Raw genomic sequence first — 72,089 nt, 5'->3', positions numbered from 1 at the left:
TGTACATAAGGACCACAACTTCTTTATCCATTTTTCTCTTTCCTGGGATATTTAAGGTGTAATGAAGTGGAGGTTCTTGTCAACAGAGCAGCCCTAAACTTTGGGGTGCCTGTGTCTTGCTGATTTTTAGTTTTCCCAATTTATACGCCCATGAGTGGAAGTGCCCTATGCTCTCTAAGCTGAGTTTTTTAGGTGTTTCAGGACACACCGTACACTTCTCCAGAGTGGCTGTTGGCAATTTACATCCCGCCCATCAGCGTAGCAAGGCTCCCGTTTCTCCATGGCCTGTCCTGCATTTCTGGTTTTGACACTTTATTCAGCATGGCCCTTTTGACCGATGGGAAGCGAGACTTCTTTGTAGCGCTGATTTGCCTTTCCAGGTTGCTTGGTTGGCCAAAAAGGGCGTATGCGTTTTTTCCTGAATATATTCAGGAAAAAACGCATACGCCCTTTTTGGCCAAGGGCATCATGGTCGAGGTTTTGCCGCTTTTCCTGTGCTTTAAAGGCGATTCGACTCTACCTCCTGAAATCAGTTTCCTGCAATTCTGCTATGCTTTCAAATCCTCTTCGTTGCCTTCCCTCAATATATTTGTGGACGAGAGTTACCATTTATAACTCTGCAGGTTTGTGAATTGCAGTGCCCCTGAGCTTCATTTTTCAACTCGCTTTTTTGGGAGCTGGCCGCAAAAGCACAGGATTGCTTCAGGCGCTGTTCTGCTTCCGGGCGGCAGGCTGAGCCTGTGGTTAATCCTTCTTCCTGATGGGAAAATAGAGTGACCTGTGCCTGTCCCAACACCTAGAGCTAGTCTCTCATTGGTTCCCCCTCTTCCCGTTCATCCTCAGGACAAATTTGCAACCTGTACAGAACAGGAGGTTAAAGGGGCTGATTCTCCAAGGAGGGAGATTGCTAGTAAAGCGGCTGTAATGGCCAACCCCAGCACAAGGAGATGAGAAATGAGGTGCGTTTTAGAAACCTTTCCCGATCACACGGTGTACCATCTTCTGGGTTTCTCATGCATGTTTTCGATGTAGGAAGATGCCCTTGAACCTGGAGATTTTGGACCCATGGGATGGATACCACGCAGTATTACTTTAAAGGGTCTGCGTTTGCTCACCCAACCTCACCAAACCTCTCAGCCCCAAGAGTGTCCACCCTTATGACTCAATCAGCTGTGGGTCTAGAGATGGTCAATAAAGGTGGCATCCCAGCCCCTGAACGAATTCTGTATGAATTTCTCTCTCTTTCACTGTCTTTGTTTCACGGGTTTTTAAAAGTAATTGATTTTTATAATGGGGTTTAGCTGCTTTTCACTGCTGTGTTTATGCCGCTTTACACCCACTTGACTCACTTACAGAGGGATATCAATACATTGGTTTTAAGAGTCTTACTAGTCAGATATATTCTTGGACGGTGAACAGGGGGTGTTGAGTCCAGTTCACTGAGCAAGGAGTAGGTCTTGTCTATTACATATTGGGTTTATGGAACGGTATCTGAGCTAATTTGAAACCCTTGTTTTATGCATCACACCACCTCACCTTTCCCGTTAAGCAGCCATAGTGTGTCTTCTAAACGTGTGACGCTGTTCTGTTTTGTAATTCAGTTCAAGTGTAGCGGTTTTTACATTCCCTCTCTAAGTGATATCTTATGATAAGTGTCTTTTTCTGTGTGACTTATTTCACTTAGAATCGTCGTACCTAAATCCTCTCATCATGCTGCTACTAGCCTTATGACGTTGATTTCATGCCTGAGTGATATTCCATTGTACATAAGGACCACAACTTCTTTATCCATTTTTCTCTTTCCTGGGATATTTAAGGTGTAATGAAGTGGAGGTTCTTGTCATCAGAGCAGCCCTAAACTTTGGGGTGCCTGTGTCTTGCTGATTTTTAGTTTTCCCAATTTATACGCCCATGAGTGGAAGTGCCCTATGCTCTCTAAGCTGAGTGTTTTAGATGTTTCAGGACACACCGTACACTTCTCCAGAGTGGCTGTTGGCAATTTACATCCCGCCCATCAGCGTAGCAAGGCTCCCGTTTCTCCATGGCCTGTCCTGCATTTCTGGTTTTGACACTTTATTCAGCATGGCCCTTTTGACCGATGGGAAGCGAGACTTCTTTGTAGCGCTGATTTGCCTTTCCAGGTTGCTTGGTTGGCCAAAAAGGGCGTATGCGTTTTTTCCTGAATATATTCAGGAAAAAACGCATACGCCCTTTTTGGCCAAGGGCATCATGGTCGAGGTTTTGCCGCTTTTCCTGTGCTTTAAAGGCGATTCGAATCTACCTCCTGAAATCTGTTTCCTGCAATTCTGCCTTGCTTTCAAATCCTCTTCGTTGCCTTCCCTCAATATATTTGTGGACGAGAGTTATCATTTCTAACTCTGCAGGTTTGTGAATTGCAGTGCCCCTGAGCTCCATTTTTCAACTCGCTTTCTTGGGAGCTGGCCGCAAAAGCGCAGGATTGCTTCAGGCCCTATTGTGGTTCTGGGCGGCAGGCTGAGCCTGTGGTTAATTCTTCTTCCTGATGGGAAAATAGAGTGACCTGTGCCTGTCCCCACACCTAGACCTAGTCTCTCATTGGTTCCCCCTCTTCCCGTTCATCCTCAGGACAAATTTGCAACCTGTACAGAACAGGAGGTTAAAGGTGCTCATTCTCCAAGGAGGGAGATTGCTAGTAAAGCGGCTGGAATGGCGAGCCCGAGCACAAGGAGATGAGAAATGAGGTGCGTTTTAGAAACCTTTCCCGATCACACGGTGTACCGTCTTCTGGGTTTCTCATGCATGTTTTCGATGTAGGAAGATGCCCTTGAACCTGGAGATTTTGGACCCATGGGATGGGTACCACGCAGTATTACTTTAAAGGGCCTGCGTTTGCTCACCCAACCTCACCAAACCTCTCAGCCCGAAGAGTGTCCACCCTTATGTCTCAATCAGCTGTGGGTCTAGAGATGGTCAATCCAGGTGGCATCACAGCCCCTGAACGAATTTTGTAAGAATTTCTCTCTCTTTCACTGTCTTTGTTTCACGGGTTTTTAAAAGTAATTGATTTTTATAATGGGGTTTAGCTGCTTTTCACTGCTGTGTTTATGCCGGTTTACACCCACTTGACTCACTTACAGAGGGATATCAGTACATTGGTTTTAAGATTCTTACTAGTCAGATATATTCTTGGGCGGTGAACAGAGGGTGTTGAGTCCAGTTCACTGAGCAAGGAGTAGGTCTTGTCTATTACATATTGGGTTTATGGAACGGTATCTGAGCTCATTTGAAACCCTTGTTTTATGCATCACACCACCTCACCTTTCCCGTTAAGCAGCCATAGTGTGTCTTCTAAACGTGTGACGCTGTTCTGTTTTGTAATTCAGTTCAAGTGTAGCGGTTTTTACATTCCCTCTCTAAGTGATATCTTATGATAAGTGTCTTTTTCTGTGTGACTTATTTCACTTAGAATCGTCGTACCTAAATCCTCTCATCATGCTGCTACTAGCCTTATGACGTTGATTTCATGCCTGAGTGATATTCCATTGTACATAAGGACCACAACTTCTTTATCCATTTTTCTCTTTCCTGGGATATTTAAGGTGTAACGAAGTGGAGGTTCTTGTCAACAGAGCAGCCCTAAACTTTGGGGTGCCTGTGTCTTGCTGATTTTTAGTTTTCCCAATTTATACGCCCATGAGTGGAAGTGCCCTATGCTCTCTAAGCTGAGTTTTTTAGGTGTTTCAGGACACACCGTACACTTCTCCAGAGTGGCTGTTGGCAATTTACATCCCGCCCATCAGCGTAGCAAGGCTCCCGTTTCTCCATGGCCTGTCCTGCATTTCTGGTTTTGACACTTTATTCAGCATGGCCCTTTTGACCGATGGGAAGCGAGACTTCTTTGTAGCGCTGATTTGCCTTTCCAGGTTGCTTGGTTGGCCAAAAAGGGCGTATGCGTTTTTTCCTGAATATATTCAGGAAAAAACGCATACGCCCTTTTTGGCCAAGGGCATCATGGTCGAGGTTTTGCCGCTTTTCCTGTGCTTTAAAGGCGATTCGAATCTACCTCCTGAAATCTGTTTCCTGCAATTCTGCCTTGCTTTCAAATCCTCTTCGTTGCCTTCCCTCAATATATTTGTGGACGAGAGTTACCATTTATAACTCTGCAGGTTTGTGAATTGCAGTGCCCCTGAGCTTCATTTTTCAACTCGCTTTTTTGGGAGCTGGCCGCAAAAGCGCAGGATTGCTTCAGGCCCTATTGTGGTTCTGGGCGGCAGGCTGAGCCTGTGGTTAATTCTTCTTCCTGATGGGAAAATAGAGTGACCTGTGCCTGTCCCCACACCTAGACCTAGTCTCTCATTGGTTCCCCCTCTTCCCGTTCATCCTCAGGACAAATTTGCAACCTGTACAGAACAGGAGGTTAAAGGTGCTCATTCTCCAACGAGGGAGATTGCTAGTAAAGCGGCTGGAATGGCGAGCCCGAGCACAAGGAGATGAGAAATGAGGAGCGTTTTAGAAACCTTTCCCGATCACACGGTGTACCGTCTTCTGGGTTTCTCATGCATGTTTTCGATGTAGGAAGATGCCCTTGAACCTGGAGATTTTGGACCCATGGGATGGGTAACACGCAGTATTACTTTAAAGGGCCTGCGTTTGCTCACCCAACCTCACCAAACCTCTCAGCCCGAAGAGTGTCCACCCTTATGTCTCAATCAGCTGTGGGTCTAGAGATGGTCAATCCAGGTGGCATCCCAGCCCCTGAACGAATTTTGTAAGAATTTCTCTCTCTTTCACTGTCTTTGTTTCACGGGTTTTTAAAAGTAATTGATTTTTATAATGGGGTTTAGCTGCTTTTCACTGCTGTGTTTATGCCGGTTTACACCCACTTGACTCACTTACAGAGGGATATCAATACATTGGTTTTAAGATTCTTACTAGTCAGATATATTCTTGGGCGGTGAACAGAGGGTGTTGAGTCCAGTTCACTGAGCAAGGAGTAGGTCTTGTCTATTACATATTGGGTTTATGGAACGGTATCTGAGCTCATTTGAAACCCTTGTTTTATGCATCACACCACCTCACCTTTCCCGTTAAGCAGCCATAGTGTGTCTTCTAAACGTGTGACGCTGTTCTGTTTTGTAATTCAGTTCAAGTGTAGCGGTTTTTACATTCCCTCTCTAAGTGATATCTTATGATAAGTGTCTTTTTCTGTGTGACTTATTTCACTTAGAATCGTCGTACCTAAATCCTCTCATCATGCTGCTACTAGCCTTATGACGTTAATTTCATGGCTGAGTGATATGCCATTGTACATAAGGACCACAACTTCCTTATCCATTTTTCTCTTTCCTGGGATATTTAAGGTGTAACGAAGTGGAGGTTCTTGTCAACAGAGCAGCCCTAAACTTTGGGGTGCCTGTGTCTTGCTGATTTTTAGTTTTCCCAATTTATACGCCCATGAGTGGAAGTGCCCTATGCTCTCTAAGCTGAGTTTTTTAGGTGTTTCAGGACACACCGTACACTTCTCCAGAGTGGCTGTTGGCAATTTCCATCCCGCCCATCAGCGTAGCAAGGCTCCCGTTTCTCCATGGCCTGTCCTGCATTTCTGGTTTTGACACTTTATTCAGCATGGCCCTTTTGACCGATGGGAAGCGAGACTTCTTTGTAGCGCTGATTTGCCTTTCCAGGTTGCTTGGTTGGCCAAAAAGGGCGTATGCGTTTTTTCCTGAATATATTCAGGAAAAAACGCATACGCCCTTTTTGGCCAAGGGCATCATTGTCGAGGTTTTGCCGCTTTTCCTGTGCTTTAAAGGCGATTCGACTCTACCTCCTGAAATCAGTTTCCTGCAATTCTGCTATGCTTTCAAATCCTCTTCGTTGCCTTCCCTCAATATATTTGTGGACGAGAGTTACCATTTATAACTCTGCAGGTTTGTGAATTGCAGTGCCCCTGAGCTTCATTTTTCAACTCGCTTTTTTGGGAGCTGGCCGCAAAAGCACAGGATTGCTTCAGGCGCTGTTCTGCTTCCGGGCGGCAGGCTGAGCCTGTGGTTAATCCTTCTTCCTGATGGGAAAATAGAGTGACCTGTGCCTGTCCCAACACCTAGAGCTAGTCTCTCATTGGTTCCCCCTCTTCCCGTTCATCCTCAGGACAAATTTGCAACCTGTACAGAACAGGAGGTTAAAGGGGCTGATTCTCCAAGGAGGGAGATTGCTAGTAAAGCGGCTGTAATGGCCAACCCCAGCACAAGGAGATGAGAAATGAGGTGCGTTTTAGAAACCTTTCCCGATCACACGGTGTACCATCTTCTGGGTTTCTCATGCATGTTTTCGATGTAGGAAGATGCCCTTGAACCTGGAGATTTTGGACCCATGGGATGGATACCACGCAGTATTACTTTAAAGGGTCTGCGTTTGCTCACCCAACCTCACCAAACCTCTCAGCCCCAAGAGTGTCCACCCTTATGACTCAATCAGCTGTGGGTCTAGAGATGGTCAATAAAGGTGGCATCCCAGCCCCTGAACGAATTCTGTATGAATTTCTCTCTATTTCACTGTCTTTGTTTCACGGGTTTTTAAAAGTAATTGATTTTTATAATGGGGTTTAGCTGCTTTTCACTGCTGTGTTTATGCCGCTTTACACCCACTTGACTCACTTACAGAGGGATATCAATACATTGGTTTTAAGAGTCTTACTAGTCAGATATATTCTTGGGCGGTGAACAGGGGGTGTTGAGTCCAGTTCACTGAGCAAGGAGTAGGTCTTGTCTATTACATATTGGGTTTATGGAACGGTATCTGAGCTAATTTGAAACCCTTGTTTTATGCATCACACCACCTCACCTTTCCCGTTAAGCAGCCATAGTGTGTCTTCTAAACGTGTGACGCTGTTCTGTTTTGTAATTCAGTTCAAGTGTAGCGGTTTTTACATTCCCTCTCTAAGTGATATCTTATGATAAGTGTCTTTTTCTGTGTGACTTATTTCACTTAGAATCGTCGTACCTAAATCCTCTCATCATGCTGCTACTAGCCTTATGACGTTGATTTCATGCCTGAGTGATATTCCATTGTACATAAGGACCACAACTTCTTTATCCATTTTTCTCTTTCCTGGGATATTTAAGGTGTAACGAAGTGGAGGTTCTTGTCAACAGAGCAGCCCTAAACTTTGGGGTGCCTGTGTCTTGCTGATTTTTAGTTTTCCCAATTTATACGCCCATGAGTGGAAGTGCCCTATGCTCTCTAAGCTGAGTTTTTTAGGTGTTTCAGGACACACCGTACACTTCTCCAGAGTGGCTGTTGGCAATTTACATCCCGCCCATCAGCGTAGCAAGGCTCCCGTTTCTCCATGGCCTGTCCTGCATTTCTGGTTTTGACACTTTATTCAGCATGGCCCTTTTGACCGATGGGAAGCGAGACTTCTTTGTAGCGCTGATTTGCCTTTCCAGGTTGCTTGGTTGGCCAAAAAGGGCGTATGCGTTTTTTCCTGAATATATTCAGGAAAAAACGCATACGCCCTTTTTGGCCAAGGGCATCATTGTCGAGGTTTTGCCGCCTTTCCTGTGCTTTAAAGGCGATTCGACTCTACCTCCTGAAATCTGTTTCCTGCAATTCTGCTATGCTTTCAAATCCTCTTCGTTGCCTTCCCTCAATATATTTGTGGACGAGAGTTATCATTTCTAACTCTGCAGGTTTGTGAATTGCAGTGCCCCTGAGCTCGATTTTTCAACTCGCTTTTTTGGGAGCTGGCCGCAAAAGCACAGGATTGCTTCAGGCCCTCTTCTGCTTCCGGGCGGCAGGCTGAGCCTGTGGTTAATCCTTCTTCCTGATGGGAAAATAGAGTGACCTGTGCCTGTCCCCACACCTAGACCTAGTCTCTCATTGGTTCCCCCTCTTCCCGTTCATCCTCAGGACAAATTGCAACCTGTTCGGAACAGGAGGTTAAAGGTGCTGATTCTCCAAGGACGGAGATTGCTAGTAAAGTGGCTGTAATGGCGAGCCCGAGCACAAGGAGATGAGAAATGAGGTGCGTTTTAGAAACCTTTCCCGATCACACGGTGTACCGTCTTCTGGGTTTCTCATGCATGTTTTCGATGTAGGAAGATGCCCTTGAACCTGGAGATTTTGGACCCATGGGATGGGTACCACGCAGTATTACTTTAAAGGGTCTGCGTTTGCTCACCTAACCTCACCAAACCTCTCAGCCCGAAGAGTGTCCACCCTTATGTCTCAATCAGCTGTGGGTCTAGAGATGGTCAATAAAGGTGGCATCCCAGCCCCTGAACGAATTCTGTATGAATTTCTCTCTGTTTCACTGTCTTTGTTTCACGGGTTTTTAAAAGTAATTGACTTTTATAATGGGGTTTAGCTGCTTTTCACTGCTGTGTTTATGCCGATTTACACCCACTTGACTCACTTACAGAGAGATATCAATACATTGGTTTTAAGAGTCTTACTAGTCAGATATATTCTTGGGCGGTGAACAGGGGGTATTGAGTCCAGTTCACTGAGCAAGGAGTAGGTCTTGTCTGTTACATATTGGGTTTATGGAACAGTATCTGAGCTAATTTGATACCCTTGTTTTATGCATCACCCCACCTCACCTTTCCCGTTAAGCAGCCATAGTGTGTTTTCTAAACGTGTGACGCTGTTCTGTTTTGTAATTCAGTTCAAGTGTAGCGGATTTTACATTCCCTCTATAAGTGATATCTTACGATAAGTGTCTTTCTCTGTGACTTATTTCACTTAGAATCGTCGTACCTAAATCCACTCATCATGCTGCTACTAGCCTTATGACGTTGATTTCATGCCTGAGTGATATTCCATTGTACATAAGGACCACAACTTCTTTATCCATTTTTCTCTTTCCTGGGATATTTAAGGTGTAATGAAGTGGAGGTTCTTGTCAACAGAGCAGCCCTAAACTTTGGGGTGCCTGTGTCTTGCTGATTTTTAGTTTTCCCAATTTATACGCCCATGAGTGGAAGTGCCCTATGCTCTCTAAGCTGAGTTTTTTAGGTGTTTCAGGACACACCGTACACTTCTCCAGAGTGGCTGTTGGCAATTTACATCCCGCCCATCAGCGTAGCAAGGCTCCCGTTTCTCCATGGCCTGTCCTGCATTTCTGGTTTTGACACTTTATTCAGCATGGCCCTTTTGACCGATGGGAAGCGAGACTTCTTTGTAGCGCTGATTTGCCTTTCCAGGTTGCTTGCTTGGCCAAAAAGGGCGTATGCGTTTTTTCCTGAATATATTCAGGAAAAAACGCATACGCCCTTTTTGGCCAAGGGCATCATTGTCGAGGTTTTGCCGCTTTTCCTGTGCTTTAAAGGCGATTCGACTCTACCTCCTGAAATCAGTTTCCTGCAATTCTGCTATGCTTTCAAATCCTCTGCGTTGCCTTCCCTCAATATATTTGTGGACGAGAGTTACCATTTATAACTCTGCAGGTTTGTGAATTGCAGTGCCCCTGAGCTCCATTTTTCAACTCGCTTTTTTGGGAGCTGGCCGCAAAAGCACAGGATTGCTTCAGGCCCTCTTCTGCTTCCGGGCGGCAGGCTGAGCCTGTGGTTAATCCTTCTTCCTGATGGGAAAATAGAGTGACATGTGGCTGTCCCAACACCTAGAGCAAGTCTCTCATTGGTTCCCCCTCTTCCCGTTTATCCTCAGGACAAATTGCAACCTGTACGGAACAGAAGGTTAAAGGGGCTGATTCTCCAAGGAGGGAGATTGCTAGTAAAGCGGCTGTAATGGCCAACCCCAGCACAAGGAGATGAGAAATGAGGTGCGTTTTAGAAACCTTTCCCGATCACACGGTGTACCATCTTCTGGGTTTCTCATGCATGTTTTCGATGTAGGAAGATGCCCTTGAACCTGGAGATTTTGGACCCATGGGATGGATACCACGCAGTATTACTTTAAAGGGTCTGCGTTTGCTCACCCAACCTCACCAAACCTCTCAGCCCCAAGAGTGTCCACCCTTATGACTCAATCAGCTGTGGGTGTAGAGATGGTCAATAAAGGTGGCATCCCTACCCCTGAACGAATTCTGTATGAATTTCTCTCTCTTTCACTGTCTTTGTTTCACGGGTTTTTAAAAGTAATTGATTTTTATAATGGGGTTTAGCTGCTTTTCACTGCTGTGTTTATGCCGCTTTACACCCACTTGACTCACTTAGAGAGGGATATCAATACATTGGTTTTAAGAGTCTTACTAGTCAGAAATATTCTTGGGCGGTGAACAGTGGGTGTTGAGTCCAGTTCACTGAGCAAGGAGTAGGTCTTGTCTATTACATATTGGGTTTATGGAACGGTATCTGAGCTAATTTGAAACCCTTGTTTTATGCATCACACCACCTCACCTTTCCCGTTAAGCAGCCATAGTGTGTCTTCTAAACGTGTGACGCTGTTCTGTTTTGTAATTCAGTTCAAGTGTAGCGGTTTTTACATTCCCTCTCTAAGTGATATCTTATGATAAGTGTCTTTTTCTGTGTGACTTATTTCACTTAGAATCGTCGTACCTAAATCCTCTCATCATGCTGCTACTAGCCTTATGACGTTGATTTCATGCCTGAGTGATATTCCATTGTACATAAGGACCACAACTTCTTTATCCATTTTTCTCTTTCCTGGGATATTTAAGGTGTAATGAAGTGGAGGTTCTTGTCAACAGAGCAGCCCTAAACTTTGGGGTGCCTGTGTCTTGCTGATTTTTAGTTTTCCCAATTTATACGCCCATGAGTGGAAGTGCCCTATGCTCTCTAAGCTGAGTTTTTTAGGTGTTTCAGGACACACCGTACACTTCTCCAGAGTGGCTGTTGGCAATTTACATCCCGCCCATCAGCGTAGCAAGGCTCCCGTTTCTCCATGGCCTGTCCTGCATTTCTGGTTTTGACACTTTATTCAGCATGGCCCTTTTGACCGATGGGAAGCGAGACTTCTTTGTAGCGCTGATTTGCCTTTCCAGGTTGCTTGGTTGGCCAAAAAGGGCGTATGCGTTTTTTCCTGAATATATTCAGGAAAAAACGCATACGCCCTTTTTGGCCAAGGGCATCATGGTCGAGGTTTTGCCGCTTTTCCTGTGCTTTAAAGGCGATTCGAATCTACCTCCTGAAATCTGTTTCCTGCAATTCTGCCTTGCTTTCTAATCCTCTTTGTTGCCTTCCCTCAATATATTTGTGGACGAGAGTTATCATTTCTAACTCTGCAGGTTTGTGAATTGCAGTGCCCCTGAGCTCCATTTTTCAACTCGCTTTCTTGGGAGCTGGCCGCAAAAGCGAAGGATTGCTTCAGGCCCTATTGTGGTTCTGGGCGGCAGGCTGAGCCTGTGGTTAATTCTTCTTCCTGATGGGAAAATAGAGTGACCTGTGCCTGTCCCCACACCTAGACCTAGTCTCTCATTGGTTCCCCCTCTTCCCGTTCATCCTCAGGACAAATTTGCAACCTGTACAGAACAGGAGGTTAAAGGTGCTCATTCTCCAAGGAGGGAGATTGCTAGTAAAGCGGCTGGAATGGCGAGCCCGAGCACAAGGAGATGAGAAATGAGGTGCGTTTTAGAAACCTTTCCCGATCACACGGTGTACCATCTTCTGGGTTTCTCATGCATGTTTTCGATGTAGGAAGATGCCCTTGAACCTGGAGATTTTGGACCCATGGGATGGATACCACGCAGTATTACTTTAAAGGGTCTGCGTTTGCTCACCCAACCTCACCAAACCTCTCAGCCCCAAGAGTGTCCACCCTTATGACTCAATCAGCTGTGGGTCTAGAGATAGTCAATAAAGGTGGCATCCCAGCCCCTGAACGAATTCTGTATGAATTTCTCTCTCTTTCACTGTCTTTGTTTCACGGGTTTTTAAAAGTAATTGATTTTTATAATGGGGTTTAGCTGCTTTTCACTGCTGTGTTTATGCCGCTTTACACCCACTTGACTCACTTACAGAGGGATATCAATACATTGGTTTTAAGAGTCTTACTAGTCAGATATATTCTTGGGCGGTGAACAGGGGGTGTTGAGTCCAGTTCACTGAGCAAGGAGTAGGTCTTGTCTATTACATATTGGGTTTATGGAACGGTATCTGAGCTAATTTGAAACCCTTGTTTTATGCATCACACCACCTCACCTTTCCCGTTAAGCAGCCATAGTGTGTCTTCTAAACGTGTGACGCTGTTCTGTTTTGTAATTCAGTTCAAGTGTAGCGGTTTTTACATTCCCTCTCTAAGTGATATCTTATGATAAGTGTCTTTTTCTGTGTGACTTATTTCACTTAGAATCGTCGTACCTAAATCCTCTCATCATGCTGCTACTAGCCTTATGACGTTGATTTCATGCCTGAGTGATATTCCATTGTACATAAGGACCACAACTTCTTTATCCATTTTTCTCTTTCCTGGGATATTTAAGGTGTAATGAAGTGGAGGTTCTTGTCAACAGAGCAGTCCTAAACTTTGGGGTGCCTGTGTCTTGCTGATTTTTAGTTTTCCCAATTTATACGCCCATGAGTGGAAGTGCCCTATGCTCTCTAAGCTGAGTGTTTTAGATGTTTCAGGACACACCGTACACTTCTCCAGAGTGGCTGTTGGCAATTTACATCCCGCCCATCAGCGTAGCAAGGCTCCCGTTTCTCCATGGCCTGTCCTGCATTTCTGGTTTTGACACTTTATTCAGCATGGCCCTTTTGACCGATGGGAAGCGAGACTTCTTTGTAGCGCTGATTTGCCTTTCCAGGTTGCTTGGTTGGCCAAAAAGGGCGTATGCGTTTTTTCCTGAATATATTCAGGAAAAAACGCATACGCCCTTTTTGGCCAAGGGCATCATGGTCGAGGATTTGCTGCTTTTCCTGTGCTTTAAAGGCGATTCGAATCTACCTCCTGAAATCTGTTTCCTGCAATTCTGCCTTGCTTTCTAATCCTCTTTGTTGCCTTCCCTCAATATATTTGTGGACGAGAGTTATCATTTCTAACTCTGCAGGTTTGTGAATTGCAGTGCCCCTGAGCTCCATTTTTCAACTCGCTTTCTTGGGAGCTGGCCGCAAAAGCGCAGGATTGCTTCAGGCCCTATTGTGGTTCCGGGCGGCAGGCTGAGCCTGTGGTTAATTCTTCTTCCTGATGGGAAAATAGAGTGACCTGTGCCTGTCCCCACACCTAGACCTAGTCTCTCATTGGTTCCCCCTCTTCCCGTTCATCCTCAGGACAAATTTGCAACCTGTACAGAACAGGAGGTTAAAGGTGCTCATTCTCCAAGGAGGGAGATTGCTAGTAAAGCGGCTGTAATGGCGAGCCCGAGCACAAGGAGATGAGAAATGAGGTGCGTTTTAGAAACCTTTCCCGATCACACGGTGTACCATCTTCTGGGTTTCTCATGCATGTTTTCGATGTAGGAAGATGCCCTTGAACCTGGAGATTTTGGACCCATGGGATGGGTACCACGCAGTATTACTTTAAAGGGTCTGCGTTTGCTCACCCAACCTCACCAAACCTCTCAGCCCGAAGAGTGTCCACCCTTATGTCTCAATCAGCTGTGGGTCTAGAGATGGTCAATAAAGGTGGCATCCCAGCCCCTGAACGAATTCTGTATGAATTTCTCTCTCTTTCACTGTTTTTGTTTCACGGGTTTTTAAAAGTAATTGATTTTTATAATGGGGTTTAGCTGCTTTTCACTGCTGTGTTTATGCCGCTTTACACCCACTTGACTCACTTACAGAGAGATATCAATACATTGGTTTTAAGAGTCTTACTAGTCAGATATATTCTTGGGCGGTGAACAGGGGGTGTTGAATCCAGTTCACTGAGCAAGGAGTAGGTCTTGTCTGTTACATATTGGGTTTATGGAACAGTATCTGAGCTAATTTGAAACCCTTGTGTTATGCATCACCCCACCTCACCTTTCCCGTTAAGCAGCCATAGTGTGTCTTCTAAACGTGTGACGCTGTTCTGTTTTGTAATTCAGTTCAAGTGTAGCGGTTTTTACATTCCCTCTCTAAGTGATATCTTATGATAAGTGTCTTTTTCTGTGTGACTTATTTCACTTAGAATCGTCGTACCTAAATCCTCTCATCATGCTGCTACTAGCCTTATGACGTTAATTTCATGGCTGAGTGATATGCCATTGTACATAAGGACCACAACTTCCTTATCCATTTTTCTCTTTCCTGGGATATTTAAGGTGTAACGAAGTGGAGGTTCTTGTCAACAGAGCAGCCCTAAACTTTGGGGTTCCTGTGTCTTGCTGATTTTTAGTTTTCCCAATTTATACGCCCATGAGTGGAAGTGCCCTATGCTCTCTAAGCTGAGTTTTTTAGATGTTTCAGGACACACCGTACACTTCTCCAGAGTGGCTGTTGGCAGTTTCCATCCCGCCCATCAGCGTAGCAAGGCTCCCGTTTCTCCATGGCCTGTCCTGCATTTCTGGTTTTGACACTTTATTCAGCATGGCCCTTTTGACCGATGGGAAGCGAGACTTCTTTGTAGCGCTGATTTGCCTTTCCAGGTTGCTTGTTTGGCCAAAAAGGGCGTATGCGTTTTTTCCTGAATATATTCAGGAAAAAACGCATACGCCCTTTTTGGCCAAGGGCATCATTGTCGAGGTTTTGCCACCTTTCCTGTGCTTTAAAGGCGATTCGACTCTACCTCCTGAAATCTGTTTCCTGCAATTCTGCTATGCTTTCAAATCCTCTTCGTTGCCTTCCCTCAATATATTTGTGGACGAGCGTTATCATTTCTAACTCTGCAGGTTTGTGAATTGCAGTGCCCCTGAGCTCGATTTTTCAACTCGCTTTTTTGGGAGCTGGCCGCAAAAGCACAGGATTGCTTCAGGCCCTCTTCTGCTTCCGGGCGGCAGGCTGAGCCTGTGGTTAATCCTTCTTCCTGATGGGAAAATAGAGTGACCTGTGCCTGTCCCCACACCTAGACCTAGTCTCTCATTGGTTCCCCCTCTTCCCGTTCATCCTCAGGACAAATTGCAACCTGTTCGGAACAGGAGGTTAAAGGTGCTGATTCTCCAAGGAGGGAGATTGCTAGTAAAGTGGCTGTAATGGCGAGCCCGAGCACAAGGAGATGAGAAATGAGGAGCGTTTTAGAAACCTTTCCCGATCACACGGTGTACCGTCTTCTGGGTTTCTCATGCATGTTTTCGATGTAGGAAGATGCCCTTGAACCTGGAGATTTTGGACCCATGGGATGGGTACCACGCAGTATTACTTTAAAGGGTCTGCGTTTGCTCACCCAACCTCACCAAACCTCTCAGCCCGAAGAGTGTCCACCCTTATGTCTCAATCAGCTGTGGGTCTAGAGATGGTCAATAAAGGTGGCATCCCAGCCCCTGAACGAATTCTGTATGAATTTCTCTCTGTTTCACTGTCTTTGTTTCACGGGTTTTTAAAAGTAATTGACTTTTATAATGGGGTTTAGCTGCTTTTCACTGCTGTGTTTATGCCGATTTACACCCACTTGACTCACTTACAGAGAGATATCAATACATTGGTTTTAAGAGTCTTACTAGTCAGATATATTCTTGGGCGGTGAACAGGGGGTATTGAGTCCAGTTCACTGAGCAAGGAGTAGGTCTTGTCTGTTACATATTGGGTTTATGGAACAGAATCTGAGCTAATTTGATACCCTTGTTTTATGCATCACCCCACCTCACCTTTCCCGTTAAGCAGCCATAGTGTGTTTTCTAAACGTGTGACGCTGTTCTGTTTTGTAATTCAGTTCAAGTGTAGCGGATTTTACATTCCCTCTATAAGTGATATCTTACGATAAGTGTCTTTCTCTGTGACTTATTTCACTTAGAATCGTCGTACCTAAATCCACTCATCATGCTGCTACTAGCCTTATGACGTTGATTTCATGCCTGAGTGATATTCCATTGTACATAAGGACCACAACTTCTTTATCCATTTTTCTCTTTCCTGGGATATTTAAGGTGTAATGAAGTGGAGGTTCTTGTCAACAGAGCAGCCCTAAACTTTGGGGTGCCTGTGTCTTGCTGATTTTTAGTTTTCCCAATTTATACGCCCATGAGTGGAAGTGCCCTATGCTCTCTAAGCTGAGTTTTTTAGGTGTTTCAGGACACACCGTACACTTCTCCAGAGTGGCTGTTGGCAATTTACATCCCGCCCATCAGCGTAGCAAGGCTCCCGTTTCTCCATGGCCTGTCCTGCATTTCTGGTTTTGACACTTTATTCAGCATGGCCCTTTTGACCGATGGGAAGCGAGACTTCTTTGTAGCGCTGATTTGCCTTTCCAGGTTGCTTGCTTGGCCAAAAAGGGCGTATGCGTTTTTTCCTGAATATATTCAGGAAAAAACGCATACGCCCTTTTTGGCCAAGGGCATCATTGTCGAGGTTTTGCCGCTTTTCCTGTGCTTTAAAGGCGATTCGACTCTACCTCCTGAAATCAGTTTCCTGCAATTCTGCTATGCTTTCAAATCCTCTTCGTTGCCTTCCCTCAATATATTTGTGGACGAGAGTTACCATTTATAACTCTGCAGGTTTGTGAATTGCAGTGCCCCTGAGCTCCATTTTTCAACTCGCTTTTTTGGGAGCTGGCCGCAAAAGCACAGGATTGCTTCAGGCGCTGTTCTGCTTCCGGGCGGCAGGCTGAGCCTGTGGTTAATCCTTCTTCCTGATGGGAAAATAGAGTGACATGTGGCTGTCCCAACACCTAGAGCAAGTCTCTCATTGGTTCCCCCTCTTCCCGTTTATCCTCAGGACAAATTGCAACCTGTACGGAACAAAAGGTTAAAGGGGCTGATTCTCCAAGGAGGGAGATTGCTAGTAAAGCGGCTGTAATGGCCAACCCGAGCACAAGGAGATGAGAAATGAGGTGCGTTTTAGAAACCTTTCCCGATCACACGGTGTACCATCTTCTGGGTTTCTCATGCATGTTTTCGATGTAGGAAGATGCCCTTGAACCTGGAGATTTTGGACCCATGGGATGGATACCACGCAGTATTACTTTAAAGGGTCTGCGTTTGCTCACCCAACCTCACCAAACCTCTCAGCCCCAAGAGTGTCCACCCTTATGACTCAATCAGCTGTGGGTCTAGAGATGGTCAATAAAGGTGGCATCCCTACCCCTGAACGAATTCTGTATGAATTTCTCTCTCTTTCACTGTCTTTGTTTCACGGGTTTTTAAAAGTAATTGATTTTTATAATGGGGTTTAGCTGCTTTTCACTGCTGTGTTTATGCCGCTTTACACCCACTTGACTCACTTACAGAGGGATATCAATACATTGGTTTTAAGAGTCTTACTAGTCAGAAATATTCTTGGGCGGTGAACAGGGGGTGTTGAGTCCAGTTCACTGAGCAAGGAGTAGGTCTTGTCTATTACATATTGGGTTTATGGAACGGTATCTGAGCTAATTTGAAACCCTTGTTTTATGCATCACACCACCTCACCTTTCCCGTTAAGCAGCCATAGTGTGTCTTCTAAACGTGTGACGCTGTTCTGTTTTGTAATTCAGTTCAAGTGTAGCGGTTTTTACATTCCCTCTCTAAGTGATATCTTATGATAAGTGTCTTTTTCTGTGTGACTTATTTCACTTAGAATTGTCGTACCTAAATCCTCTCATCATGCTGCTACTAGCCTTATGACGTTGATTTCATGCCTGAGTGATATTCCATTGTACATAAGGACCACAACTTCTTTATCCATTTTTCTCTTTCCTGGGATATTTAAGGTGTAATGAAGTGGAGGTTCTTGTCAACAGAGCAGCCCTAAACTTTGGGGTGCCTGTGTCTTGCTGATTTTTAGTTTTCCCAATTTATACGCCCATGAGTGGAAGTGCCCTATGCTCTCTAAGCTGAGTGTTTTAGATGTTTCAGGACACACCGTACACTTCTCCAGAGTGGCTGTTGGCAATTTACATCCCGCCCATCAGCGTAGCAAGCCTCCCATTTCTCCATGGCCTGTCCTGCATTTCTGGTTTTGACACTTTATTCAGCATGGCCCTTTTGACCGATGGGAAGCGAGACTTCTTTGTAGCGCTGATTTGCCTTTCCAGGTTGCTTGGTTGGCCAAAAAGGGCGTATGCGTTTTTTCCTGAATATATTCAGGAAAAAACGCATACGCCCTTTTTGGCCAAGGGCATCATGGTCGAGGTTTTGCCGCTTTTCCTGTGCTTTAAAGGCGATTCGAATCTACCTCCTGAAATCTGTTTCCTGCAATTCTGCCTTGCTTTCTAATCCTCTTTGTTGCCTTCCCTCAATATATTTGTGGACGAGAGTTATCATTTCTAACTCTGCAGGTTTGTGAATTGCAGTGCCCCTGAGCTCCATTTTTCAACTCGCTTTCTTGGGAGCTGGCCGCAAAAGCGAAGGATTGCTTCAGGCCCTATTGTGGTTCTGGGCGGCAGGCTGAGCCTGTGGTTAATTCTTCTTCCTGATGGGAAAATAGAGTGACCTGTGCCTGTCCCCACACCTAGACCTAGTCTCTCATTGGTTCCCCCTCTTCCCGTTCATCCTCAGGACAAATTTGCAACCTGTACAGAACAGGAGGTTAAAGGTGCTCATTCTCCAAGGAGGGATATTGCTAGTAAAGCGGCTGGAATGGCGAGCCCGAGCACAAGGAGATGAGAAATGAGGTGCGTTTTAGAAACCTTTCCCGATCACACGGTGTACCATCTTCTGGGTTTCTCATGCATGTTTTCGATGTAGGAAGATGCCCTTGAACCTGGAGATTTTGGACCCATGGGATGGATACCACGCAGTATTACTTTAAAGGGTCTGCGTTTGCTCACCCAACCTCACCAAACCTCTCAGCCCCAAGAGTGTCCACCCTTATGACTCAATCAGCTGTGGGTCTAGAGATAGTCAATAAAGGTGGCATCCCAGCCCCTGAACGAATTCTGTATGAATTTCTCTCTCTTTCACTGTCTTTGTTTCACGGGTTTTTAAAAGTAATTGATTTTTATAATGGGGTTTAGCTGCTTTTCACTGCTGTGTTTATGCCGCTTTACACCCACTTGACTCACTTACAGAGAGATATCAATACATTGGTTTTAAGAGTCTTACTAGTCAGATATATTCTTGGGCGGTGAACAGGGGGTGTTGAATCCAGTTCACTGAGCAAGGAGTAGGTCTTGTCTTTTACATATTGGGTTTATGGAACAGTATCTGAGCTAATTTGAAACCCTTGTGTTATGCATCACCCCACCTCACCTTTCCCGTTAAGCAGCCATAGTGTGTTTTCTAAACGTGTGACGCTGTTCTGTTTTGTAATTCAGTTCAAGTGTAGCGGTTTTTACATTCCCTCTATAAGTGATATCTTATGATAAGTGTCTTTTTCTGTGTGACTTATTTCACTTAGAATCGTCGTACCTAAATCTTCTCATCATGCTGCTACTAGCCTTATGATGTTGATTTCATGCCTGAGTGATATTCCATTGTACATAAGGACCACAACTTCTTTATCCATTTTTCTCTTTCCTGGGATATTTAAGGTGTAATGAAGTGGAGGTTCTTGTCATCAGAGCAGCCCTAAACTTTGGGGTGCCTGTGTCTTGCTGATTTTTAGTTTTCCCAATTTATACGCCCATGAGTGGAAGTGCCCTATGCTCTCTAAGCTGAGTGTTTTAGATGTTTCAGGACACACCGTACACTTCTCCAGAGTGGCTGTTGGCAATTTAAATCCCGCCCATCAGCGTAGCAAAGCTCCCGTTTCTCCATGGCCTGTCCTGCATTTCTGGTTTTGACACTTTATTCAGCATGGCCCTTTTGACCGATGGGAAGCGAGACTTCTTTGTAGCACTGATTTGCCTTTCCAGGTTGCTTGGTTGGCCAAAAAGGGCGTATGCGTTTTTTCCTGAATATATTCAGGAAAAAACGCATACGCCCTTTTTGGCCAAGGGCATCATGGTCGAGGTTTTGCCGCTTTTCCTGTGCTTTAAAGGCGAGTCGAATCTACCTCCTGAAATCTGTTTCCTGCAATTCTGCCTTGCTTTCAAATCCTCTTCGTTGCCTTCCCTCAATATATTTGTGGACGAGAGTTATCATTTCTAACTCTGCAGGTTTGTGAATTGCAGTGCCCCTGAGCTCCATTTTTCAACTCGCTTTCTTGGGAGCTGGCCGCAAAAGCGCAGGATTGCTTCAGGCCCTATTGTGGTTCCGGGCGGCAGGCTGAGCCTGTGGTTAATTCTTCTTCCTGATGGGAAAATAGAGTGACCTGTGCCTGTCCCCACACCTAGACCTAGTCTCTCATTGGTTCCCCCTCTTCCCGTTCATCCTCAGGACAAATTTGCAACCTGTACAGAACAGGAGGTTAAAGGTGCTCATTCTCCAAGGAGGGAGATTGCTAGTAAAGTGGCTGTAATGGCCAACCCGAGCACAAGGAGATGAGAAATGAGGTGCGTTTTAGAAACCTTTCCCGATCACACGGTGTACCATCTTCTGGGTTTCGCATGCATGTTTTCGATGTAGGAAGATGCCCTTGAATCTGGAGATTTTGGACCCATGGGATGGGTACCACGCAGTATTACTTTAAAGGGTCTGCGTTTGCTCACCCAACCTCACCAAACCTCTCAGCCCGAAGAGTGTCCACCCTTATGTCTCAATCAGCTGTGGGTCTAGAGATGGTCAATAAAGGTGGCATCCCAGCCCCTGAACGAATTCTGTATGAATTTCTCTCTCTTTCACTGTCTTTGTTTCACGGGTTTTTAAAAGTAATTGATTTTTATAATGGGGTTTAGCTGCTTTTCACTGCTGTGTTTATGCCGCTTTACACCCACTTGACTCACTTACAGAGGGATATCAATACATTGGTTTAAAGAGTCTTACTAGTCAGATATATTCTTGGGCGGTGAACAGGGGGTGTTGAGTCCAGTTCACTGAGCAAGGAGTAGGTCTTGTCTATTACATATTGGGTTTATGGAACGGTATCTGAGCTAATTTGAAACCCTTGTTTTATGCATCACCCCACCTCACCTTTCCCGTTAAGCAGCCATAGTGTGTCTTCTAAACGTGTGACGCTGTTCTGTTTTGTAATTCAGTTCAAGTGTAGCGGTTTTTACATTCCCTCTCTAAGTGATATCTTATGATAAGTGTCTTTTTCTGTGTGACTTATTTCACTTAGAATCGTCGTACCTAAATCCTCTCATCATGCTGCTACTAGCCTTATGACGTTGATTTCATGCCTGAGTGATATTCCATTGTACATAAGGACCACAACTTCTTTATCCATTTTTCTCTTTCCTGGGATATTTAAGGTGTAATGAAGTGGAGGTTCTTGTCAACAGAGCAGCCCTAAACTTTGGGGTGCCTGTGTCTTGCTGATTTTTAGTTTTCCCAATTTATACGCCCATGAGTGGAAGTGCCCTATGCTCTCTAAGCTGAGTGTTTTAGATGTTTCAGGACACACTGTACACTTCTCCAGAGTGGCTGTTGGCAATTTAAATCCCGCCCATCAGTGTAGCAAGGCTCCCGTTTCTCCATGGCCTGTCCTGCATTTCTGGTTTTGACACTTTATTCAGCATGGCCCTTTTGACCGATGGGAAGCGAGACTTCTTTGTAGCGCTGATTTGCCTTTCCAGGTTGCTTGGTTGGCCAAAAAGGGCGTATGCGTTTTTTCCTGAATATATTCAGGAAAAAACGCATACGCCCTTTTTGGCCAAGGGCATCATGGTCGAGGTTTTGCCGCCTTTCCTGTGCTTTAAAGGCGATTCGACTCTACCTCCTGAAATCTGTTTCCTGCAATTCTGCCTTGCTTTCAAATCCTCTTCGTTGCCTTCCCTCAATATATTTGTGGACGAGAGTTATCATTTCTAACTCTGCAGGTTTGTGAATTGCAGTGCCCCTGAGCGCGATTTTTCAACTCGCTTTTTTGGGAGCTGGCCGCAAAAGCACAGGATTGCTTCAGGCCCTGTTCTGCTTCCGGGCGGCAGGCTGAGCCTGTGGTTAATCCTTCTTCCTGATGGGAAAATAGAGTGACCTGTGGCTGTCCCAACACCTAGAGCTAGTCTCTCATTGGTTCCCCCTCTTCCCGTTTATCCTCAGGACAAATTGCAACCTGTACAGAACAGAAGGTTAAAGGGGCTGATTCTCCAAGGACGGAGATTGCTAGTAAAGCGGCTGTAATGGCCAACCCGAGCACAAGGAGATGAGAAATGAGGTGCGTTTTAGAAACCTTTCCCGATCACACGGTGTACCATCTTCTGGGTTTCTCATGCATGTTTTCGATGTAGGAAGATGCCCTTGAACCTGGAGATTTTGGACCCATGGGATGGGTACCACGCAATATTACTTTAAAGGGTCTCCGTTTTCTCACCCAACCTCAGCAAACCTCTCAGCCCCAAGAGTGTCCACCCTTATGACTCAATCAGCTGTGGGTCTAGAGATGGTCAATAAAGGTGGCATCCCAGCCCCTGAACGAATTCTGTATGAATTTCTCTCTCTTTCACTGTCTTTGTTTCACGGGTTTTTAAAAGTAATTGATTTTTATAATGGGGTTTAGCTGCTTTTCACTGCTGTGTTTATGCCTCTTTACACCCACTTGACTCACTTACAGAGAGATATCAATACATTGGTTTTAAGAGTCTTACTAGTCAGATATATTCTTGGGCGGTGAACAGGGGGTGTTGAATCCAGTTCACTGAGCAAGGAGTAGGTCTTGTCTGTTACATATTGGGTTTATGGAACAGTATCTGAGCTAATTTGATACCCTTGTTTTATGCAACACCCCACCTCACCTTTCCCGTTAAGCAGCCATAGTGTGTTTTCTAAACGTGTGACGCTGTTCTGTTTTGTAATTCAGTTCAAGTGTAGCGGTTTTTACATTCCCTCTATAAGTCATATCTTATGATAAGTGCCTTTTTCTGTGTGACTTATTTCACTTAGAATCGTCGTACCTAAATCTTCTCATCATGCTGCTACTAGCCTTATGATGTTGATTTCATTGCTGAGTGATATGCCATTATACATATGGACCACAACTTCTTTATCCATTTTTCTCTTTCATTGGATATTTAAGGTGTAACGAAGTGGAGGTTCTTGTCAACAGAGCAGCCCTAAACTTTGGGGTGCCTGTGTCTTGCTGATTTTTAGTTTTCCCAATTTATACGCCCATGAGTGGAAGTGCCCTATGCTCTCTAAGCTGAGTTTTTTAGATGTTTCAGGACACACCGTACACTTCTCCAGAGTGGCTGTTGGCAATTTACATCCCGCCCATCAGCGTAGCAAGGCTCCCGTTTCTCCATGGCCTGTCCTGCATTTCTGGTTTTGACACTTTATTCAGCATGGCCCTTTTGACCGATGGGAAGCGAGACTTCTTTTTAGCGCTAATTTGCCTTTCCAGGTTGCTTGCTTGGCCAAAAAGGGCGTATGCGTTTTTTCCTGAATATATTCAGGAAAAAACGCATACGCCCTTTTTGGCCAAGGGCATCATGGTCGAGGTTTTGCCGCTTTTCCTGTGCTTTAAAGGTGATTCGAATCTACCTCCTGAAATCTGTTTCCTGCAATTCTGCCTTGCTTTCAAATCCTCTTCGTTGCCTTCCCTCAATATTTTTGTGGACGAGAGTTATCATTTCTAACTCTGCAGGTTTGTGAATTGCAGTGCCCCTGAGCTCCATTTTTCAACTCGCTTTCTTGGGAGCTGGCCGCAAAAGCGCAGGATTGCTTCAGGCCCTATTGTGGTTCCGGGCGGCAGGCTGAGCCTGTGGTTAATTCTTCTTCCTGATGGGAAAATAGAGTGACCTGTGCCTGTCCCCACACCTAGACCTAGTCTCTCATTGGTTCCCCCTCTTCCCGTTCATCCTCAGGACAAATTTGCAACCTGTACAGAACAGGAGGTTAAAGGTGCTCATTCTCCAAGGAGGGAGATTGCTAGTAAAGCGGCTGGAATGGCGAGCCCGAGCACAAGGAGATGAGAAATGAGGTGCGTTTTAGAAACCTTTCCCGATCACACGGTGTACCGTCTTCTGGGTTTCTCATGCATGTTTTCGATGTAGGAAGATGCCCTTGAAACTGGAGATTTTGGACCCATGGGATGGGTACCACGCAGTATTACTTTAAAGGGTCTGCGTTTGCTCACCCAACCTCACCAAACCTCTCAGCCCGAAGAGTGTCCACCCTTATGTCTCAATCAGCTGTGGGTCTAGAGATGGTCAATCCAGGTGGCATCACAGCCCCTGAACGAATTTTGTAAGAATTTCTCTCTCTTTCACTGTCTTTGTTTCACGGATTTTTAAAAGTAATTGATTTCTATAATGGGGTTTAGCTGCTTTTCACTGCTGTGTTTATGCCGGTTTACACCCACTTGACTCACTTACAGAGGGATATCAATACATTGGTTTTAAGAGTCTTACTAGTCAGATATATTCTTGGGCGGTGAACAGGGGGTGTTGAGTCCAGTTCACTGAGCAAGGAGTAGGTCTTGTCTATTACATATTGGGTTTATGGAACGGTATCTGAGCTCATTTGAAACCCTTGTTTTATGCATCACCCCACCTCACCTTTCCCGTTAAGCAGCCATAGTGTGTCTTCTAAACGTGTGACGCTGTTCTGTTTTGTAATTCAGTTCAAGTGTAGCGGTTTTTACATTCCCTCTCTAAGTGATATCTTATGATAAGTGTCTTTTTCTGTGTGACTTATTTCACTTAGAATCGTCGTACCTAAATCTTCTCATCATGCTGCTACTAGCCTTATGATGTTGATTTCATTGCTGAGTGATATGCCATTATACATATGGACCACAACTTCTTTATCCATTTTTCTCTTTCCTGGGATATTTAAGGTGTAACGAAGTGGAGGTTCTTGTCAACAGAGCAGCCCTAAACTTTGGGGTTCCTGTGTCTTGCTGATTTTTAGTTTTCCCAATTTATACGCCCATGAGTGGAAGTGCCCTATGCTCTCTAAGCTGAGTTTTTTAGATGTTTCAGGACACACCGTACACTTCTCCAGAGTGGCTGTTGGCAATTTACATCACGCCAATCAGCGTAGCAAGGCTCCCGTTTCTCCATGGCCTGTCCTGCATTTCTGGTTTTGACACTTTATTCAGCATGGCCCTTTTGACCGATGGGAAGCGAGACTTCTTTGTAGCGCTGATTTGCCTTTCCAGGTTGCTTGGTTGGCCAAAAAGGGCGTATGCGTTTTTTCCTGAATATATTCAGGAAAAAACGCATACGCCCTTTTTGGCCAAGGGCATCATGGTCGAGGTTTTGCCGCTTTTCCTGTGCTTTAAAGGCGATTTGTATCTACCTCCTGAAATCTGTTTCCTGCAATTCTGCCTTGCTTTCAAATCCTCTTCGTTGCCTTCCCTCAATATATTTGTGGACGAGAGTTATCATTTCTAACTCTGCAGGTTTGTGAATTGCAGTGCCCCTGAGCTCCATTTTTCAACTCGCTTTCTTGGGAGCTGGCCGCAAAAGCGCAGGATTGCTTCAGGCCCTATTGTGGTTCCGGGCGGCAGGCTGAGCCTGTGGTTAATTCTTCTTCCTGATGGGAAAATAGAGTGACCTGTGCCTGTCCCCACACCTAGACCTAGTCTCTCATTGGTTCCCCCTCTTCCCGTTCATCCTCAGGACAAATTGCAACCTGTACGGAACAGGAGGTTAAAAGTGCTGATTCTCAAAGGAGGGAGATTGCTAGTAAAGCGGCTGTAATGGCCAACCCGAGCACAAGGAGATGAGAAATGAGGTGCGTTTTAGAAACCTTTCCCGATCACACGGTGTACCATCTTCTGGGTTTCTCATGCATGTTTTCGATGTAGGAAGATGCCCTTGAACCTGGAGATTTTGGACCCATGGGATGGATACCACGCAGTACTACTTTAAAGGGTCTGCGTTTGCTCACCCAACCTCACCAAACCTCTCAGCCCCAAGAGTGTCCACCCTTATGTCTCAATCAGCTGTGGGTCTAGAGATGGTCAATCCAGGTGGCATCACAGCCCCTGAACGAATTTTGTAAGAATTTCTCTCTATTTCACTGTCTTTGTTTCACGGGTTTTTAAAAGTAATTGATTTTTATAATGGGGTTTAGCTGCTTTTCACTGCTGTGTTTATGCCAGTTTACACCCACTTGACTCAGTTACAGAGGGATATCAATACATTGGTTTTAAGATTCTTACTAGTCAGATATATTCTTGGGCGGTGAACAGGGGGTGTTGAATCCAGTTCACTGAGCAAGGAGTAGGTCTTGTCTATTACATATTGGGTTTATGGAACGGTATCTGAGCTCATTTGAAACCCTTGTTTTATGCATCACCCCACCTCACCTTTCCCGTTAAGCAGCCATAGTGTGTCTTCTAAACGTGTGACGCTGTTCTGTTTTGTAATTCAGTTCAAGTGTAGCGGTTTTTACATTCCCTCTATAAGTGATATCTTATGATAAGTGTCTTTTTCTGTGTGACTTATTTCACTTAGAATCGTCGTACCTAAATCCTCTCATCATGCTGCTACTAGCCTTATGACGTTAATTTCATGGCTGAGTGATATGCCATTGTACATAAGGACCACAACTTCCTTATCCATTTTTCTCTTTCCTGGGATATTTAAGGTGTAACGAAGTTGAGGTTCTTGTCAACAGAGCAGCCCTAAACTTTGGGGTGCCTGTGTCTTGCTGATTTTTAGTTTTCCCAATTTATACGCCCATGAGTGGAAGTGCCCTATGCTCTCTAAGCTGAGTTTTTTAGATGTTTCAGGACACACCGTACACTTCTCCAGAGTGGCTGTTGGCAATTTACATCCCGCCCATCAGCGTAGCAAGGCTCCCGTTTCTCCATGGCCTGTCCTGCATTTCTGGTTTTGACACTTTATTCAGCATGGCCCTTTTGACCGATGGGAAGCGAGACTTCTTTGTAGCGCTGATTTGCCTTTCCAGGTTGCTTGGTTGGCCAAAAAGGGCGTATGCGTTTTTTCCTGAATATATTCAGGAAAAAACGCATACGCCCTTTTTGGCCAAGGGCATCATTGTCGAGGTTTTGCCGCCTTTCCTGTGCTTTAAAGGCGATTCGACTCTACCTCCTGAAATCTGTTTCCTGCAATTCTGCTATGCTTTCAAATCCTCTTCGTTGCCTTCCCTCAATATATTTGTGGACGAGAGTTCTCATTTCTAACTCTGCAGGTTTGTGAATTGCAGTGCCCCTGAGCTCCATTTTTCAACTCGCTTTTTTGGGAGCTGGCTGCAAAAGCACAGGATTGCTTCAGGCCCTCTTCTGCTTCCGGGCGGCAGGCTGAGCCTGTGGTTAATCCTTCTTCCTGATGGGAAAATAGAGTGACCTGTGGCTGTCCCCACACCTAGACCTAGTCTCTCATTGGTTCCCCCTCTTCCCGTTCATCCTCAGGACAAATTGCAACCTGTTCGGAACAGGAGGTTAAAGGTGCTGATTCTCCAAGGAGGGAGATTGCTAGTAAAGTGGCTGTAATGGCGAGCCCGAGCACAAGGAGATGAGAAATGAGGTGCGTTTTAGAAACCTTTCCCGATCACACGGTGTACCGTCTTCTGGGTTTCTCATGCATGTTTTCGATGTAGGAAGATGCCCTTGAACCTGGAGATTTTGGACCCATGGGATGGGTACCACGCAGTATTACTTTAAAGGGTCTGCGTTTGCTCACCCAACCTCACCAAACCTCTCAGCCCGAAGAGTGTCCACCCTTATATCTCAATCAGCTGTGGGTCTAGAGATGGTCAATAAAGGTGGCATACCAGCCCCTGAACGAATTCTGTATGAATTTCTCTCTGTTTCACTGTCTTTGTTTCACGGGTTTTTAAAAGTAATTGACTTTTATAATGGGGTTTAGCTGCTTTTCACTTCTGTGTTTATGCCGATTTACACCCACTTGACTCACTTACAGAGAGATAACAATACATTGGTTTTAAGAGTCTTACTAGTCAGATATATTCTTGGGCGGTGAACAGGGGGTGTTGAGTCCAGTTCACTGAGCAAGGAGTAGGTCTTGTCTGTTACATATTGGGTTTATGGAACAGTATCTGAGCTAATTTGATACCCTTGTTTTATGCATCACCCCACCTCACCTTTCCCGTTAAGCAGCCATAGTGTGTTTTCTAAACGTGTGACGCTGTTCTGTTTTGTAATTCAGTTCAAGTGTAGCGGATTTTACATTCCCTCTATAAGTGATATCTTACGATAAGTGTCTTTCTCTGTGACTTATTTCACTTAGAATCGTCGTACCTAAATCCACTCATCATGCTGCTTCCAGCCTTATGACGTTGATTTCATGCCTGAGTGATATTCCATTGTACATAAGGACCACAACTTCTTTATCCATTTTTCTCTTTCCTGGGATATTTAAGGTGTAATGAAGTGGAGGTTCTTGTCAACAGAGCAGCCCTAAACTTTGGGGTGCCTGTGTCTTGCTGATTTTTAGTTTTCCCAATTTATACGCCCATGAGTGGAAGTGCCCTATGCTCTCTAAGCTGAGTTTTTTAGATGTTTCAGGACACACCGTACACTTCTCCAGAGTGGCTGTTGGCAATTTACATCCCGCCCATCAGCGTAGCAAGGCTCCCGTTTCTCCATGGCCTGTCCTGCATTTCTGGTTTTGACACTTTATTCAGCATGGCCCTTTTGACCGATGGGAAGCGAGACTTCTTTGTAGCGCTGATTTGCCTTTCCAGGTTGCTTGGTTGGCCAAAAAGGGCGTATGCGTTTTTTCCTGAATATATTCAGGAAAAAACGCATACGCCCTTTTTGGCCAAGGGCATCATTGTCGAGGTATTGCCGCTTTTCCTGTGCTTTAAACGCGATTCGACTCTACCTCCTGAAATCAGTTTCCTGCAATTCTGCTATGCTTTCAAATCCTCTCCGTTGCCTTCCCTCAATATATTTGTGGACGAGAGTTACCATTTATAACTCTGCAGGTTTGTGAATTGCAGTGCCCCTGAGCTCCATTTTTCAACTCGCTTTTTTGGGAGCTGGCCGCAAAAGCACAGGATTGCTTCAGGCCCTGTTCTGCTTCCGGGCGGCAGGCTGAGCCTGTGGTTAATCCTTCTTCCTGATGGGAAATTAGAGTGACATGTGGCTGTCCCAATACCTAGAGCTAGTCTCTCATTGGTTCCCCCTCTTCCCGTTTATCCTCAGGACAAATTGCAACCTGTAGGGAACAGAAGGTTAAAGGGGCTGATTCTCCAAGGAGGGAGATTGCTAGTAAAGCGGCTGTAATGGCCAACCCCAGCACAAGGAGATGAGAAATGAGGTGCGTTTTAGAAACCTTTCCCGATCACACGGTGTACCATCTTCTGGGTTTCTCATGCATGTTTTCGATGTAGGAAGATGCCCTTGAACCTGGAGATTTTGGACCCATGGGATGGATACCACGCAGTATTACTTTAAAGGGTCTGTGTTTGCTCACCCAACCTCACCAAACCTCTCAGCCCCAAGAGTGTCCACCCTTATGTCTCAATCAGCTGTGGGTCTAGAGATGGTCAATCCAGGTGGCATCACAGCCACTGAACGAATTTTGTAATAATTTCTCTCTCTTCACTGTCTTTGTTTCACGGGTTTTTAAAAGTAATTGATTTTTATAACGGGGTTTAGTTGCTTTTCACTGCTGTGTTTATGCCGGTTTACACCCACTTGACTCACTTACAGAGGGATATCAATACATTGGTTTTAAGATTCTTACTAGTCAGATATATTCTTGGGCGGTGAACAGGGGGTGTTGAGTCCAGTTCACTGAGCAAGGAGTAGGTCTTGTCTATTACATATTGGGTTTATGGAACGGTATCTGAGCTAATTTGAAACCCTTGTTTTATGCATCACCCCACTTCACCTTTCCCGTTAAGCAGCCATAGTGTGTCTTCTAAACGTGTGACGCTGTTCTGTTTTGTAATTCAGTTCAAGTGTAGCGGTTTTTACATTCCCTCTCTAAGTGATATCTTATGATAAGTGTCTTTTTCTGTGTGACTTATTTCACTTAGAATCATCGTACCTAAAAACTCTCATCATGCTGCTACTAGCCTTATGACGTTAATTTCATGGCTGAGTGATATGCCATTGTACATAAGGACCACAACTTCCTTATCCATTTTTCTCTTTCCTCGGATATTTAAGGTGTAACGAAGTGGAGGTTCTTGTCAACAGAGCAGCCCTAAACTTTGGGGTGCCTGTGTCTTGCTGATTTTTAGTTTTCCCAATTTATACGCCCATGAGTGGAAGTGCCCTATGCTCTCTAAGCTGAGTTTTTTAGATGTTTCAGGACACACCGTACACTTCTCCAGAGTGGCTGTTGGCAATTTACATCCCGCCCATCAGCGTAGCAAGGCTCCCGTTTCTCCATGGCCTGTCCTGCATTTCTGGTTTTGACACTTTATTCAGCATGGCCCTTTTGACCGATGGGAAGCGAGACTTCTTTGTAGCGCTGATTTGCCTTTCCAGGTTTCTTGGTTGGCCAAAAAGGGCGTATGCTTTTTTTCCTGAATATATTCAGGAAAAAACGCATACGCCCTTTTTGGCCAAGGGCATCATGGTCGAGGTTTTGCCGCTTTTCCTGTGCTTTAAAGGCGATTCGAATCTACCTCCTGAAATCTGTTTCCTGCAATTCTGCCTTGCTTTCTAATCCTCTTTGTTGCCTTCCCTCAATATATTTGTGGACGAGAGTTATCATTTCTAACTCTGCAGGTTTGTGAATTGCAGTGCCCCTGAGCTCCATTTTTCAACTCGCTTTCTTGGGAGCTGGCCGCAAAAGCGCAGGATTGCTTCAGGCCCTATTGTGGTTCCGGGGGGCAGGCTGAGCCTGTGGTTAATTCTTCTTCCTGATGGGAAAATAGAGTGACCTGTGCCTGTCCCCACACCTAGACCTAGTCTCTCATTGGTTCCCCCTCTTCCCGTTCATCCTCAGGACAAATTTGCAACCTGTACAGAACAGGAGGTTAAAGGTGCTCATTCTCCAAGGAGGGAGATTGCTAGTAAAGCGGCTGGAATGGCGAGCCCGAGCACAAGGAGATGAGAAATGAGGTGCGTTTTAGAAACCTTTCCCGATCACACGGTGTACCATCTTCTGGGTTTCTCATGCATGTTTTCGATGTAGGAAGATGCCCTTGAACCTGGAGATTTTGGACCCATGGGATGGGTACCACGCAGTATTACTTTAAAGGGTCTGCGTTTGCTCACCCAACCTCACCAAACCTCTCAGCCCGAAGAGTGTCCACCCTTATGTCTTAATCAGCTGTGGGTCTAGAGATGGTCAATAAAGGTGGCATCCCAGCCCCTGAACGAATTCTGTATGAATTTCTCTCTCTTTCACTGTCTTTGTTTCATGGGTTTATAAAGTAATTGATTTTTATAATGGGGTTTAGCTGCTTTTCACTGCTGTGTTTATGCCGCTTTACACCCACTTGACTCACTTACAGAGAGATATCAATACATTGGTTTTAAGAGTCTTACTAGTCAGATATATTCTTGGGCGGTGAACAGGGGGTGTTGAATCCAGTTCACTGAGCAAGGAGTAGGTCTTGTCTGTTACATATTGGGTTTATGGAACGGTATCTGAGCTAATTTGAAACCCTTGTGTTATGCATCACCCCACCTCACCTTTCCCGTTAAGCAGCCATAGTGTGTTTTCTAAACGTGTGACGCTGTTCTGTTTTGTAATTCAGTTCAAGTGTAGCGGTTTTTACATTCCCTCTATAAGTGATATCTTATGATAAGTGCCTTTTTCTGTGTGACTTATTTCACTTAGAATCGTCGTACCTAAATCTTCTCATCATGCTGCTACTAGCCTTATGATGTTGATTTCATGCCTGAGTGATATTCCATTGTACATAAGGACCACAACTTCTTTATCCATTTTTCTCTTTCCTGGGATATTTAAGGTGTAATGAAGTGGAGGTTCTTGTCATCAGAGCAGCCCTAAACTTTGGGGTGCCTGTGTCTTGCTGATTTTTAGTTTTCCCAATTTATACGCCCATGAGTGGAAGTGCCCTATGCTCTCTAAGCTGAGTGTTTTAGATGTTTCAGGACACACCGTACACTTCTCCAGAGTGGCTGTTGGCAATTTAAATCCCGCCCATCAGCGTAGCAAGGCTCCCGTTTCTCCATGGCCTGTCCTGCATTTCTGGTTTTGACACTTTATTCAGCATGGCCCTTTTGACCGATGGGAAGCGAGACTTCTTTGTAGCGCTGATTTGCCTTTCCAGGTTGCTTGGTTGGCCAAAAAGGGCGTATGCGTTTTTTCCTGAATATATTCAGGAAAAAACGCATACGCCCTTTTTGGCCAAGGGCATCATGGTCGAGGTTTTGCCGCCTTTCCTGTGCTTTAAAGGCGATTCGAATCTACCTCTTGAAATCTGTTTCCTGCAATTCTGCCTTGCTTTCAAATCCTCTTTGTTGCCTTCCCTCAATATATTTGTGGACGAGAGTTATCATTTCTAACTCTGCAGGTTTGTGAATTGCAGTGCCCCTGAGCTCCATTTTTCAACTCGCTTTCTTGGGAGCTGGCCCCAAAAGCGCAGGATTGCTTCAGGCCCTATTGTGGTTCCGGGCGGCAGGCTGAGCCTGTGGTTAATTCTTCTTCCTGATGGGAAAATAGAGTGACCTGTGCCTGTCCCCACACCTAGACCTAGTCTCTCATTGGTTCCCCCTCTTCCCGTTCATGCTCAGGACAAATTTGCAACCTGTACAGAACAGGAGGTTAAAGGTGCTCATTCTCCAAGGAGGGAGATTGCTAGTAAAGCAGCTGGAATGGCGAGCCCGAGCACAAGGAGATGAGAAATGAGGTGCGTTTTAGCAACCTTTCCCGATCACACAGTGTACCATCTTCTGGGTTTCTCATGCATGTTTTCGATGTAGGAAGATGCCCTTGAACCTGGAGATTTTGGACCCATGGGATGGGTACCACGCAGTATTGCTTTAAAGGGTCTGCGTTTGCTCACCCAACCTCACCAAACCTCTCAGCCCGAAGAGTGTCCACCCTTATGTCTCAATCAGCTGTGGGTCTAGAGATGGTTAATAAAGGTGGCATCCCAGCCCCTGAACGAATTCTGTATGAATTTCTCTCTCTTTCACTGTCTTTGTTTCACGGGTTTTTAAAAGTAATTGATTTTTATAATGGGGTTTAGCTGCTTTTCACTGCTGTGTTTATGCCGCTTTACACCCACTTGACTCACTTACAGAGAGATATCAATACATTGGTTTTAAGAGTCTTACTAGTCAGATATATTCTTGGGTGGTGAACAGGGGGTGTTGAATCCAGTTCACTGAGCAAGGAGTAGGTCTTGTCTGTTACATATTGGGTTTATGGAAGAGTATCTGAGCTAATTTGCAACCCTTGTTTTATGCATCACCCCACCTCACCTTTCCCGTTAAGCAGCCATAGTGTGTCTTCTAAACGTGTGACGCTGTTCTGTTTTGTAATTCAGTTCAAGTGTAGCGGTTTTTACATTCCCTCTCTAAGTGATATCTTATGATAAGTGTCTTTTTCTGTGTGACTTATTTCACTTTGAATCATCGTACCTAAATCTTCTCATCATGCTGCTACTAGCCTTATGATGTTGATTTCATTGCTGAGTGATATGCCATTATACATATGGACCACAACTTCTTTATCCATTTTTCTCTTTCCTGGGATATTTAAGGTGTAACGAAGTGGAGGTTCTTGTCAACAGAGCAGCCCTAAACTTTGGGGTGCCTGTGTCTTGCTGATTTTTAGTTTTCCCAATTTATACGCCCATGAGTGGAAGTGCCCTATGCTCTCTAATCTGAGTTTTTTAGATGTTTCAGGACACACCGTACACTTCTCCAGAGTGGCTGTTGGCAATTTACATCCCGCCCATCAGCGTAGCAAGGCTCCCGTTTCTCCATGGCCTGTCCTGCATTTCTGGTTTTGACACTTTATTCAGCATGGCCCTTTTGACCGATGGGAAGCGAGACTTCTTTGTAGCGCTGATTTGCCTTTCCAGGTTGCTTGGTTGGCCAAAAAGGGCGTATGCGTTTTTTCCTGAATATATTCAGGAAAAAACGCATACGCCCTTTTTGGCCAAGGGCATCATTGTCGAGGTTTTGCCGCCTTTCCTGTGCTTTAAAGGCGATTCGACTCTACCTCCTGAAATCTGTTTCCTGCAATTCTGCTATGCTTTCAAATCCTCTTCGTTGCCTTCCCTCAATATATTTGTGGACGAGAGTTATCATTTCTAACTCTGCAGGTTTGTGAATTGCAGTGCCCCTGAGCTCGATTTTTCAACTCGCTTTTTTGGGAGCTGGCCGCAAAAGCACAGGATTGCTTCAGGCCCTCTTCTGCTTCCGGGCGGCAGGCTGAGCCTGTGGTTAATCCTTCTTCCTGATGGGAAAATAGAGTGACCTGTGCCTGTCCCCACACCTAGACCTAGTCTCTCATTGGTTCCCCCTCTTCCCGTTCATCCTCAGGACAAATTGCAACCTGTTCGGAACAGGAGGTTAAAGGTGCTGATTCTCCAAGGAGGGAGATTGCTAGTAAAGTGGCTGTAATGGCGAGCCCGAGCACAAGGAGATGAGAAATGAGGTGCGTTTTAGAAACCTTTCCCGATCACACGGTGTACTGTCTTCTGGGTTTCTCATGCATGTTTTCGATGTAGGAAGATGCCCTTGAACCTGGAGATTTTGGACCCATGGGATGGGTACCACGCAGTATTACTTTAAAGGGTCTGCGTTTGCTCACCCAACCTCACCAAAACTCTCAGCCCGAAGAGTGTCCACCCTTATATCTCAATCAGCTGTGGGTCTAGAGATGGTCAATAAAGGTGGCATCCCAGCCCCTGAACGAATTCTGTATGAATTTCTCTCTGTTTCACTGTCTTTGTTTCACGGGTTTTTAAAAGTAATTGACTTTTATAATGGGGTTTAGCTGCTTTTCACTTCTGTGTTTATGCCGATTTACACCCACTTGACTCACTTACAGAGAGATATCAATACATTGGTTTTAAGAGTCTTACTAGTCAGATATATTCTTGGGCGGTGAACAGGGGGTGTTGAGTCCAGTTCACTGAGCAAGGAGTAGGTCTTGTCTGTTACATATTGGGTTTATGGAACAGTATCTGAGCTAATTTGATACCCTTGTTTTATGCATCACCCCACCTCACCTTTCCCGTTAAGCAGCCATAGTGTGTTTTCTAAACCTGTGACGCTGTTCTGATTTGTAATTCAGTTCAAGTGTAGCGGATTTTACATTCCCTCTATAAGTGATATCTTACGATAAGTGTCTTTCTCTGTGACTTATTTCACTTAGAATCGTCGTACCTAAATCCACTCATCATGCTGCTACCAGCCTTATGACGTTGATTTCATGCCTGAGTGATATTCCATTGTACATAAGGACCACAACTTCTTTATCCATTTTTCTCTTTCCTGGGATATTTAAGGTGTAATGAAGTGGAGGTTCTTGTCAACAGAGCAGCCCTAAACTTTGGGGTGCCTGTGTCTTGCTGATTTTTAGTTTTCCCAATTTATACGCCCATGAGTGGAAGTGCCCTATGCTCTCTAAGCTGAGTTTTTTAGGTGTTTCAGGACACACCGTACACTTCTCCAGAGTGGCTGTTGGCAATTTACATCCCGCCCATCAGCGTAGCAAGGCTCCCGTTTCTCCATGGCCTGTCCTGCATTTCTGGTTTTGACACTTTATTCAGCATGGCCCTTTTGACCGATGGGAAGCGAGACTTCTTTGTAGCGCTGATTTGCCTTTCCAGGTTGCTTGGTTGGCCAAAAAGGGCGCATGCGTTTTTTTCTGAATATATTCAGGAAAAAACGCATACGCCCTTTTTGGCCAAGGGCATCATTGTCGAGGTTTTGCCGCTTTTCCTGTGCTTTAAAGGCGATTCGACTCTACCTCCTGAAATCAGATTCCTGCAATTCTGCTATGCTTTCAAATCCTCTTCGTTGCCTTCCCTCAATATATTTGTGGACGAGAGTTACCATTTATAACTCTGCAGGTTTGTGAATTGCAGTGCCCCTGAGCTCCATTTTTCAACTCGCTTTTTTGGGAGCTGGCCGCAAAAGCACAGGATTGCTTCAGACCCTGTTCTGCTTCCGGGCGGCAGGCTGAGCCTAGTGGTTAATCCTTCTTCCTGATGGGAAAATAGAGTGACATGTGGCTATCCCAACACCTAGAGCTAGTCTCTCATTGGTTCCCCCTCTTCCCGTTTATCCTCAGGACAAATTGCAACCTGTAGGGAACAGAAGGTTAAAGGGGCTGATTCTCCAAGGAGGGAGATTGCTAGTAAAGCGGCTGTAATGGCCAACACCAGCACAAGGAGATGAGAAATGAGGTGCGTTTTAGAAACCTTTCCCGATCACACGGTGTACCATCTTCTGGGTTTCTCATGCATGTTTTCGATGTAGGAAGATGCCCTTGAACCTGGAGATTTTGGACCCATGGGATGGATACCACGCAGTATTACTTTAAAGGGTCTGCGTTTGCTCACTCAACCTCACCAAACCTCTCAGCCCCAAGAGTGTCCACCCTTATGACTCAATCAGCTGTGGGTCTAGAGATGGTCAATAAAGGTGGCATCCCAGCCCCTGAACGAATTCTGTATGAATTTCTCTCTCTTTCACTGTCTTTGTTTCACGGGTTTTTAAAAGTAATTGATTTTTATAATGGGGTTTAGCTGCTTTTCACTGCTGTGTTTATGCCGGTTTACACCCACTTGACTCACTTACAGAGGGATATCAATACATTGGTTTTAAGAGTCTTACTAGTCAGAATATATTCTTGGGCGGTGAACAGGGGGTGTTGAGTCCAGTTCACTGAGCAAGGAGTAGGTCTTGTCTATTACATATTGGGTTTATGGAACGGTATCTGAGCTAATTTGAAACCCTTGTTTTATGCATCACCCCACCTCACCTTTCCCGTTAAGCGGCCATAGTGTGTCTTCTAAACGTGTGACGCTGTTCTGTTTTGTAATTCAGTTCAAGTGTAGCGGTTTTTACATTCCCTCTCTAAGTGATATCTTATGATAAGTGTCTTTTTCTGTGTGACTTATTTCACTTAGAATCGTCGTACCTAAATCCTCTCATCATGCTGCTACTAGCCTTATGACGTTGATTTCATGCCTGAGTGATATTCCATTGTACATAAGGACCACAACTTCTTTATCCATTTTTCTCTTTCCTGGGATATTTAAGGTGTAATGAAGTGGAAGTTCTTGTCAATAGAGCAGCCCTAAACTTTGGGGTGCCTGTGTCTTGCTGATTTTTAGTTTTCCCAATTTATACGCCCATGAGTGGAAGTGCCCTATGCTCTCTAAGCTGAGTGTTTTAGATGTTTCAGGACACACTGTACACTTCTCCAGAGTGGCTGTTGGCAATTTAAATCCCGCCCATCAGTGTAGCAAGGCTCCCGTTTCTCCATGGCCTGTCCTGCATTTCTGGTTTTGACACTTTATTCAGCATGGCCCTTTTGACCGATGGGAAGCGAGACTTCATTGTAGCGCTGATCTGCCTTTCCAGGTTGCTTGGTTGGCCAAAAAGGGCGTATGCGTTTTTCCTGAATATATTCAGGAAAAAACGCATACGCCCTTTTTGGCCAAGGGCATCATGGTCGAGGTTTTGCCGCTTTTCCTGTGCTTTAAAGGCGATTCGAATCTACCTCCTGAAATCTGTTTCCTGCAATTCTGCCTTGCTTTCAAATCCTCTTTGTTGCCTTCCCTCAATATATTTGTGGACGAGAGTTATCATTTCTAACTCTGCAGGTTTGTGAATTGCAGTGCCCCTGAGCTCCATTTTTCAACTCGCTTTCTTGGGAGCTGGCCGCAAAAGCGCAGGATTGCTTCAGGCCCTATTGTGGTTCCGGGCGGCAGGCTGAGCCTGTGGTTAATTCTTCTTCCTGATGGGAAAATAGAGTGACCTGTGCCTGTCCCCACACCTAGACCTAGTCTCTCATTGGTTCCCCCTCTTCCCGTTCATCCTCAGGACAAATTTGCAACCTGTACAGAACAGGAGGTTAAAGGTGCTCATTCTCCAAGGAGGGAGATTGCTAGTAAAGCGGCTGGAATGGCGAGCCCGAGCACAAGGAGATGAGAAATGAGGTGCGTTTTAGAAACCTTTCCCGATCACACGGTGTACCATCTTCTGGGTTTCTCATGCATGTTTTCGATGTAGGAAGATGCCCTTGAACCTGGAGATTTTGGACCCATGGGATGGGTACCACGCAGTATTACTTTAAAGGGTCTGCGTTTGCTCACCCAACCTCACCAAACCTCTCAGCCCGAAGAGTGTCCACCCTTATGTCTTAATCAGCTGTGGGTCTAGAGATGGTCAATAAAGGTGGCATCCCAGCCCCTGAACGAATTCTGTATGAATTTCTCTCTCTTTCACTGTCTTTGTTTCATGGGTTTATAAAGTAATTGATTTTTATAATGGGGTTTAGCTGCTTTTCACTGCTGTGTTTATGCCGCTTTACACCCACTTGACTCACTTACAGAGAGATATCAATACATTGGTTTTAAGAGTCTTACTAGTCAGATATATTCTTGGGCGGTGAACAGGGGGTGTTGAATCCAGTTCACTGAGCAAGGAGTAGGTCTTGTCTGTTACATATTGGGTTTATGGAACGGTATCTGAGCTAATTTGAAACCCTTGTGTTATGCATCACCCCACCTCACCTTTCCCGTTAAGCAGCCATAGTGTGTTTTCTAAACGTGTGACGCTGTTCTGTTTTGTAATTCAGTTCAAGTGTAGCGGTTTTTACATTCCCTCTATAAGTGATATCTTATGATAAGTGCCTTTTTCTGTGTGACTTATTTCACTTAGAATCGTCGTACCTAAATCTTCTCATCATGCTGCTACTAGCCTTATGATGTTGATTTCATGCCTGAGTGATATTCCATTGTACATAAGGACCACAACTTCTTTATCCATTTTTCTCTTTCCTGGGATATTTAAGGTGTAATGAAGTGGAGGTTCTTGTCATCAGAGCAGCCCTAAACTTTGGGGTGCCTGTGTCTTGCTGATTTTTAGTTTTCCCAATTTATACGCCCATGAGTGGAAGTGCCCTATGCTCTCTAAGCTGAGTGTTTTAGATGTTTCAGGACACACCGTACACTTCTCCAGAGTGGCTGTTGGCAATTTAAATCCCGCCCATCAGCGTAGCAAGGCTCCCGTTTCTCCATGGCCTGTCCTGCATTTCTGGTTTTGACACTTTATTCAGCATGGCCCTTTTGACCGATGGGAAGCGAGACTTCTTTGTAGCGCTGATTTGCCTTTCCAGGTTGCTTGGTTGGCCAAAAAGGGCGTATGCGTTTTTTCCTGAATATATTCAGGAAAAAACGCATACGCCCTTTTTGGCCAAGGGCATCATGGTCGAGGTTTTGCCGCCTTTCCTGTGCTTTAAAGGCGATTCGAATCTACCTCTTGAAATCTGTTTCCTGCAATTCTGCCTTGCTTTCAAATCCTCTTTGTTGCCTTCCCTCAATATATTTGTGGACGAGAGTTATCATTTCTAACTCTGCAGGTTTGTGAATTGCAGTGCCCCTGAGCTCCATTTTTCAACTCGCTTTCTTGGGAGCTGGCCCCAAAAGCGCAGGATTGCTTCAGGCCCTATTGTGGTTCCGGGCGGCAGGCTGAGCCTGTGGTTAATTCTTCTTCCTGATGGGAAAATAGAGTGACCTGTGCCTGTCCCCACACCTAGACCTAGTCTCTCATTGGTTCCCCCTCTTCCCGTTCATCCTCAGGACAAATTTGCAACCTGTACAGAACAGGAGGTTAAAGGTGCTCATTCTCCAAGGAGGGAGATTGCTAGTAAAGCAGCTGGAATGGCGAGCCCGAGCACAAGGAGATGAGAAATGAGGTGCGTTTTAGCAACCTTTCCCGATCACACAGTGTACCATCTTCTGGGTTTCTCATGCATGTTTTCGATGTAGGAAGATGCCCTTGAACCTGGAGATTTTGGACCCATGGGATGGGTACCACGCAGTATTGCTTTAAAGGGTCTGCGTTTGCTCACCCAACCTCACCAAACCTCTCAGCCCGAAGAGTGTCCACCCTTATGTCTCAATCAGCTGTGGGTCTAGAGATGGTTAATAAAGGTGGCATCCCAGCCCCTGAACGAATTCTGTATGAATTTCTCTCTCTTTCACTGTCTTTGTTTCACGGGTTTTTAAAAGTAATTGATTTTTATAATGGGGTTTAGCTGCTTTTCACTGCTGTGTTTATGCCGCTTTACACCCACTTGACTCACTTACAGAGAGATATCAATACATTGGTTTTAAGAGTCTTACTAGTCAGATATATTCTTGGGTGGTGAACAGGGGGTGTTGAATCCAGTTCACTGAGCAAGGAGTAGGTCTTGTCTGTTACATATTGGGTTTATGGAAGAGTATCTGAGCTAATTTGCAACCCTTGTTTTATGCATCACCCCACCTCACCTTTCCCGTTAAGCAGCCATAGTGTGTCTTCTAAACGTGTGACGCTGTTCTGTTTTGTAATTCAGTTCAAGTGTAGCGGTTTTTACATTCCCTCTCTAAGTGATATCTTATGATAAGTGTCTTTTTCTGTGTGACTTATTTCACTTTGAATCATCGTACCTAAATCTTCTCATCATGCTGCTACTAGCCTTATGATGTTGATTTCATTGCTGAGTGATATGCCATTATACATATGGACCACAACTTCTTTATCCATTTTTCTCTTTCCTGGGATATTTAAGGTGTAACGAAGTGGAGGTTCTTGTCAACAGAGCAGCCCTAAACTTTGGGGTGCCTGTGTCTTGCTGATTTTTAGTTTTCCCAATTTATACGCCCATGAGTGGAAGTGCCCTATGCTCTCTAATCTGAGTTTTTTAGATGTTTCAGGACACACCGTACACTTCTCCAGAGTGGCTGTTGGCAATTTACATCCCGCCCATCAGCGTAGCAAGGCTCCCGTTTCTCCATGGCCTGTCCTGCATTTCTGGTTTTGACACTTTATTCAGCATGGCCCTTTTGACCGATGGGAAGCGAGACTTCTTTGTAGCGCTGATTTGCCTTTCCAGGTTGCTTGGTTGGCCAAAAAGGGCGTATGCGTTTTTTCCTGAATATATTCAGGAAAAAACGCATACGCCCTTTTTGGCCAAGGGCATCATTGTCGAGGTTTTGCCGCCTTTCCTGTGCTTTAAAGGCGATTCGACTCTACCTCCTGAAATCTGTTTCCTGCAATTCTGCTATGCTTTCAAATCCTCTTCGTTGCCTTCCCTCAATATATTTGTGGACGAGAGTTATCATTTCTAACTCTGCAGGTTTGTGAATTGCAGTGCCCCTGAGCTCGATTTTTCAACTCGCTTTTTTGGGAGCTGGCCGCAAAAGCACAGGATTGCTTCAGGCCCTCTTCTGCTTCCGGGCGGCAGGCTGAGCCTGTGGTTAATCCTTCTTCCTGATGGGAAAATAGAGTGACCTGTGCCTGTCCCCACACCTAGACCTAGTCTCTCATTGGTTCCCCCTCTTCCCGTTCATCCTCAGGACAAATTGCAACCTGTTCGGAACAGGAGGTTAAAGGTGCTGATTCTCCAAGGAGGGAGATTGCTAGTAAAGTGGCTGTAATGGCGAGCCCGAGCACAAGGAGATGAGAAATGAGGTGCGTTTTAGAAACCTTTCCCGATCACACGGTGTACTGTCTTCTGGGTTTCTCATGCATGTTTTCGATGTAGGAAGATGCCCTTGAACCTGGAGATTTTGGACCCATGGGATGGGTACCACGCAGTATTACTTTAAAGGGTCTGCGTTTGCTCACCCAACCTCACCAAACCTCTCAGCCCGAAGAGTGTCCACCCTTATATCTCAATCAGCTGTGGGTCTAGAGATGGTCAATAAAGGTGGCATCCCAGCCCCTGAACGAATTCTGTATGAATTTCTCTCTGTTTCACTGTCTTTGTTTCACGGGTTTTTAAAAGTAATTGACTTTTATAATGGGGTTTAGCTGCTTTTCACTTCTGTGTTTATGCCGATTTACACCCACTTGACTCACTTACAGAGAGATATCAATACATTGGTTTTAAGAGTCTTACTAGTCAGATATATTCTTGGGCGGTGAACAGGGGGTGTTGAGTCCAGTTCACTGAGCAAGGAGTAGGTCTTGTCTGTTACATATTGGGTTTATGGAACAGTATCTGAGCTAATTTGATACCCTTGTTTTATGCATCACCCCACCTCACCTTTCCCGTTAAGCAGCCATAGTGTGTTTTCTAAACCTGTGACGCTGTTCTGATTTGTAATTCAGTTCAAGTGTAGCGGATTTTACATTCCCTCTATAAGTGATATCTTACGATAAGTGTCTTTCTCTGTGACTTATTTCACTTAGAATCGTCGTACCTAAATCCACTCATCATGCTGCTACCAGCCTTATGACGTTGATTTCATGCCTGAGTGATATTCCATTGTACATAAGGACCACAACTTCTTTATCCATTTTTCTCTTTCCTGGGATATTTAAGGTGTAATGAAGTGGAGGTTCTTGTCAACAGAGCAGCCCTAAACTTTGGGGTGCCTGTGTCTTGCTGATTTTTAGTTTTCCCAATTTATACGCCCATGAGTGGAAGTGCCCTATGCTCTCTAAGCTGAGTTTTTTAGGTGTTTCAGGACACACCGTACACTTCTCCAGAGTGGCTGTTGGCAATTTACATCCCGCCCATCAGCGTAGCAAGGCTCCCGTTTCTCCATGGCCTGTCCTGCATTTCTGGTTTTGACACTTTATTCAGCATGGCCCTTTTGACCGATGGGAAGCGAGACTTCTTTGTAGCGCTGATTTGCCTTTCCAGGTTGCTTGGTTGGCCAAAAAGGGCGTATGCGTTTTTTTCTGAATATATTCAGGAAAAAACGCATACGCCCTTTTTGGCCAAGGGCATCATTGTCGAGGTTTTGCCGCTTTTCCTGTGCTTTAAAGGCGATTCGACTCTACCTCCTGAAATCAGTTTCCTGCAATTCTGCTATGCTTTCAAATCCTCTTCGTTGCCTTCCCTCAATATATTTGTGGACGAGAGTTACCATTTATAACTCTGCAGGTTTGTGAATTGCAGTGCCCCTGAGCTCCATTTTTCAACTCGCTTTTTTGGGAGCTGGCCGCAAAAGCACAGGATTGCTTCAGACCCTGTTCTGCTTCCGGGCGGCAGGCTGAGCCTAGTGGTTAATCCTTCTTCCTGATGGGAAAATAGAGTGACATGTGGCTATCCCAACACCTAGAGCTAGTCTCTCATTGGTTCCCCCTCTTCCCGTTTATCCTCAGGACAAATTGCAACCTGTAGGGAACAGAAGGTTAAAGGGGCTGATTCTCCAAGGAGGGAGATTGCTAGTAAAGCGGCTGTAATGGCCAACCCCAGCACAAGGAGATGAGAAATGAGGTGCGTTTTAGAAACCTTTCCCGATCACACGGTGTACCATCTTCTGGGTTTCTCATGCATGTTTTCGATGTAGGAAGATGCCCTTGAACCTGGAGATTTTGGACCCATGGGATGGATACCACGCAGTATTACTTTAAAGGGTCTGCGTTTGCTCACTCAACCTCACCAAACCTCTCAGCCCCAAGAGTGTCCACCCTTATGACTCAATCAGCTGTGGGTCTAGAGATGGTCAATAAAGGTGGCATCCCAGCCCCTGAACGAATTCTGTATGAATTTCTCTCTCTTTCACTGTCTTTGTTTCACGGGTTTTTAAAAGTAATTGATTTTTATAATGGGGTTTAGCTGCTTTTCACTGCTGTGTTTATGCCGGTTTACACCCACTTGACTCACTTACAGAGGGATATCAATACATTGGTTTTAAGAGTCTTACTAGTCAGAATATATTCTTGGGCGGTGAACAGGGGGTGTTGAGTCCAGTTCACTGAGCAAGGAGTAGGTCTTGTCTATTACATATTGGGTTTATGGAACGGTATCTGAGCTAATTTGAAACCCTTGTTTTATGCATCACCCCACCTCACCTTTCCCGTTAAGCGGCCATAGTGTGTCTTCTAAACGTGTGACGCTGTTCTGTTTTGTAATTCAGTTCAAGTGTAGCGGTTTTTACATTCCCTCTCTAAGTGATATCTTATGATAAGTGTCTTTTTCTGTGTGACTTATTTCACTTAGAATCGTCGTACCTAAATCCTCTCATCATGCTGCTACTAGCCTTATGACGTTGATTTCATGCCTGAGTGATATTCCATTGTACATAAGGACCACAACTTCTTTATCCATTTTTCTCTTTCCTGGGATATTTAAGGTGTAATGAAGTGGAGGTTCTTGTCAATAGAGCAGCCCTAAACTTTGGGGTGCCTGTGTCTTGCTGATTTTTAGTTTTCCCAATTTATACGCCCATGAGTGGAAGTGCCCTATGCTCTCTAAGCTGAGTGTTTTAGATGTTTCAGGACACACTGTACACTTCTCCAGAGTGGCTGTTGGCAATTTAAATCCCGCCCATCAGTGTAGCAAGGCTCCCGTTTCTCCATGGCCTGTCCTGCATTTCTGGTTTTGACACTTTATTCAGCATGGCCCTTTTGACCGATGGGAAGCGAGACTTCATTGTAGCGCTGATCTGCCTTTCCAGGTTGCTTGGTTGGCCAAAAAGGGCGTATGCGTTTTTCCTGAATATATTCAGGAAAAAACGCATACGCCCTTTTTGGCCAAGGGCATCATGGTCGAGGTTTTGCCGCTTTTCCTGTGCTTTAAAGGCGATTCGAATCTACCTCCTGAAATCTGTTTCCTGCAATTCTGCCTTGCTTTCAAATCCTCTTTGTTGCCTTCCCTCAATATATTTGTGGACGAGAGTTATCATTTCTAACTCTGCAGGTTTGTGAATTGCAGTGCCCCTGAGCTCCATTTTTCAACTCGCTTTCTTGGGAGCTGGCCGCAAAAGCGCAGGATTGCTTCAGGCCCTATTGTGGTTCCGGGCGGCAGGCTGAGCCTGTGGTTAATTCTTCTTCCTGATGGGAAAATAGAGTGACCTGTGCCTGTCCCCACACCTAGACCTAGTCTCTCATTGGTTCCCCCTCTTCCCGTTCATCCTCAGGACAAATTTGCAACCTGTACAGAACAGGAGGTTAAAGGTGCTCATTCTCCAAGGAGGGAGATTGCTAGTAAAGCGGCTGGAATGGCGAGCCCGAGCACAAGGAGATGAGAAATGAGGTGCGTTTTAGAAACCTTTCCCGATCACACGGTGTACCATCTTCTGGGTTTCTCATGCATGTTTTCGATGTAGGAAGATGCCCTTGAACCTGGAGATTTTGGACCCATGGGATGGGTACCACGCAGTATTACTTTAAAGGGTCTGCGTTTGCTCACCCAACCTCACCAAACCTCTCAGCCCCAAGAGTGTCCACCCTTATGTCTCAATCAGCTGTGGGTCTAGAGATGGTTAATAAAGGTGGCATCCCAGCCCCTGAACGAATTCTGTATGAATTTCTCTCTCTTTCACTGTCTTTGTTTCACGGGTTTTTAAAAGTAATTGATTTTTATAATGGGGTTTAGCTGCTTTTCACTGCTGTGTTTATGCCGCTTTACACCCACTTGACTCACTTACAGAGAGATATCAATACATTGGTTTTAAGAGTCTTACTAGTCAGATATATTCTTGGGCGGTGAACAGGGGGTGTTGAATCCAGTTCACTGAGCAAGGAGTAGGTCTTGTCTGTTACATATTGGGTTTATGGAACAGTATCTGAGCTAATTTGAAACCCTTGTGTTATGCATCACACCACCTCACCTTTCCCGTTAAGCAGCCATAGTGTGTCTTCTAAACGTGTGACGCTGTTCTGTTTTGTAATTCAGTTCAAGTGTAGCGGTTTTTACATTCCCTCTCTAAGTGATATCTTATGATAAGTGTCTTTTTTTGTGTGACTTATTTCACTTAGAATCGTCGTACCTAAAACCTCTCATCATGCTGCTACTAGCCTTATGACGTTAATTTCATGGCTGAGTGATATGCCATTGTACATAAGGACCACAACTTCCTTATCCATTTTTCTCTTTCCTGGGATATTTAAGGTGTAACGAAGTGGAGGTTCTTGTCAACAGAGCAGCCCTAAACTTTGGGGTGCCTGTGTCTTGCTGATTTTTAGTTTTCCCAATTTATACGCCCATGAGTGGAAGTGCCCTATGCTCTCTAAGCTGAGTTTTTTAGATGTTTCAGGACACACCGTACACTTCTCCAGAGTGGCTGTTGGCAATTTACATCCCGCCCATCAGCGTAGCAAGGCTCCCGTTTCTCCATGGCCTGTCCTACATTTCTGGTTTTGACACTTTATTCAGCATGGCCCTTTTGACCGATGGGAAGCGAGACTTCTTTGTAGCGCTGATTTGCCTTTCCAGGTTGCTTGGTTGGCCAAAAAGGGCGTATGCGTTTTTTCCTGAATATATTCAGGAAAAAACGCATACGCCCTTTTTGGCCAAGGGCATCATTGTCGAGGTTTTGCCGCCTTTCCTGTGCTTTAAAGGCGATTCGACTCTACCTCCTGAAATCTGTTTCCTGCAATTCTGCTATGCTTTCAAATCCTCTTCGTTGCCTTCCCTCAATATATTTGTGGACGAGAGTTATCATTTCTAACTCTGCAGGTTTGTGAATTGCAGTGCCCCTGAGCGCGATTTTTCAACTCGCTTTTTTGGGAGCTGGCCGCAAAAGCACAGGATTGCTTCAGGCCCTCTTCTGCTTCCGGGCGGCAGGCTGAGCCTGTGGTTAATCCTTCTTGCTGATGGGAAAATAGAGTGACATGTGGCTGTCCCAACACCTAGAGCTAGTCTCTCATTGGTTCCCCCTCTTCCCGTTTATCCTCAGGACAAATTGCAACCTGTACGGAACAGAAGGTTAAAGGGGCTGATTCTCCAAGGACGGAGATTGCTAGTAAAGCGGCTGTAATGGCCAACCCGAGCACAAGGAGATGAGAAATGAGGTGCGTTTTAGAAACCTTTCCCGATCACACGGTTTACCATCTTCTGGGTTTCTCATGCATGTTTTCGATGTAGGAAGATGCCCTTGAACCTGGAGATTTTGGACCCATGGGATGGGTACCACGCAATATTACTTTAAAGGGTCTCCGTTTTCTCACCCAACCTCAGCAAACCTCTCAGCCCCAAGAGTGTCCACCCTTATGACTCAATCAGCTGTGGGTCTAGAGATGGTCAATAAAGGTGGCATCCCAGCCCCTGAACGAATTCTGTATGAATTTCTCTCTCTTTCACTGTCTTTGTTTCACGGGTTTTTAAAAGTAATTGATTTTTATAATGGGGTTTAGCTGCTTTTCACTGCTGTGTTTATGCCGCTTTACACCCACTTGACTCACTTACAGAGAGATATCAATACATTGGTTTTAAGAGTCTTACTAGTCAGATATATTCTTGGGCGGTGAACAGGGGGTGTTGAATCCAGTTCACTGAGCAAGGAGTAGGTCTTGTCTGTTACATATTGGGTTTATGGAACGGTATCTGAGCTAATTTGAAACCCTTGTGTTATGCATCACCCCACCTCACCTTTCCCGTTAAGCAGCCATAGTGTGTTTTCTAAACGTGTGACGCTGTTCTGTTTTGTAATTCAGTTCAAGTGTAGCGGTTTTTACATTCCCTCTATAAGTGATATCTTATGATAAGTGCCTTTTTCTGTGTGACTTATTTCACTTAGAATCGTCGTACCTAAATCTTCTCATCATGCTGCTACTAGCCTTATGATGTTGATTTCATGCCTGAGTGATATTCCATTGTACATAAGGACCACAACTTCTTTATCCATTTTTCTCTTTCCTGGGATATTTAAGGTGTAATGAAGTGGAGGTTCTTGTCATCAGAGCAGCCCTAAACTTTGGGGTGCCTGTGTCTTGCTGATTTTTAGTTTTCCCAATTTATACGCCCATGAGTGGAAGTGCCCTATGCTCTCTAAGCTGAGTGTTTTAGATGTTTCAGGACACACCGTACACTTCTCCAGAGTGGCTGTTGGCAATTTAAATCCCGCCCATCAGCGTAGCAAGGCTCCCGTTTCTCCATGGCCTGTCCTGCATTTCTGGTTTTGACACTTTATTCAGCATGGCCCTTTTGACCGATGGGAAGCGAGACTTCTTTGTAGCGCTGATTTGCCTTTCCAGGTTGCTTGGTTGGCCAAAAAGGGCGTATGCGTTTTTTCCTGAATATATTCAGGAAAAAACGCATACGCCCTTTTTGGCCAAGGGCATCATGGTCGAGGTTTTGCCGCCTTTCCTGTGCTTTAAAGGCGATTCGAATCTACCTCTTGAAATCTGTTTCCTGCAATTCTGCCTTGCTTTCAAATCCTCTTTGTTGCCTTCCCTCAATATATTTGTGGACGAGAGTTATCATTTCTAACTCTGCAGGTTTGTGAATTGCAGTGCCCCTGAGCTCCATTTTTCAACTCGCTTTCTTGGGAGCTGGCCCCAAAAGCGCAGGATTGCTTCAGGCCCTATTGTGGTTCCGGGCGGCAGGCTGAGCCTGTGGTTAATTCTTCTTCCTGATGGGAAAATAGAGTGACCTGTGCCTGTCCCCACACCTAGACCTAGTCTCTCATTGGTTCCCCCTCTTCCCGTTCATCCTCAGGACAAATTTGCAACCTGTACAGAACAGGAGGTTAAAGGTGCTCATTCTCCAAGGAGGGAGATTGCTAGTAAAGCAGCTGGAATGGCGAGCCCGAGCACAAGGAGATGAGAAATGAGGTGCGTTTTAGCAACCTTTCCCGATCACACAGTGTACCATCTTCTGGGTTTCTCATGCATGTTTTCGATGTAGGAAGATGCCCTTGAACCTGGAGATTTTGGACCCATGGGATGGGTACCACGCAGTATTGCTTTAAAGGGTCTGCGTTTGCTCACCCAACCTCACCAAACCTCTCAGCCCGAAGAGTGTCCACCCTTATGTCTCAATCAGCTGTGGGTCTAGAGATGGTTAATAAAGGTGGCATCCCAGCCCCTGAACGAATTCTGTATGAATTTCTCTCTCTTTCACTGTCTTTGTTTCACGGGTTTTTAAAAGTAATTGATTTTTATAATGGGGTTTAGCTGCTTTTCACTGCTGTGTTTATGCCGCTTTACACCCACTTGACTCACTTACAGAGAGATATCAATACATTGGTTTTAAGAGTCTTACTAGTCAGATATATTCTTGGGTGGTGAACAGGGGGTGTTGAATCCAGTTCACTGAGCAAGGAGTAGGTCTTGTCTGTTACATATTGGGTTTATGGAAGAGTATCTGAGCTAATTTGCAACCCTTGTTTTATGCATCACCCCACCTCACCTTTCCCGTTAAGCAGCCATAGTGTGTCTTCTAAACGTGTGACGCTGTTCTGTTTTGTAATTCAGTTCAAGTGTAGCGGTTTTTACATTCCCTCTCTAAGTGATATCTTATGATAAGTGTCTTTTTCTGTGTGACTTATTTCACTTTGAATCATCGTACCTAAATCTTCTCATCATGCTGCTACTAGCCTTATGATGTTGATTTCATTGCTGAGTGATATGCCATTATACATATGGACCACAACTTCTTTATCCATTTTTCTCTTTCCTGGGATATTTAAGGTGTAACGAAGTGGAGGTTCTTGTCAACAGAGCAGCCCTAAACTTTGGGGTGCCTGTGTCTTGCTGATTTTTAGTTTTCCCAATTTATACGCCCATGAGTGGAAGTGCCCTATGCTCTCTAATCTGAGTTTTTTAGATGTTTCAGGACACACCGTACACTTCTCCAGAGTGGCTGTTGGCAATTTACATCCCGCCCATCAGCGTAGCAAGGCTCCCGTTTCTCCATGGCCTGTCCTGCATTTCTGGTTTTGACACTTTATTCAGCATGGCCCTTTTGACCGATGGGAAGCGAGACTTCTTTGTAGCGCTGATTTGCCTTTCCAGGTTGCTTGGTTGGCCAAAAAGGGCGTATGCGTTTTTTCCTGAATATATTCAGGAAAAAACGCATACGCCCTTTTTGGCCAAGGGCATCATTGTCGAGGTTTTGCCGCCTTTCCTGTGCTTTAAAGGCGATTCGACTCTACCTCCTGAAATCTGTTTCCTGCAATTCTGCTATGCTTTCAAATCCTCTTCGTTGCCTTCCCTCAATATATTTGTGGACGAGAGTTATCATTTCTAACTCTGCAGGTTTGTGAATTGCAGTGCCCCTGAGCTCGATTTTTCAACTCGCTTTTTTGGGAGCTGGCCGCAAAAGCACAGGATTGCTTCAGGCCCTCTTCTGCTTCCGGGCGGCAGGCTGAGCCTGTGGTTAATCCTTCTTCCTGATGGGAAAATAGAGTGACCTGTGCCTGTCCCCACACCTAGACCTAGTCTCTCATTGGTTCCCCCTCTTCCCGTTCATCCTCAGGACAAATTGCAACCTGTTCGGAACAGGAGGTTAAAGGTGCTGATTCTCCAAGGAGGGAGATTGCTAGTAAAGTGGCTGTAATGGCGAACCCGAGCACAAGGAGATGAGAAATGAGGTGCGTTTTAGAAACCTTTCCCGATCACACGGTGTACTGTCTTCTGGGTTTCTCATGCATGTTTTCGATGTAGGAAGATGCCCTTGAACCTGGAGATTTTGGACCCATGGGATGGGTACCACGCAGTATTACTTTAAAGGGTCTGCGTTTGCTCACCCAACCTCACCAAACCTCTCAGCCCGAAGAGTGTCCACCCTTATATCTCAATCAGCTGTGGGTCTAGAGATGGTCAATAAAGGTGGCATCCCAGCCCCTGAACGAATTCTGTATGAATTTCTCTCTGTTTCACTGTCTTTGTTTCACGGGTTTTTAAAAGTAATTGACTTTTATAATGGGGTTTAGCTGCTTTTCACTTCTGTGTTTATGCCGATTTACACCCACTTGACTCACTTACAGAGAGATATCAATACATTGGTTTTAAGAGTCTTACTAGTCAGATATATTCTTGGGCGGTGAACAGGGGGTGTTGAGTCCAGTTCACTGAGCAAGGAGTAGGTCTTGTCTGTTACATATTGGGTTTATGGAACAGTATCTGAGCTAATTTGATACCCTTGTTTTATGCATCACCCCACCTCACCTTTCCCGTTAAGCAGCCATAGTGTGTTTTCTAAACCTGTGACGCTGTTCTGATTTGTAATTCAGTTCAAGTGTAGCGGATTTTACATTCCCTCTATAAGTGATATCTTACGATAAGTGTCTTTCTCTGTGACTTATTTCACTTAGAATCGTCGTACCTAAATCCACTCATCATGCTGCTACCAGCCTTATGACGTTGATTTCATGCCTGAGTGATATTCCATTGTACATAAGGACCACAACTTCTTTATCCATTTTTCTCTTTCCTGGGATATTTAAGGTGTAATGAAGTGGAGGTTCTTGTCAACAGAGCAGCCCTAAACTTTGGGGTGCCTGTGTCTTGCTGATTTTTAGTTTTCCCAATTTATACGCCCATGAGTGGAAGTGCCCTATGCTCTCTAAGCTGAGTTTTTTAGGTGTTTCAGGACACACCGTACACTTCTCCAGAGTGGCTGTTGGCAATTTACATCCCGCCCATCAGCGTAGCAAGGCTCCCGTTTCTCCATGGCCTGTCCTGCATTTCTGGTTTTGACACTTTATTCAGCATGGCCCTTTTGACCGATGGGAAGCGAGACTTCTTTGTAGCGCTGATTTGCCTTTCCAGGTTGCTTGGTTGGCCAAAAAGGGCGTATGCGTTTTTTTCTGAATATATTCAGGAAAAAACGCATACGCCCTTTTTGGCCAAGGGCATCATTGTCGAGGTTTTGCCGCTTTTCCTGTGCTTTAAAGGCGATTCGACTCTACCTCCTGAAATCAGTTTCCTGCAATTCTGCTATGCTTTCAAATCCTCTTCGTTGCCTTCCCTCAATATATTTGTGGACGAGAGTTACCATTTATAACTCTGCAGGTTTGTGAATTGCAGTGCCCCTGAGCTCCATTTTTCAACTCGCTTTTTTGGGAGCTGGCCGCAAAAGCACAGGATTGCTTCAGACCCTGTTCTGCTTCCGGGCGGCAGGCTGAGCCTAGTGGTTAATCCTTCTTCCTGATGGGAAAATAGAGTGACATGTGGCTATCCCAACACCTAGAGCTAGTCTCTCATTGGTTCCCCCTCTTCCCGTTTATCCTCAGGACAAATTGCAACCTGTACAGAACAGAAGGTTAAAGGGGCTGATTCTCCAAGGAGGGAGATTGCTAGTAAAGCGGCTGTAATGGCCAACCCCAGCACAAGGAGATGAGAAATGAGGTGCGTTTTAGAAACCTTTCCCGATCACACGGTGTACCATCTTCTGGGTTTCTCATGCATGTTTTCGATGTAGGAAGATGCCCTTGAACCTGGAGATTTTGGACCCATGGGATGGATACCACGCAGTATTACTTTAAAGGGTCTGCGTTTGCTCACTCAACCTCACCAAACCTCTCAGCCCCAAGAGTGTCCACCCTTATGACTCAATCAGCTGTGGGTCTAGAGATGGTCAATAAAGGTGGCATCCCAGCCCCTGAACGAATTCTGTATGAATTTCTCTCTCTTTCACTGTCTTTGTTTCACGGGTTTTTAAAAGTAATTGATTTTTATAATGGGGTTTAGCTGCTTTTCACTGCTGTGTTTATGCCGGTTTACACCCACTTGACTCACTTACAGAGGGATATCAATACATTGGTTTTAAGAGTCTTACTAGTCAGAATATATTCTTGGGCGGTGAACAGGGGGTGTTGAGTCCAGTTCACTGAGCAAGGAGTAGGTCTTGTCTATTACATATTGGGTTTATGGAACGGTATCTGAGCTAATTTGAAACCCTTGTTTTATGCATCACCCCACCTCACCTTTCCCGTTAAGCGGCCATAGTGTGTCTTCTAAACGTGTGACGCTGTTCTGTTTTGTAATTCAGTTCAAGTGTAGCGGTTTTTACATTCCCTCTCTAAGTGATATCTTATGATAAGTGTCTTTTTCTGTGTGACTTATTTCACTTAGAATCGTCGTACCTAAATCCTCTCATCATGCTGCTACTAGCCTTATGACGTTGATTTCATGCCTGAGTGATATTCCATTGTACATAAGGACCACAACTTCTTTATCCATTTTTCTCTTTCCTGGGATATTTAAGGTGTAATGAAGTGGAGGTTCTTGTCAATAGAGCAGCCCTAAACTTTGGGGTGCCTGTGTCTTGCTGATTTTTAGTTTTCCCAATTTATACGCCCATGAGTGGAAGTGCCCTATGCTCTCTAAGCTGAGTGTTTTAGATGTTTCAGGACACACTGTACACTTCTCCAGAGTGGCTGTTGGCAATTTAAATCCCGCCCATCAGTGTAGCAAGGCTCCCGTTTCTCCATGGCCTGTCCTGCATTTCTGGTTTTGACACTTTATTCAGCATGGCCCTTTTGACCGATGGGAAGCGAGACTTCATTGTAGCGCTGATCTGCCTTTCCAGGTTGCTTGGTTGGCCAAAAAGGGCGTATGCGTTTTTCCTGAATATATTCAGGAAAAAACGCATACGCCCTTTTTGGCCAAGGGCATCATGGTCGAGGTTTTGCCGCTTTTCCTGTGCTTTAAAGGCGATTCGAATCTACCTCCTGAAATCTGTTTCCTGCAATTCTGCCTTGCTTTCAAATCCTCTTTGTTGCCTTCCCTCAATATATTTGTGGACGAGAGTTATCATTTCTAACTCTGCAGGTTTGTGAATTGCAGTGCCCCTGAGCTCCATTTTTCAACTCGCTTTCTTGGGAGCTGGCCGCAAAAGCGCAGGATTGCTTCAGGCCCTATTGTGGTTCCGGGCGGCAGGCTGAGCCTGTGGTTAATTCTTCTTCCTGATGGGAAAATAGAGTGACCTGTGCCTGTCCCCACACCTAGACCTAGTCTCTCATTGGTTCCCCCTCTTCCCGTTCATCCTCAGGACAAATTTGCAACCTGTACAGAACAGGAGGTTAAAGGTGCTCATTCTCCAAGGAGGGAGATTGCTAGTAAAGCGGCTGGAATGGCGAGCCCGAGCACAAGGAGATGAGAAATGAGGTGCGTTTTAGAAACCTTTCCCGATCACACGGTGTACCATCTTCTGGGTTTCTCATGCATGTTTTCGATGTAGGAAGATGCCCTTGAACCTGGAGATTTTGGACCCATGGGATGGGTACCACGCAGTATTACTTTAAAGGGTCTGCGTTTGCTCACCCAACCTCACCAAACCTCTCAGCCCCAAGAGTGTCCACCCTTATGTCTCAATCAGCTGTGGGTCTAGAGATGGTTAATAAAGGTGGCATCCCAGCCCCTGAACGAATTCTGTATGAATTTCTCTCTCTTTCACTGTCTTTGTTTCACGGGTTTTTAAAAGTAATTGATTTTTATAATGGGGTTTAGCTGCTTTTCACTGCTGTGTTTATGCCGCTTTACACCCACTTGACTCACTTACAGAGAGATATCAATACATTGGTTTTAAGAGTCTTACTAGTCAGATATATTCTTGGGCGGTGAACAGGGGGTGTTGAGTCCAGTTCACTGAGCAAGGAGTAGGTCTTGTCTGTTACATTTTGGGTTTATGGAACAGTATCTGAGCTAATTTGATACCCTTGTTTTATGCATCACCCCACCTCACCTTTCCCGTTAAGCAGCCATAGTGTGTTTTCTAAACGTGTGACGCTGTTCTGTTTTGTAATTCAGTTCAAGTGTAGCGGATTTTACATTCCCTCTATAAGTGATATCTTACGATAAGTGTCTTTCTCTGTGACTTATTTCACTTAGAATCGTCGTACCTAAATCCACTCATCATGCTGCTACCAGCCTTATGACGTTGATTTCATGCCTGAGTGATATTCCATTGTACATAAGGACCACAACTTCTTTATCCATTTTTCTCTTTCCTGGGATATTTAAGGTGTAATGAAGTGGAGGTTCTTGTCAACAGAGCAGCCCTAAACTTTGGGGTGCCTGTGTCTTGCTGATTTTTAGTTTTCCCAATTTATACGCCCATGAGTGGAAGTGCCCTATGTTCTCTAAGCAGAGTTTTTTAGGTGTTTCAGGACACACCGTACACTTCTCCAGAGTGGCTGTTGGCAATTTACATCCCGCCCATCAGCGTAGCAAGGCTCCCGTTTCTCCATGGCCTGTCCTGCATTTCTGGTTTTGACACTTTATTCAGCATGGCCCTTTTGACCGATGGGAAGCGAGACTTCTTTGTAGCGCTGATTTGCCTTTCCAGGTTGCTTGGTTGGTCAAAAAGGGCGTATGCGTTTTTTCCTGAATATATTCAGGAAAAAACGCATACGCCCTTTTTGGCCAAGGGCATCATTGTCGAGGTTTTGCCGCTTTTCCTGTGCTTTAAAGGCGATTCGACTCTACCTCCTGAAATCAGTTTCCTGCAATTCTGCTATGCTTTCAAATCCTCTTCGTTGCCTTCCCTCAATATATTTGTGGACGAGAGTTACCATTTCTAACTCTGCAGGTTTGTGAATTGCAGTGCCCCTGAGCTCCATTTTTCAACTCGCTTTTTTGGGAGCTGGCCGCAAAAGCACAGTATTGCTTCAGGCCCTGTTCTGCTTCCGGGCGGCAGGCTGAGCCTGTGGTTAATCCTTCTTCCTGATGGGAAAGTAGAGTGACATGTGGCTGTCCCAACACCTAGAGCTAGTCTCTCATTGGTTCCCCCTCTTCCCGTTTATCCTCAGGACAAATTGCAACCTGTACGGAACAGAAGGTTAAAGGTGCTGATTCTCAAAGGAGGGAGATTGCTAGTAAAGCGGCTGTAATGGCCAACCCGAGCACAAGGAGATGAGAAATGAGGTGCGTTTTAGAAACCTTTCCCGATCACACGGTGTACCATCTTCTGGGTTTCGCATGCATGTTTTCGATGTAGGAAGATGCCCTTGAATCTGGAGATTTTGGACCCATGGGATGGGTACCACGCAGTATTACTTTAAAGGGTCTGCGTTTGCTCACCCAACCTCACCAAACCTCTCAGCCCGAAGAGTGTCCACCCTTATGTCTCAATCAGCTGTGGGTCTAGAGATGGTCAATAAAGGTGGCATCCCAGCCCCTGAACGAATTCTGTATGAATTTCTCTCTCTTTCACTGTCTTTGTTTCACGGGTTTTTAAAAGTAATTGATTTTTATAATGGGGTTTAGCTGCTTTTCACTGCTGTGTTTATGCCGCTTTACACCCACTTGACTCACTTACAGAGGGATATCAATACATTGGTTTAAAGAGTCTTACTAGTCAGATATATTCTTGGGCGGTGAACAGGGGGTGTTGAGTCCAGTTCACTGAGCAAGGAGTAGGTCTTGTCTATTACATATTGGGTTTATGGAACGGTATCTGAGCTAATTTGAAACCCTTGTTTTATGCATCACCCCACCTCACCTTTCCCGTTAAGCAGCCATAGTGTGTCTTCTAAACGTGTGACGCTGTTCTGTTTTGTAATTCAGTTCAAGTGTAGCGGTTTTTACATTCCCTCTCTAAGTGATATCTTATGATAAGTGTCTTTTTCTGTGTGACTTATTTCACTTAGAATCGTCGTACCTAAATCCTCTCATCATGCTGCTACTAGCCTTATGACGTTGATTTCATGCCTGAGTGATATTCCATTGTACATAAGGACCACAACTTCTTTATCCATTTTTCTCTTTCCTGGGATATTTAAGGTGTAATGAAGTGGAGGTTCTTGTCAACAGAGCAGCCCTAAACTTTGGGGTGCCTGTGTCTTGCTGATTTTTAGTTTTCCCAATTTATACGCCCATGAGTGGAAGTGCCCTATGCTCTCTAAGCTGAGTGTTTTAGATGTTTCAGGACACACTGTACACTTCTCCAGAGTGGCTGTTGGCAATTTAAATCCCGCCCATCAGTGTAGCAAGGCTCCCGTTTCTCCATGGCCTGTCCTGCATTTCTGGTTTTGACACTTTATTCAGCATGGCCCTTTTGACCGATGGGAAGCGAGACTTCTTTGTAGCGCTGATTTGCCTTTCCAGGTTGCTTGGTTGGCCAAAAAGGGCGTATGCGTTTTTTCCTGAATATATTCAGGAAAAAACGCATACGCCCTTTTTGGCCAAGGGCATCATTGTCGAGGTTTTGCCGCTTTTCCTGTGCTTTAAAGGCGATTCGACTCTACCTCCTGAAATCTGTTTCCTGCAATTCTGCCTTGCTTTCAAATCCTCTTCGTTGCCTTCCCTCAATATATTTGTGGACGAGAGTTATCATTTCTAACTCTGCAGGTTTGTGAATTGCAGTGCCCCTGAGCGCGATTTTTCAACTCGCTTTTTTGGGAGCTGGCCGCAAAAGCACAGGATTGCTTCAGGCCCTGTTCTGCTTCCGGGCGGCAGGCTGAGCCTGTGGTTAATCCTTCTTCCTGATGGGAAAATAGAGTGACCTGTGGCTGTCCCAACACCTAGAGCTAGTCTCTCATTGGTTCCCCCTCTTCCCGTTTATCCTCAGGACAAATTGCAACCTGTACGGAACAGAAGGTTAAAGGGGCTGATTCTCCAAGGACGGAGATTGCTAGTAAAGCGGCTGTAATGGCCAACCCGAGCACAAGGAGATGAGAAATGAGGTGCGTTTTAGAAACCTTTCCCGATCACACGGTTTACCATCTTCTGGGTTTCTCATGCATGTTTTCGATGTAGGAAGATGCCCTTGAACCTGGAGATTTTGGACCCATGGGATGGGTACCACGCAATATTACTTTAAAGGGTCTCCGTTTTCTCACCCAACCTCAGCAAACCTCTCAGCCCCAAGAGTGTCCACCCTTATGACTCAATCAGCTGTGGGTCTAGAGATGGTCAATAAAGGTGGCATCCCAGCCCCTGAACGAATTCTGTATGAATTTCTCTCTCTTTCACTGTCTTTGTTTCACGGGTTTTTAAAAGTAATTGATTTTTATAATGGGGTTTAGCTGCTTTTCACTGCTGTGTTTATGCCGCTTTACACCCACTTGACTCACTTACAGAGAGATATCAATACATTGGTTTTAAGAGTCTTACTAGTCAGATATATTCTTGGGCGGTGAACAGGGGGTGTTGAATCCAGTTCACTGAGCAAGGAGTAGGTCTTGTCTGTTACATATTGGGTTTATGGAACGGTATCTGAGCTAATTTGAAACCCTTGTGTTATGCATCACCCCACCTCACCTTTCCCGTTAAGCAGCCATAGTGTGTTTTCTAAACGTGTGACGCTGTTCTGTTTTGTAATTCAGTTCAAGTGTAGCGGTTTTTACATTCCCTCTATAAGTGATATCTTATGATAAGTGCCTTTTTCTGTGTGACTTATTTCACTTAGAATCGTCGTACCTAAATCTTCTCATCATGCTGCTACTAGCCTTATGATGTTGATTTCATGCCTGAGTGATATTCCATTGTACATAAGGACCACAACTTCTTTATCCATTTTTCTCTTTCCTGGGATATTTAAGGTGTAATGAAGTGGAGGTTCTTGTCATCAGAGCAGCCCTAAACTTTGGGGTGCCTGTGTCTTGCTGATTTTTAGTTTTCCCAATTTATACGCCCATGAGTGGAAGTGCCCTATGCTCTCTAAGCTGAGTGTTTTAGATGTTTCAGGACACACCGTACACTTCTCCAGAGTGGCTGTTGGCAATTTAAATCCCGCCCATCAGCGTAGCAAGGCTCCCGTTTCTCCATGGCCTGTCCTGCATTTCTGGTTTTGACACTTTATTCAGCATGGCCCTTTTGACCGATGGGAAGCGAGACTTCTTTGTAGCGCTGATTTGCCTTTCCAGGTTGCTTGGTTGGCCAAAAAGGGCGTATGCGTTTTTTCCTGAATATATTCAGGAAAAAACGCATACGCCCTTTTTGGCCAAGGGCATCATGGTCGAGGTTTTGCCGCCTTTCCTGTGCTTTAAAGGCGATTCGAATCTACCTCTTGAAATCTGTTTCCTGCAATTCTGCCTTGCTTTCAAATCCTCTTTGTTGCCTTCCCTCAATATATTTGTGGACGAGAGTTATCATTTCTAACTCTGCAGGTTTGTGAATTGCAGTGCCCCTGAGCTCCATTTTTCAACTCGCTTTCTTGGGAGCTGGCCCCAAAAGCGCAGGATTGCTTCAGGCCCTATTGTGGTTCCGGGCGGCAGGCTGAGCCTGTGGTTAATTCTTCTTCCTGATGGGAAAATAGAGTGACCTGTGCCTGTCCCCACACCTAGACCTAGTCTCTCATTGGTTCCCCCTCTTCCCGTTCATCCTCAGGACAAATTTGCAACCTGTACAGAACAGGAGGTTAAAGGTGCTCATTCTCCAAGGAGGGAGATTGCTAGTAAAGCAGCTGGAATGGCGAGCCCGAGCACAAGGAGATGAGAAATGAGGTGCGTTTTAGCAACCTTTCCCGATCACACAGTGTACCATCTTCTGGGTTTCTCATGCATGTTTTCGATGTAGGAAGATGCCCTTGAACCTGGAGATTTTGGACCCATGGGATGGGTACCACGCAGTATTGCTTTAAAGGGTCTGCGTTTGCTCACCCAACCTCACCAAACCTCTCAGCCCGAAGAGTGTCCACCCTTATGTCTCAATCAGCTGTGGGTCTAGAGATGGTTAATAAAGGTGGCATCCCAGCCCCTGAACGAATTCTGTATGAATTTCTCTCTCTTTCACTGTCTTTGTTTCACGGGTTTTTAAAAGTAATTGATTTTTATAATGGGGTTTAGCTGCTTTTCACTGCTGTGTTTATGCCGCTTTACACCCACTTGACTCACTTACAGAGAGATATCAATACATTGGTTTTAAGAGTCTTACTAGTCAGATATATTCTTGGGTGGTGAACAGGGGGTGTTGAATCCAGTTCACTGAGCAAGGAGTAGGTCTTGTCTGTTACATATTGGGTTTATGGAAGAGTATCTGAGCTAATTTGCAACCCTTGTTTTATGCATCACCCCACCTCACCTTTCCCGTTAAGCAGCCATAGTGTGTCTTCTAAACGTGTGACGCTGTTCTGTTTTGTAATTCAGTTCAAGTGTAGCGGTTTTTACATTCCCTCTCTAAGTGATATCTTATGATAAGTGTCTTTTTCTGTGTGACTTATTTCACTTTGAATCATCGTACCTAAATCTTCTCATCATGCTGCTACTAGCCTTATGATGTTGATTTCATTGCTGAGTGATATGCCATTATACATATGGACCACAACTTCTTTATCCATTTTTCTCTTTCCTGGGATATTTAAGGTGTAACGAAGTGGAGGTTCTTGTCAACAGAGCAGCCCTAAACTTTGGGGTGCCTGTGTCTTGCTGATTTTTAGTTTTCCCAATTTATACGCCCATGAGTGGAAGTGCCCTATGCTCTCTAATCTGAGTTTTTTAGATGTTTCAGGACACACCGTACACTTCTCCAGAGTGGCTGTTGGCAATTTACATCCCGCCCATCAGCGTAGCAAGGCTCCCGTTTCTCCATGGCCTGTCCTGCATTTCTGGTTTTGACACTTTATTCAGCATGGCCCTTTTGACCGATGGGAAGCGAGACTTCTTTGTAGCGCTGATTTGCCTTTCCAGGTTGCTTGGTTGGCCAAAAAGGGCGTATGCGTTTTTTCCTGAATATATTCAGGAAAAAACGCATACGCCCTTTTTGGCCAAGGGCATCATTGTCGAGGTTTTGCCGCCTTTCCTGTGCTTTAAAGGCGATTCGACTCTACCTCCTGAAATCTGTTTCCTGCAATTCTGCTATGCTTTCAAATCCTCTTCGTTGCCTTCCCTCAATATATTTGTGGACGAGAGTTATCATTTCTAACTCTGCAGGTTTGTGAATTGCAGTGCCCCTGAGCTCGATTTTTCAACTCGCTTTTTTGGGAGCTGGCCGCAAAAGCACAGGATTGCTTCAGGCCCTCTTCTGCTTCCGGGCGGCAGGCTGAGCCTGTGGTTAATCCTTCTTCCTGATGGGAAAATAGAGTGACCTGTGCCTGTCCCCACACCTAGACCTAGTCTCTCATTGGTTCCCCCTCTTCCCGTTCATCCTCAGGACAAATTGCAACCTGTTCGGAACAGGAGGTTAAAGGTGCTGATTCTCCAAGGAGGGAGATTGCTAGTAAAGTGGCTGTAATGGCGAGCCCGAGCACAAGGAGATGAGAAATGAGGTGCGTTTTAGAAACCTTTCCCGATCACACGGTGTACTGTCTTCTGGGTTTCTCATGCATGTTTTCGATGTAGGAAGATGCCCTTGAACCTGGAGATTTTGGACCCATGGGATGGGTACCACGCAGTATTACTTTAAAGGGTCTGCGTTTGCTCACCCAACCTCACCAAACCTCTCAGCCCGAAGAGTGTCCACCCTTATATCTCAATCAGCTGTGGGTCTAGAGATGGTCAATAAAGGTGGCATCCCAGCCCCTGAACGAATTCTGTATGAATTTCTCTCTGTTTCACTGTCTTTGTTTCACGGGTTTTTAAAAGTAATTGACTTTTATAATGGGGTTTAGCTGCTTTTCACTTCTGTGTTTATGCCGATTTACACCCACTTGACTCACTTACAGAGAGATATCAATACATTGGTTTTAAGAGTCTTACTAGTCAGATATATTCTTGGGCGGTGAACAGGGGGTGTTGAGTCCAGTTCACTGAGCAAGGAGTAGGTCTTGTCTGTTACATATTGGGTTTATGGAACAGTATCTGAGCTAATTTGATACCCTTGTTTTATGCATCACCCCACCTCACCTTTCCCGTTAAGCAGCCATAGTGTGTTTTCTAAACCTGTGACGCTGTTCTGATTTGTAATTCAGTTCAAGTGTAGCGGATTTTACATTCCCTCTATAAGTGATATCTTACGATAAGTGTCTTTCTCTGTGACTTATTTCACTTAGAATCGTCGTACCTAAATCCACTCATCATGCTGCTACCAGCCTTATGACGTTGATTTCATGCCTGAGTGATATTCCATTGTACATAAGGACCACAACTTCTTTATCCATTTTTCTCTTTCCTGGGATATTTAAGGTGTAATGAAGTGGAGGTTCTTGTCAACAGAGCAGCCCTAAACTTTGGGGTGCCTGTGTCTTGCTGATTTTTAGTTTTCCCAATTTATACGCCCATGAGTGGAAGTGCCCTATGCTCTCTAAGCTGAGTTTTTTAGGTGTTTCAGGACACACCGTACACTTCTCCAGAGTGGCTGTTGGCAATTTACATCCCGCCCATCAGCGTAGCAAGGCTCCCGTTTCTCCATGGCCTGTCCTGCATTTCTGGTTTTGACACTTTATTCAGCATGGCCCTTTTGACCGATGGGAAGCGAGACTTCTTTGTAGCGCTGATTTGCCTTTCCAGGTTGCTTGGTTGGCCAAAAAGGGCGTATGCGTTTTTTTCTGAATATATTCAGGAAAAAACGCATACGCCCTTTTTGGCCAAGGGCATCATTGTCGAGGTTTTGCCGCTTTTCCTGTGCTTTAAAGGCGATTCGACTCTACCTCCTGAAATCAGTTTCCTGCAATTCTGCTATGCTTTCAAATCCTCTTCGTTGCCTTCCCTCAATATATTTGTGGACGAGAGTTACCATTTATAACTCTGCAGGTTTGTGAATTGCAGTGCCCCTGAGCTCCATTTTTCAACTCGCTTTTTTGGGAGCTGGCCGCAAAAGCACAGGATTGCTTCAGACCCTGTTCTGCTTCCGGGCGGCAGGCTGAGCCTAGTGGTTAATCCTTCTTCCTGATGGGAAAATAGAGTGACATGTGGCTATCCCAACACCTAGAGCTAGTCTCTCATTGGTTCCCCCTCTTCCCGTTTATCCTCAGGACAAATTGCAACCTGTAGGGAACAGAAGGTTAAAGGGGCTGATTCTCCAAGGAGGGAGATTGCTAGTAAAGCGGCTGTAATGGCCAACCCCAGCACAAGGAGATGAGAAATGAGGTGCGTTTTAGAAACCTTTCCCGATCACACGGTGTACCATCTTCTGGGTTTCTCATGCATGTTTTCGATGTAGGAAGATGCCCTTGAACCTGGAGATTTTGGACCCATGGGATGGATACCACGCAGTATTACTTTAAAGGGTCTGCGTTTGCTCACTCAACCTCACCAAACCTCTCAGCCCCAAGAGTGTCCACCCTTATGACTCAATCAGCTGTGGGTCTAGAGATGGTCAATAAAGGTGGCATCCCAGCCCCTGAACGAATTCTGTATGAATTTCTCTCTCTTTCACTGTCTTTGTTTCACGGGTTTTTAAAAGTAATTGATTTTTATAATGGGGTTTAGCTGCTTTTCACTGCTGTGTTTATGCCGGTTTACACCCACTTGACTCACTTACAGAGGGATATCAATACATTGGTTTTAAGAGTCTTACTAGTCAGAATATATTCTTGGGCGGTGAACAGGGGGTGTTGAGTCCAGTTCACTGAGCAAGGAGTAGGTCTTGTCTATTACATATTGGGTTTATGGAACGGTATCTGAGCTAATTTGAAACCCTTGTTTTATGCATCACCCCACCTCACCTTTCCCGTTAAGCGGCCATAGTGTGTCTTCTAAACGTGTGACGCTGTTCTGTTTTGTAATTCAGTTCAAGTGTAGCGGTTTTTACATTCCCTCTCTAAGTGATATCTTATGATAAGTGTCTTTTTCTGTGTGACTTATTTCACTTAGAATCGTCGTACCTAAATCCTCTCATCATGCTGCTACTAGCCTTATGACGTTGATTTCATGCCTGAGTGATATTCCATTGTACATAAGGACCACAACTTCTTTATCCATTTTTCTCTTTCCTGGGATATTTAAGGTGTAATGAAGTGGAGGTTCTTGTCAATAGAGCAGCCCTAAACTTTGGGGTGCCTGTGTCTTGCTGATTTTTAGTTTTCCCAATTTATACGCCCATGAGTGGAAGTGCCCTATGCTCTCTAAGCTGAGTGTTTTAGATGTTTCAGGACACACTGTACACTTCTCCAGAGTGGCTGTTGGCAATTTAAATCCCGCCCATCAGTGTAGCAAGGCTCCCGTTTCTCCATGGCCTGTCCTGCATTTCTGGTTTTGACACTTTATTCAGCATGGCCCTTTTGACCGATGGGAAGCGAGACTTCATTGTAGCGCTGATCTGCCTTTCCAGGTTGCTTGGTTGGCCAAAAAGGGCGTATGCGTTTTTCCTGAATATATTCAGGAAAAAACGCATACGCCCTTTTTGGCCAAGGGCATCATGGTCGAGGTTTTGCCGCTTTTCCTGTGCTTTAAAGGCGATTCGAATCTACCTCCTGAAATCTGTTTCCTGCAATTCTGCCTTGCTTTCAAATCCTCTTTGTTGCCTTCCCTCAATATATTTGTGGACGAGAGTTATCATTTCTGACTCTGCAGGTTTGTGAATTGCAGTGCCCCTGAGCTCCATTTTTCAACTCGCTTTCTTGGGAGCTGGCCGCAAAAGCGCAGGATTGCTTCAGGCCCTATTGTGGTTCCGGGCGGCAGGCTGAGCCTGTGGTTAATTCTTCTTCCTGATGGGAAAATAGAGTGACCTGTGCCTGTCCCCACACCTAGACCTAGTCTCTCATTGGTTCCCCCTCTTCCCGTTCATCCTCAGGACAAATTTGCAACCTGTACAGAACAGGAGGTTAAAGGTGCTCATTCTCCAAGGAGGGAGATTGCTAGTAAAGCGGCTGGAATGGCGAGCCCGAGCACAAGGAGATGAGAAATGAGGTGCGTTTTAGAAACCTTTCCCGATCACACGGTGTACCATCTTCTGGGTTTCTCATGCATGTTTTCGATGTAGGAAGATGCCCTTGAACCTGGAGATTTTGGACCCATGGGATGGGTACCACGCAGTATTACTTTAAAGGGTCTGCGTTTGCTCACCCAACCTCACCAAACCTCTCAGCCCCAAGAGTGTCCACCCTTATGTCTCAATCAGCTGTGGGTCTAGAGATGGTTAATAAAGGTGGCATCCCAGCCCCTGAACGAATTCTGTATGAATTTCTCTCTCTTTCACTGTCTTTGTTTCACGGGTTTTTAAAAGTAATTGATTTTTATAATGGGGTTTAGCTGCTTTTCACTGCTGTGTTTATGCCGCTTTACACCCACTTGACTCACTTACAGAGAGATATCAATACATTGGTTTTAAGAGTCTTACTAGTCAGATATATTCTTGGGCGGTGAACAGGGGGTGTTGAATCCAGTTCACTGAGCAAGGAGTAGGTCTTGTCTGTTACATATTGGGTTTATGGAACAGTATCTGAGCTAATTTGAAACCCTTGTGTTATGCATCACACCACCTCACCTTTCCCGTTAAGCAGCCATAGTGTGTCTTCTAAACGTGTGACGCTGTTCTGTTTTGTAATTCAGTTCAAGTGTAGCGGTTTTTACATTCCCTCTCTAAGTGATATCTTATGATAAGTGTCTTTTTTTGTGTGACTTATTTCACTTAGAATCGTCGTACCTAAAACCTCTCATCATGCTGCTACTAGCCTTATGACGTTAATTTCATGGCTGAGTGATATGCCATTGTACATAAGGACCACAACTTCCTTATCCATTTTTCTCTTTCCTGGGATATTTAAGGTGTAACGAAGTGGAGGTTCTTGTCAACAGAGCAGCCCTAAACTTTGGGGTGCCTGTGTCTTGCTGATTTTTAGTTTTCCCAATTTATACGCCCATGAGTGGAAGTGCCCTATGCTCTCTAAGCTGAGTTTTTTAGATGTTTCAGGACACACCGTACACTTCTCCAGAGTGGCTGTTGGCAATTTACATCCCGCCCATCAGCGTAGCAAGGCTCCCGTTTCTCCATGGCCTGTCCTACATTTCTGGTTTTGACACTTTATTCAGCATGGCCCTTTTGACCGATGGGAAGCGAGACTTCTTTGTAGCGCTGATTTGCCTTTCCAGGTTGCTTGGTTGGCCAAAAAGGGCGTATGCGTTTTTTCCTGAATATATTCAGGAAAAAACGCATACGCCCTTTTTGGCCAAGGGCATCATTGTCGAGGTTTTGCCGCCTTTCCTGTGCTTTAAAGGCGATTCGACTCTACCTCCTGAAATCTGTTTCCTGCAATTCTGCTATGCTTTCAAATCCTCTTCGTTGCCTTCCCTCAATATATTTGTGGACGAGAGTTATCATTTCTAACTCTGCAGGTTTGTGAATTGCAGTGCCCCTGAGCGCGATTTTTCAACTCGCTTTTTTGGGAGCTGGCCGCAAAAGCACAGGATTGCTTCAGGCCCTCTTCTGCTTCCGGGCGGCAGGCTGAGCCTGTGGTTAATCCTTCTTCCTGATGGGAAAATAGAGTGACATGTGGCTGTCCCAACACCTAGAGCTAGTCTCTCATTGGTTCCCCCTCTTCCCGTTTATCCTCAGGACAAATTGCAACCTGTACGGAACAGAAGGTTAAAGGGGCTGATTCTCCAAGGACGGAGATTGCTAGTAAAGCGGCTGTAATGGCCAACCCGAGCACAAGGAGATGAGAAATGAGGTGCGTTTTAGAAACCTTTCCCGATCACACGGTGTACCATCTTCTGGGTTTCTCATGCATGTTTTCGATGTAGGAAGATGCCCTTGAACCTGGAGATTTTGGACCCATGGGATGGGTACCACGCAATATTACTTTAAAGGGTCTCCGTTTTCTCACCCAACCTCAGCAAACCTCTCAGCCCCAAGAGTGTCCACCCTTATGACTCAATCAGCTGTGGGTCTAGAGATGGTCAATAAAGGTGGCATCCCAGCCCCTGAACGAATTCTGTATGAATTTCTCTCTCTTTCACTGTCTTTGTTTCACGGGTTTTTAAAAGTAATTGATTTTTATAATGGGGTTTAGCTGCTTTTCACTGCTGTGTTTATGCCGCTTTACACCCACTTGACTCACTTACAGAGAGATATCAATACATTGGTTTTAAGAGTCTTACTAGTCAGATATATTCTTGGGCGGTGAACAGGGGGTGTTGAATCCAGTTCACTGAGCAAGGAGTAGGTCTTGTCTGTTACATATTGGGTTTATGGAACGGTATCTGAGCTAATTTGAAACCCTTGTGTTATGCATCACCCCACCTCACCTTTCCCGTTAAGCAGCCATAGTGTGTTTTCTAAACGTGTGACGCTGTTCTGTTTTGTAATTCAGTTCAAGTGTAGCGGTTTTTACATTCCCTCTCTAAGTGATATCTTATGATAAGTGCCTTTTTCTGTGTGACTTATTTCACTTAGAATCGTCGTACCTAAATCTTCTCATCATGCTGCTACTAGCCTTATGATGTTGATTTCATGCCTGAGTGATATTCCATTGTACATAAGGACCACAACTTCTTTATCCATTTTTCTCTTTCCTGGGATATTTAAGGTGTAATGAAGTGGAGGTTCTTGTCATCAGAGCAGCCCTAAACTTTGGGGTGCCTGTGTCTTGCTGATTTTTAGTTTTCCCAATTTATACGCCCATGAGTGGAAGTGCCCTATGCTCTCTAAGCTGAGTGTTTTAGATGTTTCAGGACACACCGTACACTTCTCCAGAGTGGCTGTTGGCAATTTAAATCCCGCCCATCAGCGTAGCAAGGCTCCCGTTTCTCCATGGCCTGTCCTGCATTTCTGGTTTTGACACTTTATTCAGCATGGCCCTTTTGACCGATGGGAAGCGAGACTTCTTTGTAGCGCTGATTTGCCTTTCCAGGTTGCTTGGTTGGCCAAAAAGGGCGTATGCGTTTTTTCCTGAATATATTCAGGAAAAAACGCATACGCCCTTTTTGGCCAAGGGCATCATGGTCGAGGTTTTGCCGCCTTTCCTGTGCTTTAAAGGCGATTCGAATCTACCTCTTGAAATCTGTTTCCTGCAATTCTGCCTTGCTTTCAAATCCTCTTTGTTGCCTTCCCTCAATATATTTGTGGACGAGAGTTATCATTTCTAACTCTGCAGGTTTGTGAATTGCAGTGCCCCTGAGCTCCATTTTTCAACTCGCTTTCTTGGGAGCTGGCCCCAAAAGCGCAGGATTGCTTCAGGCCCTATTGTGGTTCCGGGCGGCAGGCTGAGCCTGTGGTTAATTCTTCTTCCTGATGGGAAAATAGAGTGACCTGTGCCTGTCCCCACACCTAGACCTAGTCTCTCATTGGTTCCCCCTCTTCCCGTTCATCCTCAGGACAAATTTGCAACCTGTACAGAACAGGAGGTTAAAGGTGCTCATTCTCCAAGGAGGGAGATTGCTAGTAAAGCAGCTGGAATGGCGAGCCCGAGCACAAGGAGATGAGAAATGAGGTGCGTTTTAGCAACCTTTCCCGATCACACAGTGTACCATCTTCTGGGTTTCTCATGCATGTTTTCGATGTAGGAAGATGCCCTTGAACCTGGAGATTTTGGACCCATGGGATGGGTACCACGCAGTATTGCTTTAAAGGGTCTGCGTTTGCTCACCCAACCTCACCAAACCTCTCAGCCCGAAGAGTGTCCACCCTTATGTCTCAATCAGCTGTGGGTCTAGAGATGGTTAATAAAGGTGGCATCCCAGCCCCTGAACGAATTCTGTATGAATTTCTCTCTCTTTCACTGTCTTTGTTTCACGGGTTTTTAAAAGTAATTGATTTTTATAATGGGGTTTAGCTGCTTTTCACTGCTGTGTTTATGCCGCTTTACACCCACTTGACTCACTTACAGAGAGATATCAATACATTGGTTTTAAGAGTCTTACTAGTCAGATATATTCTTGGGTGGTGAACAGGGGGTGTTGAATCCAGTTCACTGAGCAAGGAGTAGGTCTTGTCTGTTACATATTGGGTTTATGGAAGAGTATCTGAGCTAATTTGCAACCCTTGTTTTATGCATCACCCCACCTCACCTTTCCCGTTAAGCAGCCATAGTGTGTCTTCTAAACGTGTGACGCTGTTCTGTTTTGTAATTCAGTTCAAGTGTAGCGGTTTTTACATTCCCTCTCTAAGTGATATCTTATGATAAGTGTCTTTTTCTGTGTGACTTATTTCACTTTGAATCATCGTACCTAAATCTTCTCATCATGCTGCTACTAGCCTTATGATGTTGATTTCATTGCTGAGTGATATGCCATTATACATATGGACCACAACTTCTTTATCCATTTTTCTCTTTCCTGGGATATTTAAGGTGTAACGAAGTGGAGGTTCTTGTCAACAGAGCAGCCCTAAACTTTGGGGTGCCTGTGTCTTGCTGATTTTTAGTTTTCCCAATTTATACGCCCATGAGTGGAAGTGCCCTATGCTCTCTAATCTGAGTTTTTTAGATGTTTCAGGACACACCGTACACTTCTCCAGAGTGGCTGTTGGCAATTTACATCCCGCCCATCAGCGTAGCAAGGCTCCCGTTTCTCCATGGCCTGTCCTGCATTTCTGGTTTTGACACTTTATTCAGCATGGCCCTTTTGACCGATGGGAAGCGAGACTTCTTTGTAGCGCTGATTTGCCTTTCCAGGTTGCTTGGTTGGCCAAAAAGGGCGTATGCGTTTTTTCCTGAATATATTCAGGAAAAAACGCATACGCCCTTTTTGGCCAAGGGCATCATTGTCGAGGTTTTGCCGCCTTTCCTGTGCTTTAAAGGCGATTCGACTCTACCTCCTGAAATCTGTTTCCTGCAATTCTGCTATGCTTTCAAATCCTCTTCGTTGCCTTCCCTCAATATATTTGTGGACGAGAGTTATCATTTCTAACTCTGCAGGTTTGTGAATTGCAGTGCCCCTGAGCTCGATTTTTCAACTCGCTTTTTTGGGAGCTGGCCGCAAAAGCACAGGATTGCTTCAGGCCCTCTTCTGCTTCCGGGCGGCAGGCTGAGCCTGTGGTTAATCCTTCTTCCTGATGGGAAAATAGAGTGACCTGTGCCTGTCCCCACACCTAGACCTAGTCTCTCATTGGTTCCCCCTCTTCCCGTTCATCCTCAGGACAAATTGCAACCTGTTCGGAACAGGAGGTTAAAGGTGCTGATTCTCCAAGGAGGGAGATTGCTAGTAAAGTGGCTGTAATGGCGAACCCGAGCACAAGGAGATGAGAAATGAGGTGCGTTTTAGAAACCTTTCCCGATCACACGGTGTACTGTCTTCTGGGTTTCTCATGCATGTTTTCGATGTAGGAAGATGCCCTTGAACCTGGAGATTTTGGACCCATGGGATGGGTACCACGCAGTATTACTTTAAAGGGTCTGCGTTTGCTCACCCAACCTCACCAAACCTCTCAGCCCGAAGAGTGTCCACCCTTATATCTCAATCAGCTGTGGGTCTAGAGATGGTCAATAAAGGTGGCATCCCAGCCCCTGAACGAATTCTGTATGAATTTCTCTCTGTTTCACTGTCTTTGTTTCACGGGTTTTTAAAAGTAATTGACTTTTATAATGGGGTTTAGCTGCTTTTCACTTCTGTGTTTATGCCGATTTACACCCACTTGACTCACTTACAGAGAGATATCAATACATTGGTTTTAAGAGTCTTACTAGTCAGATATATTCTTGGGCGGTGAACAGGGGGTGTTGAGTCCAGTTCACTGAGCAAGGAGTAGGTCTTGTCTGTTACATATTGGGTTTATGGAACAGTATCTGAGCTAATTTGATACCCTTGTTTTATGCATCACCCCACCTCACCTTTCCCGTTAAGCAGCCATAGTGTGTTTTCTAAACCTGTGACGCTGTTCTGATTTGTAATTCAGTTCAAGTGTAGCGGATTTTACATTCCCTCTATAAGTGATATCTTACGATAAGTGTCTTTCTCTGTGACTTATTTCACTTAGAATCGTCGTACCTAAATCCACTCATCATGCTGCTACCAGCCTTATGACGTTGATTTCATGCCTGAGTGATATTCCATTGTACATAAGGACCACAACTTCTTTATCCATTTTTCTCTTTCCTGGGATATTTAAGGTGTAATGAAGTGGAGGTTCTTGTCAACAGAGCAGCCCTAAACTTTGGGGTGCCTGTGTCTTGCTGATTTTTAGTTTTCCCAATTTATACGCCCATGAGTGGAAGTGCCCTATGCTCTCTAAGCTGAGTTTTTTAGGTGTTTCAGGACACACCGTACACTTCTCCAGAGTGGCTGTTGGCAATTTACATCCCGCCCATCAGCGTAGCAAGGCTCCCGTTTCTCCATGGCCTGTCCTGCATTTCTGGTTTTGACACTTTATTCAGCATGGCCCTTTTGACCGATGGGAAGCGAGACTTCTTTGTAGCGCTGATTTGCCTTTCCAGGTTGCTTGGTTGGCCAAAAAGGGCGTATGCGTTTTTTTCTGAATATATTCAGGAAAAAACGCATACGCCCTTTTTGGCCAAGGGCATCATTGTCGAGGTTTTGCCGCTTTTCCTGTGCTTTAAAGGCGATTCGACTCTACCTCCTGAAATCAGTTTCCTGCAATTCTGCTATGCTTTCAAATCCTCTTCGTTGCCTTCCCTCAATATATTTGTGGACGAGAGTTACCATTTATAACTCTGCAGGTTTGTGAATTGCAGTGCCCCTGAGCTCCATTTTTCAACTCGCTTTTTTGGGAGCTGGCCGCAAAAGCACAGGATTGCTTCAGACCCTGTTCTGCTTCCGGGCGGCAGGCTGAGCCTAGTGGTTAATCCTTCTTCCTGATGGGAAAATAGAGTGACATGTGGCTATCCCAACACCTAGAGCTAGTCTCTCATTGGTTCCCCCTCTTCCCGTTTATCCTCAGGACAAATTGCAACCTGTAGGGAACAGAAGGTTAAAGGGGCTGATTCTCCAAGGAGGGAGATTGCTAGTAAAGCGGCTGTAATGGCCAACCCCAGCACAAGGAGATGAGAAATGAGGTGCGTTTTAGAAACCTTTCCCGATCACATGGTGTACCATCTTCTGGGTTTCTCATGCATGTTTTCGATGTAGGAAGATGCCCTTGAACCTGGAGATTTTGGACCCATGGGATGGATACCACGCAGTATTACTTTAAAGGGTCTGCGTTTGCTCACTCAACCTCACCAAACCTCTCAGCCCCAAGAGTGTCCACCCTTATGACTCAATCAGCTGTGGGTCTAGAGATGGTCAATAAAGGTGGCATCCCAGCCCCTGAACGAATTCTGTATGAATTTCTCTCTCTTTCACTGTCTTTGTTTCACGGGTTTTTAAAAGTAATTGATTTTTATAATGGGGTTTAGCTGCTTTTCACTGCTGTGTTTATGCCGGTTTACACCCACTTGACTCACTTACAGAGGGATATCAATACATTGGTTTTAAGAGTCTTACAAGTCAGAATATATTCTTGGGCGGTGAACAGGGGGTGTTGAGTCCAGTTCACTGAGCAAGGAGTAGGTCTTGTCTATTACATATTGGGTTTATGGAACGGTATCTGAGCTAATTTGAAACCCTTGTTTTATGCATCACCCCACCTCACCTTTCCCGTTAAGCGGCCATAGTGTGTCTTCTAAACGTGTGACGCTGTTCTGTTTTGTAATTCAGTTCAAGTGTAGCGGTTTTTACATTCCCTCTCTAAGTGATATCTTATGATAAGTGTCTTTTTCTGTGTGACTTATTTCACTTAGAA

The sequence above is a fragment of the Balaenoptera borealis genome (assembly GCF_965194805.1).
Source record: "Balaenoptera borealis genome assembly, chromosome: 6".
Classification (NCBI taxonomy): Eukaryota; Metazoa; Chordata; class Mammalia; order Artiodactyla; family Balaenopteridae; genus Balaenoptera; species Balaenoptera borealis.
This window is presented reverse-complemented; position numbering follows the sequence as displayed.